The sequence below is a fragment of the Ammodytes marinus genome, assembly GCF_949987685.1.
Source record: "Ammodytes marinus genome assembly, chromosome: 11".
Lineage (NCBI taxonomy): Eukaryota > Metazoa > Chordata > Actinopteri > Uranoscopiformes > Ammodytidae > Ammodytes > Ammodytes marinus.
The window spans coordinates 18,267,010-18,321,035 of NC_137215.1; the positions used below are offsets into that span (position 1 = coordinate 18,267,010).

Genomic DNA, 54,026 nt, shown 5'->3' on the forward strand with positions numbered 1-54,026 from the left:
ACACACACACACATTGATACAAGTAAAGTATGAGTAAGGGGGGCCCATTGACTGGAGGTTTTCAGGGGCCCAGCCATTTGTGTCGGCGGGCCTCGTTGTGGTGGCAGGAGTCAAGGAGCTTTAAACTCCTGTGTTTTTTTGTTCCTTTATTGCTTGGTCATAGACCACTTTGATTCGACTTTAAGTGAATTAACAAATTGGTCGGGATGTTTTGAGGTGCAGACATGGTCGCATATGCCTTTTCTCTCTCTCTCTGGCGGTCGCGTATGTCACGTGACTCACGTGTCCGCGTGTGACATATCTTGCACATTATTTTAGTCTGTTGTGAGTCTGAAGTGTTTTCAGACAACACCATTAGTTTTACCTTTCCTCTCGAACAAAGGCTGACTTACTGCCGTCCTCCGAAGTTTTTCAAAACACCCAGCAATGTGCAACATCTCCCTCCTACTCTCTGGACCAGCCGATAGCTAAACTATCATGTGAGGGAGGGGCCGAGCGGAGCGCAAGGCTGAAAGGGTTCGCTGCATTTAACAGCCTGCATGCCCCGGCGTGCGGAACAATGACAGTTTAATTATGATTATTTTGTTTTCATGATTGACGGAAGCCGTAATAGTAATCGAAATTGAAGTTATTGCCTAGTCCCTCAAAAGGATGACTTAAATTGGTCTGAATTTGGAGAGGTTTTAAATGGCTATATTTATTCTCAAATTGTATCATTTTGGCGCTGGTGATTTTCCTTTGGCGCTCGGTAAATCCTCTTTGGGGGGCGCCAAAAATTTCTCTATGCAGGAAAAACCCTGGACCCGGGATGTGCATCGCCCTGAGGGACTTGAATCGTGGATACGCCCACTCCCATATTATCTGAGCCAATCTGCAAAGGCGCGGGGAACCCAGGCCCCCCTGCCTGTTTATGTATGCCGCTGCCGCTGTTCTGTCTGTTCTTACCAGTATATGGCGGTTTTCCAGCTCTGGCAGGAAGTACAAAAGAGCTAAATGGATAGCCTGCAATTCCAACTGATTGATGTGCTGTGTCAACCAGGGTCCGTGCCATTGGCCACTGATGCCTTGACCCTTGTGTACGGCTCCCCAGCCTACCAGGGAGGCGTCGGCGGACACCACCTGGCGACGCAACACCGGCCCCAGTGCATTGCCCCGTGCTAAATTGGCTGGTTCCTCCCACCAGCGGAGAGCTATGCGCAGTCTGCGTGAAACCAACACTCTGGCATGCAGATCTCTCTGTGGACAAAGACCCAGGCTCAGGAGGCAACGCTGCACTGGGCGCATGTTCAGAAGGGCCATGGACACAATGTGCACCGTGGCTGCCATTAACCCAAAGAGTCGAGGCTGAATCTCCAGGTCCCTCTGGCCCCCAAACGAAACTGGGACAAGCAAGCCCTGAGGGCGGCCTGTCTCGCCGACGTCAAAAAAAAAAGAGTTCCTGATTTGGCATCCAAACAAATGCCTCTGTCGATTGTGAAGGCTGCAGCCTGCTCTTTCTCTTGTTGAGTCTAGGTGTAGTGGTTTTCAATCAGGACCAGTTCTAATGCAGTCTAGACCCAAAAAAAGCGTTGACATGTGCCTTTATTGCATTTTCACAAATAGAAAAAAAGTTTCACAAATCAGAAACTATGTGTTCTATAATCTATAGCATCACTGTGATAATCTAGTCCAGATTTGAAGAGTCTAGGTGCAGTGGTTTTCAATCAGGACCAGTTCAAATGTGGCCTAGACCCCTAAAAACCATTAAAATGTTCATTCTTTGCATTTTCACAAATAGAAAAAAAGTTTCACAAATCAGAAACTATGTTTTCTATAATCTATAGCCTCACTGTGATATTCTAGTCCAGATTTGAAGAGTCTAGGTGCAGTGGTTTTCAATCAGGACCAGTTCTAATGCGGTCTGGACCCCAAAAAAGCTTTGACATGTGCCTTTATTGCATTTTCACAGATAGGGTAAAAGTTTCACAAATCAGAAACTATGTTTTCTATGATGTATAGCCTCACTGTGATATTCTAGTCCAGATTTGAAGAGTCTAGGTAAAGTGGTTTTCAATCAGGACCAGTTCTAATGCGGCCTAGACCCCTAAAAACAATTAAAATGTTCATTCTTTGCATTTTCACAAATAGAATAAAAGTTTCACAAATCAGAAACTAAGTTTTCTAGAATGTATAGCCTCTCTGTGATATTCTAGTCCAGATTTGAAGAGTCTACGTGCAGTGGTTTTCAATCAGGACCAGTTCTAATGCAGTCTGGACCCCAAAAAAAACTTGAAATGTATCTTTATTGCATTTTCACAAATAGAAAAAAAGTTTCACAAATCAGAAACTATGTTTTCCATAATGTATAGCCTCTCTGTGATATTCTAGTCCAGATTTGAAGAGTCTAGGTGCAGTGGTTTTCAATCAGGACCAGTTCTAATGTGGCCTAGACCCCTAAAAACCAGTAAAATGTTCATTCTTTGCATTTTCACAAATAGAAAAAAAGTTTCACAAATCAGAAACTATGTTTTCCATAATCTATAGCCTCACTGTGATATTCTAGTCCAGATTTGAAGAGTCTAGGTGCAGTGGTTTTCAATCAGGACCAGTTCTAATGCGGTCTAGACCCCAAAACAGCGTTGACATGTGCCTTTATTGCATTTTCACAGATGGGGTAAAAGTTTCACAAATCAGAAACTATGTTTTCTATAATCTATAGCCTCACTGTGATATTCTAGTCCAGATTTGAAGAGTCTAGGTGCAGTGGTTTTCAATCAGGACCAGTTCTAATGCGGTCTGGACCCCAAAAAAGCGTTGACATGTGCCTTTATTGCATTTTCACAGATAGAAAAAAAGTTTCACAAATCAGAAACTATGTTTTCTATAATCTATAGCATCACTGTGATAATCTAGTCCAGATTTGAAGAGTCTAGGTGCAGTGGTTTTCAATCAGGACCAGTTCTAATGTGGCCTAGACCCCTAAAAACCATTAAAATGTTCATTCTTTGCATTTTCACAAATAGAAAAAAAGTTTCACAAATCAGAAACTATGTTTTCCATAATGTATAGCCTCACTGTGATATTCTAGTCCAGATTTGAAGAGTCTACGTGCAGTGGTTTTCAATCAGGACCAGTTCTAATGCAGTCTGGACCCCAAAAAACCATTAAAATGTGCATTCTTTGCATTTTCACAAATAGAATAAAAGTTTCACAAATCAGAAACTATGTTTTCCATAATGTATAGCCTCTCTGTGATATTCTAGTCCAGATTCGAAGAGTCTAGGTGCAGTGGTTTTCAATCAGGACCAGTTCTAATGTGGTCCAGATGCAAAAAAAGCAGTGAAATCTCCCCTCTCTTTCTTTTAAACAAACGTAATAAAGGTTACATCAATTGTAAACTGTTTTAAAGAATGGTTAGACTCTCTTAGATAATCTAGACTAATTAATGTGGCTTTACCGCGGCGATTTAGGAGGTTAAACAACGGAGAATCAGTCGCTCCGCTGCTCCTTAAGAATCCCTTAACTTTTCCTTAACTGCCGAATCGGCTGCTGCGAATCAGCTGCCAACTTCAGCGTCGTCACAATTTGCACGTTTTCTATGCTACTAGTTTCTGGTATAAAATACATTTACACTAATTGACTGCACCAAGTATTGCACTCTTTTGTATTTCTGCACATGACAATAAATCATTTGAAATATTTTGGTGGTATTGTTGAAATAAATAACGCTTAAAAATTAACATCAACAACAAATTCTTCACACAAAAAAGAAAAAAAAGGCGGTTCTCTACATGAATAACCAAACCAACCTACCCTTCAAAACTATAAAGTTGGCCTATATTTGGTTGCAACATTTAGGCTTAGTTCATTCTGCTCTCATCACTGCAAAATTACTGAAAACATTACTGAAATCATTACAAAAAAGTTCTTAATCTTTGAACACAAATCTGTTCCTTCAGTTATTTACAACTTATTTGTGCCTTGTATCTTTCTTTGCATTAAGGACTTTTTAAGGTCTATTTTAATTTTAAATTTTTAGAAACAATACAGAAAGCAGGACCTTGGTGGTTACAATGATTAAAACAGGATGATGCTGCTCGTCAGCTTCATTGTGGTAGGACCCGGCTGGTTGGTCGATTGGCCAGGTTTCTGAAAAACTGGTCAGACCTGGCTGTTCGTATCAACCTGAAGACTTATGTCAAAGCCTTTAGAAGTTATTGTCCCCAAAGGGAAATTCTTTTTCACAAAAATTTACTTTATGGGAAGAGATAATTTAAACCTGTTTGTTTCTGTTTATAAGAATGTAGAAGAACTACAAAAGGTACCCAACCTGTTTTTTCATGGGGTCCAAATACTTTTCACAACCACACCCAGACACAAGTAGCTTTTCTACTGCTTTTTAAATGGCCTTAAGTGTAAACACCCAACTTTGAATAGATATTGACATAAATATCTAAAAATAAAGGTTATCTAGGTAGGTTCTTGGCTTCCAAAGACCATGTGCCCCCCAAGTGGCTGGGCCCTAGAAAGCTTTCACACTTTCTACCCCTTATGGGCGGCCCTGTCTGCACATACTGTAGATGTGAGCTGATTTTGTGTAGAGATTATGCCCTGATACTGCCATGAAAGGAAGCATTTCTGATATTGTTTCAAGGTGAAGTTCCCAATTCTCAGAAACTTGCAAAATATGTCTACCAATGGATTTTAAGGATTCAGTTTTGCATTTGAGAAGTCATCTTATTCTGAGAATCACATCAGAATGGCAAGCCTTCTCTGCAGACATCGTCTATCAGATTTGCATATATTGCAGCAACTTAATTGACGCCAGAGTTTTATAAACGATCTCCAGCAGGTATCATCTGCTGATGACATCTCTTCATCATAGTATTTTGGATCTCCTTGCAGCTAATGGGGAGTTACAACAAGTGCATCAGGCAGAATCAGGCAATTAAGGACTCTTTCAATGCAAATCCCATCCAAACATCTTCCCTGTCATAATGTGCACAACGGCTGCATAGAAAATCATTATCACTTCCTCTTCCCAGCATCAACCATAACATGCCCAATGGACCCCAACAACTAATATCAGTGTGGAAGCCCCCAAGTCACTAACCTCTGGCTCAGCTGCTTTCATAAGAAAATGCCTTCCACCAGTGGTTGATCAAATTTGATGATTGGGGTGGAATTGTGGCAGTGGGCATGTTCACATATGAACTTACATGCGGAGTAGATGCATGTAGGGTCACTACGTCTCATATCAACCAATGGGGTAAACACAAAGGATGTTTACCCCGGGTGATTGCCATGCTGTGCAAATTGCATCATACTAGACCATGCTGGCCTTTGTGAGACAAACAGGATGGCAGTTTTCCATATGAGTTCCAGGTCTGCTGTCGGATCTCTCTCTCTAACTAATAAAGGCAAAAATTACCCAAAAATAACTTGACATTGTTATCTTGAAAACGTTTAATACATTTATGGCAAGAAAATTAAATCAAATTAATATTATGACTTCATAGTTAATCATTTATTTGCACATGCATTGTACTATATCTCTTGTTAAACAAAGTTGTCGGTTGATATGGACAGTAATGAACGATTTGTGTGGTTATCAGAAAAGAATGTATGTATAGATAAAAAAAAATTAACATTGGATTCACCCTTAACTATTGACCTTAACTGTTTCTGATGTTGTATGTGGTATCATAGTAATCCCTGACCATGAAAACATAGGGTTAGACATCACTAGTTATGTGGTATTATGTTTGGTTCAGGAGTTATGATGAAAAATGCATAATTAGGCTATGGCGGAAAGTAAAATGGTCTCCATGGTAACCATGATTAAATTTTGCAATGGCTTAATATCTGAAAATGTTCAGAGCCCCACACTGTATAAGTGTACCAAGTTTCAAGCTTTTCTGAAAAGGTTAACAATTTTGCACATATCCCCTCTACCATAAAACAGTACTTTAGGAAGCCAAAAATTGACATAAAGGTATGGTTAAGAAACCCCTTAGAAAATAACTTTCCACCACTTGGATTCCTTAAGACTTTTAGTATGTTATTAATGACATATTCATGAGTCAAAAACAGTTGAAATGGTTTCTGTTGCAATTTTTGAGAGGTCCATCCATATTTTCTCACAAAATGCCTGTACTACTAGGCTAATGATCAGATCTGATGTTTCCATCAGAGACTTGATTGCCACCATTACCCATTACTATAAATAAGAAGCCTAACTTCGTCACAAAAGTAACAACAAACAAAGATAGCCTACATAGGCTACTATAAGAAAACATTTATCATGATAAAAAGTTTTGTAAAGTACTACTATGTGATACTGCTATGTCACGGGGGTCTGGCATGGACCTATAAAGAAAGTTTCTGGGACCTTTATTCATTTTTATCACCATATATTTATACTTTATGATTAATTAATGTGGCCTAAACAAACAGCAAAATTGCGTTACTGCAGTAAGACACCCGAGGACACGAACTCTTAAGTGGATTTAAAAGTCATCCTGTTTACGTGTTTGGTGTCTGGCCTGGCCAACACAAGGATAAGCATTTATAAAAAGCATGAATGGGGAGGGGCATTCTGGGAAATGTGGTTCATGCAAGCAGCCAGCAAGCGGATGTGACGGAGGTGTGTCGCGTAGCTTGTAGCTGGCTGGGTGTTGGGTGTCGTCTGCTGTGTGCTTTGCAGCAGTTGGATGAATCAGTCGACGTTGACAGTCCGTGGTTATGACTGTGCTTTTGTAGTAGAGAGCTAACTATAGCTAGAGCGTTAGCCCCGGTCGTCGGGTTTTTAAGATTACGTTAGCATTAAGAGAGGAACTCCGAGTGCCAACGCTTTCTTGAACAAAATCGTGTTTTTCGTTAGCCTTAATATTTTTTGAACGATGACACTTGTATGTTTTCTGGTGAATGCATTACTCAACTTAAAGCTAGATGGCTAGCTAGCGTGTCGTCAACTTGGGAATCTCCTAACTTGGTCACTGTGCGGGCCATAACAACCTTACGGTTCATCAGAGAGGGGAGTTAGCCGTTGTTTTAGCCGTATAGCACAACAACAACAACGTGCACTGGGAGCCTGGACCAAGTCAAACAGAGTATTATTTGATAGCGTAGTGAAGCTAGCCGGTTTGCATTTGTACTATGAAAAAGGCACAGTCTGAGATATTGGGATTTGTTCCTCAAAAAGACATTGTATACAACAAACTTCTGCCATACGCAGACAGGCTAGATGAAGAATCCAATGAGATTCTGAGTAAAATCAAAGGAAACTTGTGCCGAGCCGTTCAGCTCAGAGAGATATGGCCCGGTGTGCTGTTTTGGACGAGGAAACTTTCCACGTAAGTAAACGCCAATATTTCGTGTCCTAACGGTACATTACCAGCTGTTCCTCACGTCATAGTTTTTTTCAGTATCGATCGTCTTGAAGTAACCTAACATTTGTGTAACAGTTATACGTGATGTGAAGCATTTCTCTGTTTACAGTTTCTATGTGGCCGTAGGGCAACATTGAAAACGCAGTGTTTGCTAGGCCAACAGTATGTTCTTGTTGTTGCAACTGGTTATTGGCTGGTTTAGAAACTCACAAGGGTTACTAATCTTTTAAAGTGGTGAAAGCCTGTATTGCTTAATAGCTTGGTGTGTCTTTATGAGTAGCTAGCTGTTTATTCATACAAACTACAGTCCGCCTATTGTGTCTGATTAGGGACAGTCTGAGTTTCATAAGCGGTGCAATAGTGTCAAACACATAACCTGCTTCTTATGTACTCCCTCATTTGGATATGCTGTGTCATTCTTCAAGACAGGGTCATGTTTGCAATGTTTCGCCTGGGTTTATTATCTGTTGAAAGTATACTGCCAAACAGAAAAGTAAAGTCTTACATGTTTTTACAACTTAGCTAATATATTTTACATTCCAGCAGTATATTCTGCACCCTTTAGCGTCCATCTGTCAGTCGTGTCACTTTGGGCCAATTTAAATGATTTCAACAGTACTGGGAGTGCTGGGCTCTCTCTAATCCATTTCAGTCCCCAATTCTGGCGCATTGCTCTGTCCAAGAGCGAGTCATTGCTGGATCAGAGATGGAAAGTTTTCTGGGGGTTGACCTAGATTCTGTTCACTGGTATTTTTATGCATTTGAACAGTGACACAAGCCTTTTGTAATGATACATCTCAACAGTCTCAACAAAGTGTATTTAACTTTAGTTGTTTAACTAAAATTATAAGTTAAAAAACAAACCTGATTGCTTTTGAAATTGTTGCCGTTTGTAATAATGTTGATTTTATCTACATATTTATTTTTACAATTGAGAGTTGAAAGAACATGCATGCACCTTAAGTTTGTCTTATTCATGATGCTGGCAGGATAGTGCCATTCATAATAAAAAATTATGAATGTTGCAACTGGAGCAATAACGCTTAAATCTCTATTTCTCATTTAGGTACATCAGACTGTATGGGCGGAAATTCAGCAAAGAAGACCATGTGCTCTTCATCAAGTTACTCTACGAGCTAGTGACGATCCCCAAACTGGAAATCAGCATGATGCAGGGCCTTGGCCGGCTTCTTATCAACCTCCTTAAGTAAGAATGGGGCGACATCGGTTCCACACAACAACCTAAGCACTCAGTTATTTCATAGCTATATATCAGCTAATGAATCTTATCTTTTGACATGCAGTTATCACTTGTTTTTCAGCCGTTCAAACTTCACAGATAATTCTCATTGTTTTCTGTTCTTCTTGCAGGAAAAGGGAACTACTGTCACGGGAGGACATTGAGTTGGATTGGAGACCTCTGTTTGAGCTTTACGACAGGATTCTTTTCTCCAAAACAGAGCATCTGGGCCTCAACTGGTTTCCCAAGTATGCCTCTGTTATTTATTGTGGCTGTTTACCTTTTTTTTTATTTTTGTAAGCATGAGTAAGCAGAGAATTAAGGCAATGCTATTGATACATTCAACGAGGAGGGCACATTCACGCCCTTTAAATTACACACATGATTTGGCAGTCGTGCGGTACATTAGATAATCATTATTATTATTATTATTATTATTATTATTATTATTATTATTACATAAGAATCCTCATTTGGAAATGGAAGTGAATTCATTCTTATTTCCTTCAAGTTCACCCCCAGTTAAGTAGGTGTCAAGCTAGGCAGAATTTCTGGGGTATGTCACATTGCATTTCCCCCCCTGAAAACTCCATTTCATTGATTTAATTAAGATAAAAGTAATTTTGAAAAAAGCAATACTGTAGAAACAATTTGACATGCCATGTCATTAATACACCACTAGTGACTAACAACATTTAGATGAATAGCTTATTTAATATCTGTAGCGCATTACCAATGGTAAAACATCATTGTACATTACTTTGTTCATTTTAAATCTTCTATATTCATAGATTCATATTTATATATCGGAGGAAATAGTTCCACTTGTTCCAGTTAAGTTAGGTTACTCTTATTTTATGGGTTACAACCAATTGCATTTGCGTAATTGGACCAGTTGTTGGGAGAACAAGGGCCACGTTGCCATCGTAACTGTACCTACAAGGAGCATGTCCACCATGATCTCTACACTTTTTCGGGGGGGGGGGAAGATGGTTGAATCTCGGTTTACTTTATGCAACACCTTTACAAATTCCGTATGAAGTTCTTAGCGAGCAGTGCGAGGGGCTCTTTTATGGTGCTATGGGAACAGTTAATGTTTATCACATCAATGCCTTGCTAGTGCATCCCTTTTTTATCATTACTGCTGATGAAAACAAGCTGCTTTGGCTGACTTCCAGCTCACCTCTTTCAGAACTATACTAATGCACACAAAAACGTGATACTCTGATTACATAATAAAGTGTATGAGTGGATGCATAGTATGTTCATATTTTGAGTGATCGGCACTTTACCGTGTGCTGAATGTGTTCTTTATGCCTTTGTCTCCTTTCACATTCAGTTCTCCACGGCCTCGCTCATCCTCTAAATACGTAATGCTAAAATTGGTTCAGAGGTGGTAAGGACAATACTTCTCTTTGTGTTTTACTTTTGAATTCATCCTTTGGGGCACTTTAACTTTATTTTATAAATATATAATTAACTATATACATTGCATGTGAAAACAAAAACTGGCCAGCCCATATGCAGCTTGTGACAGAATGAAAACATCTAAACCTTATTGATGTTGACATTTCACTCATATTTGAGACTGTCGCACTGCAGCTGAAAGGATTTTACCCTCCTCCTGTCCCCCATATCAGCCATCGGAGAGTGTTAAGCCTGTTGAGTTTCCCAGGACTTCATCAATAGTGGATCATGTTGCAGCACTAAGTAACTCAATTATGACACCAATATTAGGAAGTAATACAGTTTAGGATTCCCTCTCCATAAGCTTTAGCAGTGGTATTACCGGTAGTATTTAACATTAATCTCCCAACAGTTATTTCTATTTAGGGAAGTTTTTGCTGTTTCAAATCCCTGCTCTCAGCTCGTGCTTTAAAGTCAGCCATACCTAAACCACTACTCAGCATTTTCAGGAGGAAGGGAGAAGCGCAAGCTCTGTCACGTTTCCCTCCCCTTCTGGAATGTGTTGGGGTCAACGTGAAGGTTCGCTCACTTCAACTCAATTGCAAAGGTCATATAGCGTAGTCGAGGGGGTTCTTATCTCTCCTAGGGTCTGAGGGCTTTGTAACAGGACACCCGGTCTGACTAGTTCTTGGTGTTGTTGTTGGATTTGCAGCAGCATGAGTTTGACCCTGCCCGGTCTGTGGCTTGTGTGTTGTGGGCTTACAGTGCTAAAACATCCGGGGCTAGACCAAATGCATTCACCCATCATTTTGGCTATTGTTAGACACATTAAACGTGCAGTATGTCAGCTGCGAATGGACTTCAACGACATGTAGATAGATAAAGAACCAGTTGTTGGGAGTGGGGTCGGCAGGGCATTTCCAACCAGGCATGGCTTGAGCTTGCATGCGAACAGATTGGTGGTATTGTGAGTTCAAAAGCTGTGGTTATATCGGTACCGAGCTTTCAACACTCTTATACTCTTATCCACGGTCCTGTTTTTGCAGACTATTGTATGTGCGAAGATAATCCAGTCAAGAGTAGTTTGTGATGTGTGAGATGTTCTATTATTGGTCATGCATCCCAGTCCACCGCCAATGAACTGTTAAAACACTGATTCAATTCAAAGTGATATGGTTTGTATGAACACTTGTAGAAACTGCAATTGCACAAAGCCACCCATTATTGGCAACAACACCGGGTGTTTATTTTTAGTAAAGCAGCAATTACAGCCTCTTAATGAAACGTTTTCACAATTTACTCACTTACACACCTGCCCTTAAGGTTTGTATCTAGTTCACTTTACACCTGTCAGTTTCTGTGTGCATGCAAATCATCAAAGTCAAGTTGCATCGGTGTGAAGATTGTTTGACTCTAACATCAGTGTTTTAGTGTTCGGTTTGGCACGCCATGACATTTCCCTTTTCCCTTTGTCTATTACAGCTCCGTGGAAAGTGTGCTGAAAACACTTATAAAAAACTGCAGACCGTAAGTACATCAACATCCTTTATGTGTCTATGACTGACTATTTTTTATTTTTTTTTTTACATATAGGCTCCTGGAGGGATTTTAAATAAGATACCGAGAATGTATTGTTTTTTCAAAATTAGAGTTATATTAACTGATACTTTATTGATTGCATTGAATATTGTTTAATTGGTTGTATACAATAATAATAGAAAGAGATATCGAAAAAATTACAATAATGTAAAGCCGGGCTGATAAGCAAGACACCTACTTATTGTTAAAATTTGGATGCTGTAGTTGGCAACTGATACCGATGTTGCTCTTTGGGCGTCACTAAATTTCCTGTCATCGGCAGCATCGGGCTCACCATGGTTGTGCGTCTGCTGGAGACATTTTAACCCAGCACTAGGTCCTCTCAGTTTGCACTAAGGCAGTTAATCCTATTATCTCATCTAATTCTGTCCTGTGGGAGAGTTTCTTGTCACTCTGAAAAAGGAGAGTGATTTATCCACGTTGTGGATCAGAGGTCGGGCAGAGGAAAGTAGCCTCGGTTGGGAGTCTTTTTTTATTTATTTTTTTACCAAGGATTTGCAGAGGAGGCCGTTTGACCTGAAGGGTTTACACAAGGACACAATAAACCATGGAACCCCCCTGTGAAACTGGGAGCACAGTGGAACCACAGGATTAAGCCCTAACGGATAAACACTGCCAGCTGTATGATTTGTTATCTCCCATTTATAGATTATTGTGCTACAACAACATTTCAGTAGCTGCTGGTTTATGAGTTTTCATGTTTCAGTCTCCCATCCATAATGTGAATATCACACAAAAATACAGATGGTTTTGATGAATGGAAACTCAAAATGAGACGTGATTCACAGTTGTATTATATTATTGCACTTTTATATGAATATAGCCTAGTGTTTTTTTTTCAAAGTTAAGTCCATAGACCTGTACTGCAAAGCAAGTTCAACAAGTCCAACATACCCAGGATCTCTTTTTGTACCTGGCTTCACTGAACATAACAAAGCGCAATCAGGATGAGAGGGATCCAACGGTGGTTGTCAACTCGTTAGGCAACCCAAGGTTCCCAATCTAGCTATGAGCGTGTGCACATAAACGGCATTGTTTGCATGAGCCGACCAATCAAAGACATGGACAAGACTACCAGAGCCCCTATTTCTCACAGGATAAGCAAATATCCATATTGAACAAATATGAAGTCATACTAATTATAAACATTATAAAGACTAAAAGCAACACAGTTGCTGCTGCTGAAGTCAGGAAAGGATGCACACTAACACATTGCAGATTGTGTGAACGTGTAAACTAACAGGCTCGTCCCTCAACTTTAAAGTTATGTTATGTGCGTGAGGGCATTAAATCCTGATGCATTGGCAACATGCGGTTCATGAATCCTACAATTATAAGCCATTTTAGATAGTTGTCAGGGAAAGACAGGATTTTGTTGGTCTCTAAAAACTCTTCCCTCCTCAGAAACCTTCTCATAATTTGTGCACGGCTGTCCACGGTATTGTCTAACAGTGTTTCCAAGAGAATTAAATGGTCAGTGTGCAGCGCTTGATTACGTGTCGATCCGTAATCTCCAGCATAACCTGCTCCGGAGAAGGTTAGGTCTAAAGCATAAGTTACCATGGCGATCAACCCAGTTAGAAAGTGAAACTGGAAACCCCAGAGTTGAACCTGAAGTTACCTCGCTAAGGTCAAACCCGGCTTCGTAGTACAGGCCTCAGGTGTGTGACTATGTGTTTACTAAGGCGTCTTAAGAGGCTTGTCCATCTTTGCAGCACTCTCTAAGCTGCCCTGCAAGTTGAGATGCTACAGGTGCCGGTGAATGATATTAATAGCATGCTTCTCATTGGCTGCCTCTGTGTTCATACAGATACTTTTCAGAGGCGTCTACTCAGGAGATGCTGGATGAGTGGAGACCCCTCCTCTGCCCCTTTGATGTCACCATGCAAAGAGCAATCAGCTACTTTGAGCTCTTTCTACCCACCACTCTGCCTCCAGAGCTTCACCACAGGGGGTTCAAGTAAGAAACGTCTCATCTTCGGCTACGCACGCTTGAGATCCAGCACATTGCGTCAGTGTGAAGACATTTTAGAGTAGCTGGCCTGAGTTCCAGCAAAGAGAATATCATGTTTTCTGAAGTGGGAAGAGAGGAATGACACAGACTTCACCAGCCACTCAGTGCTGGCATAATGAATGAAGTACATGTGTGTGTGGGGCTTATCCCATAGTGTGACATTGATACAGCCATAAGAACAATTAAAGAAAAAAGACTTTCAATTCTAATTTTCTATGTTTTCTTAACCAATAAGATAAAAAACAGACATTGAATGTTTTAACTGCTTGTAAAAAAAATTAATACACCTTTTTTTATTCGTTGCCCTTTTGTCTGGCCTTCTCCAACATCATTACACCCTGTGTGTAGAAATGTGGCGAGTCATTTCTTTGGCCATTTGTGCTGGCCAAGCATCCCTTAAAAGTCAACCGCCTACCTAATGGCTTAACAATGTTAGATGAGTTAAGACAGTGCTGATCAGAATGCAGCCATTCATGGCCACTGTCTGTCCTTCTAAAACAGCAGGGCAACAAATTGAGTGATAACACTTTAATAGGGCCCTATGAAATCCGTTTTATTTTTTTCCAAATTCCATTTTATTTTTTCACAAATTGTTTTTACCATTTTAATCCAATTTTTACAATTAACACTCATTTAATCATCAGAACAAGTGTCTAATTAATGCGAACGAATAATATTCTAACAATTTACTAAGACTAAATTTAAAATACATTACGACATTGCGCTGTTTTAGTGCAATTCAAAATGATTTGCTTCAAATAAAAACAACTACCGGTACATGACTGTATAACGAAAAAACAGATGTGTTCGGTATATCGGAAAATAAAGCCATTCATTTTGTGCTTCAAGTAAAACATTAAGTCAGCTGTTTTTTAAATAAATAATACATTTCTTATAAACTTTTCGAGAAGCTGGACTAGAGTGAATATTGGACAGGCTTTTACATCTTGGAGAGAGCTTCACCCAACAGTGGGATGCAACACCAACCTACAGTCTATTGTCCGACGGCGAACTAGTTACTAGCATCAGCATTAGCCACTTAGCCACAGCCTATAGACATCACGGCAACAGCTGAATAATGTAACACATATAAACACAAGTTACACTACATGAGTTATAATTGCGTGTAAGGAAACATTGTTGAGACTGGTATTTTGGACCGCAGCGGCCGTTCCATAATACAACAACACTCCCTTTAGAAAATATCTGAATATAAGACCTCCTTGTGCTGTGTATCTGCGGGAGCGAGTCGAATTAATAACTTAAAAACAGTAAAAGTTTAACATGTTTTTGTGCTTTTAGATGCGTTAATTATTTGCCGAATGTATTAACAGTCCATATTATTAACAATAAATTAAGTTATGTGCATTCCAGAATTACGTATATGGATACATTAATAAGTAAACATTGAATAGACAGTTTTCTGAACGAGGTTTGGTGGCGTGTGTTACATTATCGGTACTGTAGCCAGGCTCTACTTTTCACGGCACTATTTTGGCCCTTCGATGTCGCCAAATCAAAATTCCTCCCTAGTCCTGCTTTAATTTCACCCGTGTTGTTTCCCTTTCCTTGGAAACTGAATTTCACCAAAATAATGGCGAATTCCGCTGCATTCTGTGTTAACAGTAGATTCCGTTTTTATTTTGCCCGATTCCGTCTGTGTTTTCGTTATTTTGCGGAAATCATAGGGCCCTACTTTAACAATGGAGTCCTATCAGTATTTTCCATATAATCGCAACCAAATTCCATTTTTTTTGTGAATAATATGGAACATATTCAAAATGATGGACCTAAACAAATGTGCTTTCCATACTTATTTTACACTGGTGTACATACAGTATTAGGGTAGCTAGTCCAATGTCACAGATTTATTTAAAAGGGTTGTCCTCGGTTTTTATAACCCATTTGTTTGTCTGACAGGTTGTGGTTCGATGAGTTGATCAGCTTATGGGTTTCTGTGCAAAATCTTCCAAGCTGGGAAATGGTGAGTAGATGGATTTGTTAAAAAAAAATAAAGTCAGTATTTCTGTCTTTCCAGTGTAACATGTTTACCTTCGCTTTTGCAGCATTTGGTCAACCTCTTTGCTCGCTTGGCCAACGACAACATTGGCTACATTGATTGGGACCCTTACATTCATAAGGTTTGTTGTCTTGTTTTTCTTTCCACCACCACACTGCACATGAACACAAAGTGTTTGTATTTAGGTTTGTGACGCTTCATCTCATGTGTGACCTCACCATGTGATTTTGGCTTCTGGTGTGTGTTTCATGGTCAGGGCTGCTTGTCAGAGAAACAAACTATCAAGTTTCCTTGTTGATCCTGCTCTTTGGCCGCTGATGTGAAGTGACTTGCATCATGTCTGAGGCGCAATTGAGTGAATGTTTTCAGCTATGCTTTTTGACAACATCAGCATGTGTTATTGACTAACATAAAACACACATTCTTGGACAAATAAATCTGCTTCAAAATAATCAGAAATGGAATATTAGGTCATAAATGTTTTGTGTTTTTGTTTTTTGAACATTTCAGATTTTCACAAGAATTTTGAGGAGTTTGAATCTCCCCGTGGGAACCAGTCAGATGATGGTATCGCGGTATGTCACCAATGCCTACGACATCAGCCATGTGGTACTTTGGGTCTCGTCCCTCCTGGTTAGTCCTATCTTCAGGAATGATGTTTTCGGTTAATAATTGCAGCCACAATTGGTATAAGAATTATTTTCACGATAACCCTTACTGTGTCAATTTCAGGGAGGACCCAGCAAGCAAGCTCAAGCTCAGCTTAGTGGCCTTTTCAACAGTATTACATCCTTCTTCCACCCATCAAACCATGGCCGCTGGTTGGTGAGTCGCGTCTTTCTTCTTTTCGACGGCTGTGGAACTGATGAAACCATAATGAATGTTATTTGTCCATTAGTAATTCAGTGCTCTTGAGCAGCAGGTCAATATAATTGACAGTTAAGCAACAACTGTTTTAGTGACCCAGTAGGTCAAACATCTACTTTTGTACCTAAAAAAATGACTCATGAATAGAGGAAAAGTTGCAAACATTATTATTTGTCCGTAGCATCAAATTAGCACCAAGTTGCCTTTTGTAATAGAAATTGGAAATGTGATGGGTTGACCGCTACCCGTGAGTTTAGATACATCAGGGTTTTTCCTGCATAGAGAAATTTTTGGCGCCCCCCAAAGAGGATTTACCGAGCGCCAAATGAAAATCACCAGCGCCAAAATGATACAATTTGAGAATAAATATAGCCATTTAAAACCTCTCCAAATTCAGACCAATTTAAGTCATCCTTTTGAGGGACTAGGCAATAACTTCAATTTTGATTACTATTACGGCTTCCATCAATCATGAAAACAAAATAATCATAATTAAACTGTCATTGTTCCGCACTCCGGGGCATGCAGGCTGTTAAATGCAGCGAACCCTTTCAGCCTTGCGCTCCGCTCGGCCCCTCCCTCACATGATAGTTTAGCTATCGGCTAGTCCAGAGAGTAGGAGGGAGATGTTGCACATTGCTGGGTGTTTTGAAAAACTTCGGGGTCGGCAGTAAGTCAGCCTTTGTTCGAGAGGAAAGGTAAAACTAATGGTGTTGTCTGAAAACACTTCAGACTCACAACAGACTAAAATAATGTGCAAGATATGTCACACGCGGACACGCGAGTCACGTGACATACGCGACCGCCAGAGAGAAAGAGAAAAGGCATATGCGACCATGTCTGCACCTCAAAACATCCCGACCAATTTATTAATTCACTTAAAGTTGAATCAAAGTGGTCTATGACCAAGCAATAAAGGAACAAAAAAACACAGGAGTTTAAAGCTCCTTGACTCCTGCCACAACAACCAGGCCCGCCGACACAAATGGCTGGGCCCCTGAAAACCTCCAGTCAATGGGCCCCCCTTACTCATACTTTACGTGTGTGTGTGTGTGTGTGTGTGTGTGTGTGTGTGTGTGTGTGTGTGTGTGTGTGTGTGTGTGTGTGTGTGTGTGTGTGTGTGTGTGTGTGTGTGTGTGTGTGTGTGTGTGTGTGTGTGTGTGTGTGTGTGTGTGTGTGTGTGTGTGTGTGTGTGTGTGTGTGTGTGTGTGCGCGCTCATCCCTAAATAAACACATACATGTATTTGTAGAGAGACTGACTATCTTATCAACCAGGGATGTGCAGCGAGAGTTTGGGGAGCAGGAGCTCAAGTGAGAAAAAGGACTCTTTTGTGGTTATTATACTGTATATGTTTTTAAAAATAGTAGTACATTTCTGACTTACTTACCAATTCCCTAAAACTCACACAATCGCTTAATATTCAACAGATTTTTACAAAATAACATTGGTTTTCTTGAGTATTTGCTATGTTTATCACAGGAGCAGGCAACAACAAAGGACACTATTACAGATATGGCCTATGCCGCGGGCCGCCCCTGAGGTGCAGTAAAGAACAGGTCAGACATCCTTATGGTGTGAGTCGTGACACCTGGGTCTGGTCTATGCAGTATGTTCAGTATGTGACATAAAAGTCATGGAACATTTTTCAAATCGTACCTGGCTGCTGGTGTCAACCTGAAGACATAGGTCAAACACTTTAGGTGTCATTGTCCCCAAAGGGAAATTCTTTAACACAAAAATGTACGTTAAGACATATTTAAACCTGTTTGGAAAACAACAGAGTAATAACCCTGTTTAGAACAGAGTAATAACCCTGTTTAGAAGAACAACAAAATGAACACCTGTTTTCTGTTTTACCTGAGGGGGCCAAAGACTTTTCACAATTCATAGAATAAAACCCAGACACAAGTAGCAGGACCACTCAGGTAAAATAATCCATATGCCAAAACTGTACAACAATATATAAAAACCACCTTTTGTAACCATATGGCACACAAAAAAGGAAAGGAAATTCATGCATAATAGAATTAAAGAACTACATTTATCTGATATGGACACACCTGAATCATCAAGGAAATCATTTTACTGTAACTCAAACTTTAAAAAGCTCTTCAAGACTAGATTATTTTTTGAGAGTTCAAAATGAAGGGCTGAAAGATTCTACAATTCCTGGAAGAACAAATTGATATTCATTTTGTGATGTTATCAGTCAGTAAGCTCCATGGTAACACAGCGATTGACAGGCTAACCTAAATGCTCTGTAGCTGGACAGAAACTGCCCTCTCCCAACCCCACACCCCTCTTAAAATACAATAACGTTTTGCCTTTACTGTTGCACATAGTCGCGAACACAAAACAAGTTGGTCCACGTACTGTTCCCCCAAAGGCCCATTCTGAGCCAGGAAAAATCCTGTACATTACTCATCCATCCTTCCAATTTTAATTCCAATGTCATTTTAACACAACATACCATGGCACATGACAGCAGCATTTATAACTGCACGGGACATTGTCACTATCAAATAAATATCTAGAAGACATGTGAGTGAAGCTGTTGCAATGCTATCGAGTTCACTGGGCGCATGACCAAATGCCTTTCTGTTTTGAGGATCCCTCAGTAACGTGTGCCCATACACCTACCTTTTTATTTTTTTGTGGTGGGGGGGAGGGAGGGGGTGGGCATGATTCACTTGGCTGCAGTTTTATTACATGTCATCAGTGTTTCACAATCAACTAAGACTTAAAAAAAGAAAAGAATAACGAGGTAGGGCTGAAGTCAGGTGATACGTCATGATGTATCGTGGGTAACCAAGCATATCGATGTCTCTTCACACCCTCAGCCTATCCACTGTGTACCAAAATTAATGGTCTTCTTTATCTTATGACATTTCGAAGAAATTGATATTCATCAAACGAAAAAAATTGACAAAGAAAACATAGCTTTGTTTACCATGTTTGAATTAGATAGAATAATGAAACGGTTCATTCAAAAAGGGAAACTTTCATATATTCAAAGTTATTACACAAAATGAATAATGCCAAGCCTTCATTTTGTTTTAATTTAGATTATTATGGTTTACAGCTCATGGAATAAAACAAAAATCTCAAAATATTAGAATATTACATAAAACCAAATCAAGAAAAGCATTTATAATACAGAAATGTAGACCTTCTAAAAAGTATGTTTATTCTAGATTTATTTGACTTCATGGGTATTGAATCTAGAATATATGAATTATTATTATTTTTTTATTGACCTACAGAAACAAATGACATTTTCATTGATATTCTAATTATTTAAGATGCCCGCTACGTCACCTGTGTCTCCAGGTGCTCCATACAACACCCTTTCTCTCGGTGTCTCTCTCTCCATTTGTCCACACCACATGGAGGGCCACCACCTGTGTGTCAGCCTTTTTGTCACGTACCTGTCTTTCTGTCCCCCTTGTCCTCGCGTTCCAGATGAAACTCATGAGGCTGCTCCAGCGTCTCCCTGCCAGCGTGGTACGGCGGCTGCACCGGGAGCGCTACAAAAAGCCAACATGGCTGACTCCCATACCGGACAGTCACAAGCTCACAGAAGACAACATCACAGAGTTTGTGGAGAGCATGATGCAGCCCGTTCTGCTGGCCATGTTCAGCAAGACGGGCAGTCTGGATGCAGCCCAGGCCCTGCAAAACCTTGCTCTGATGAGGCCCGAGTTGGTCATTCCCCCCGTGCTGGAGAGGTGAGTTTGCATTATTGAACTATCACTAGAGGGGGTGGTAAGATGGCCTAGAGCAGTGGGGGCGCATAGTTATGGCAGGGGGGACGCGGATGAATATGTGAGAAAAAAAAACTAAAAATTTTTTTATTTTTTATTTTTTTTTAGTTTGTGTTTTTGATATTAACATCATATTAAGCAAATGTAAGTTATACAAAAAAAAAGGAATACAATGTTTTGGTCTAGATAGTTAATAGCCTAATAATTGAATTAGATCATCTGCCCAACCCAGAGGACCCTGCATAATATTTTACTTTAAATTAATATTTTTATGGAAAATTCTTGTCTTTCTTCAATAGCTTCTTCATCCGACCCAGTGTCTCCAAATTATTTGTTCACACACAAATCCTCATATTTAGCCTCTTAATTTTCCTCTCAAAGTGGACCAGATTCATGCATTTCACTTTAAAAAAGGTAAAAAAAAATCTCCCGGGAGGGCATACCCCCGGATCCCCCTATGAGGGTCGGGACCTTGGATGGCTACTATTTTCACCCAGCTGGACATTGGTGGCACTAGCGAAAAAACACTGGGTGTGTGAAGGACATTTAAAGCGGATACGAGTAACATTTAAATATCTTTTAAACAACCTCATGTTTCCTCTGATAATCATAAATTACCTTTAACAGCAAACGAGACCATCAGTGCAAAGAAAGACGTTTTTATATAGTTTTTATTACTGCTTTTGGTCTGGTCGCACACCCAGTCCGATTTTCGGTTCGCTCGTGCAGGCTCTATGGTCACATATCCGTATTGGTTGCAGATTTCAGTGTGGCGCTGCAACGCGATTTGAGAAGCCTATCCCTCCAGGTGAGGGAAGGGGAGCGGGAGCCTTGTTTGAGACAGTTATTTGTCGTCATAAATGACTGATAACGGGGCTGAACCATCAAAGAAAAAAAAGAGAATGCAATGAAGAAAAGCGAAAAGGGAGAGTGAGTGATAGGCGGGCGGGAGGACGTTGCCAAGCAACGTGTATACAATTTCACGAGAGCGAAACTAGACTGCTAAATGAATGAGCGGTTGGTACTAACACAAAGTTTGCTTTGCTTCACCATCATCAGATAACCATTATCTGAAATAGTCATTATTTACATCAACAACACAAACACATTACCTCATCGTGATCCATAGTCTACTAACTGCCGTCTCTCATTCATTCGCTTTCTGTGACGACACAGCTCCGTGAGAGAGAGAGTAGTTAGGTGACGCTGCTGAATCAACTCATTGCAAGCAGGTGTGTGTACTGACTGGCATTAGTTGATGCAGTGTCAAAACCACTCTCACGGAGCCGAAAAGAGTCCTCACACTTTCAACACACGAACATGCACTATATTGCGCCCTTCTCAGTCCACGCTCACGCGCCTGGCACGAGCATTTGCGACAGCGGGCGTCGTAAAAATACTACCGCTTTTGTCCAAAGGGGACGCCAACGTGCCATCTTACTCGTAGTGCCTTTAACAATAATCAAATATTTGGGCAAGTCTGTCTGCCTATCTTTCTCACTCTGCTGCACACTCAGTCACTACAATCCATGCTTAAAGGAAGCAGGATTAAAACACTGGATTAAGATGTTCAAATTTATTTTAAAAAACAAAAACATACTTAGATAAAGATGTTACATGTGGGGGGGGGGGGGGGGGCTCAGCTGAAATTTGTTCTCTGAGGGGGGGCTCACTCTCTCACACTTTGAAAACCCCTGGCCTAGAGGAAAGGGGGGCCGCCGAACAGTGACCATGCGGTCGCTGGTTCGATCCCCAGCAGTTAGTTGTAAAACAAGTGGTGGCCTGTATTGCATTTACTTTCTCTACCATTGTGTACATAAGCAAGGCCCTTTACCCCAGCACTGCTCCAGGGGCGCTGTACTATGGCTGACACCCATCGTGACCCTCGTGAGTGTGGGAACTACAGAGGGGAAATGCGAAAAGACTAAATTTCAATTTCGCCGCGTGTTCATCGACTTATAAAGTAACTTAAACAAACAAAGAATCTCAAGTAAATCTTTGACCCAAGTTCTGTTTCTGGAGCACTGTTGCTAATTGTTTCCCCTATTTATAAGAGATAAGGTCACATTTTAAAATGTACACAAATGGCTGATTGTTCTTATTTTCTACCGTAGAACGTACCCTGCTCTGGAGACACTAACGGAGCCCCACCAGCTGACTGCCACTCTGAGCTGCATGATTGGTGTGGCACGGAGCCTGGTGTCAGGTGGGCAGCGCTATCCCGAGGGGCCCACTCACATGCTTCCCCTGCTCATGAGGGCCCTGCCAGGCGTCGACCCAAATGACTTTAGCAAGTGCATGGTGTGTTATTCATGTCTATCCTCCTACTGCACTGGTGCTTGTTTTCTTTTTTTTATGTCTTAAATGGCATCTGATAAACATCACTCCTTTCCCCCACAGATCACATTCCAATTTATTGCTACATTTGTGACTCTTGTGCCTTTGGTGGACTGTTCGTCTGCCCTAAACGAAAGAACTGACTTGACAGAGGTGAATCGCTTCAAATATTTTCTTTATTGTAAGCGATGTGTTAAATGATCCTTTGCGAAATGAGCATTTAAAAAAAATAATGTTTTGTTTGACTTTCAGTTGGAAAGAGAGATGTGCTCAGCTTCAGCCGAGTTTGAAGACTTTGTGCTTCTGTTCATGGACAGGTACGTGGAGTTCAAAATGTACTGGTTAAGACATAACATCATATTGTGTTAATGTGAATATCTCAGTCTTGTCAAAGGTCTATTTGTCACAACTTTTAGTTTTAAAACATGACTACAACACTAAACCTGAAAGAATAAAATAAATCTCTGTATAATATAGTCCACTTTTGTCCTAGCTAAAACTGTTTTATTACACACATTGAGGTGACTCGGATATTACATATGGATTGGATTTGATTTGATGGGAAAAGTCAAAGTAAACCACACAAGCTTTTTTCAGCATTTGAGGGTAGTACCATGAACAATCTTAACATGCAAGCTTTTTTCCCCGCCATCTGCACAGATGCTTTGCCCTGATAGACAGTAGCACTCTGGAACAAACGCGAGAGGAAACAGAAACAGAGAAAATGACCCATTTGGAGACTCTGGTAGAGCTGGGCCTGTCCTCCACCTTTAGCACCATCCTTACACAATGCTCCTTGGACATCTTCAAGGTATAGATTCAGTCTTTAAACACTGTTCTTGTCACTGCGCATGTTGCTTTCTCTCATACACTCGTATTCATATATGACAACACATTGGTTTTAACAGGTGGCTTTGGAAAAGGTGTTCATCTTTGCAACCACCAACATCTTTGAGACCCGTGTCTCTGGGAGGATGGTGGCTGACATGTGCAGAGCTGCTTCCAAGGTGAGCCCTTGTCCACTCCAAACTCTTTATTGGGCACCCGAAGCATCAACTTCTCAAAGCCGACTAGTTTAGTGTCTTCATATCTCTTTGTTTCTTCTTTCAGTGTCACCCGGCAGAGACGCTCAAGCTGTTTGTGCCCCACTGCTGCAATGCCATAAACCAAATCGCTGTCAGTAAGTGCTCACACGCTCACAGGGATAAACATTTCTATAAGAGGAGAAGTTTTTAAAGTGCATGACTCCTGTTTATCCTCCACAAGGGCTCTGACACACTTTTTCTTTTTTCAACAGATGAGGAAGTGCTGAATGAGGAGGAGCTTGACAAGGAGCTATTGTGGAGTCTCCAGCTACTGTCTGAGGTGATTAGGACCGCTCAGGGCTCGCTAACTTAACCCCTAAGGCCATCTATTTTACCAACAGCTCCTATGTATAATTCTGTTCTTCACTACATTTTTACCCTTCTTTGCCATTTGCACTTTAGGTGACTCGGGTGGATGGCGACAAGCTCCTGCCCTATCGTTCTGAGCTGGTGCAGATGTTACAGTTTTCGCTCCACCTCAAGTGTAAGCAGGGCTACACTTTAGCCTGCAACCTGCTGCACCACACCCTCCGCTCCACTGTCCTCCTGTACCCCACAGAGTACTGCAGCGTGCCGGGTGGCTTCCACCAACCAAGTGGTGACTACTTGCCCATCAAGGTACTATTATTGTTTTTGCTTTTCAGAAGCTTAATCAAATGAGTATTTCGTTTTCTTTTAAAGGTGCACTTAAAGAAAGGGTGGGATTTGTTTACATTTGCAGAGCCTCACACGTAGAGACAGATTGTCTCTACATGTAATTCTTAGTATTGAATAATTATATCATCATATATTCAAAACTAAATCATTTTGAGGAACCTGAAACCAAATGTAAGACTGGAATATGATTGTAAACAAAACTGTGGGCCCTGCTGCTGTAAACAACAATAGTAAAGAAGTAACTTTTCAGGAAGCTTTATCACTGTGTCAGTGTTCCAGGGGGCCAATGTTTCCTCTGAGGAAAGTTTGTTTTATTCAGGTATGGGAATAAACCATAGAAAAGTGTTACTCTCTTACACACCCAAAGTTATATAGTCCACCTTAAAGTCAGGTTTTTTTTTTATTGCAAGCCAGAGAACTATATGTGGCACCCTGTTTGATCCATTGCATGCTCCTCTCATTAGGCGGTTGTCAGTCTGCACTTTGATCTCATTAGGTCTTTTCCTGGATAGCAGATCTCTTGGCTGGATTACTGTCTCCTTCACCACAGGAGAGGGGATTCTCTGTTGTTTTTAGCACGATTGCCAGCCGTAGTAAAGGCCCGAAAGAATGTGACCTGTTGTGCTTCAGTCCTTCAGTGCTCTTTAACTATTTCCATATACCTATATTGATTTCTTTTTAATGCAGTTATTTACAGTAGTACCTCCATATCTTTGTTGCCAGTGCAGATGCAGTGCCAGTGCAGATTTGATTCAGTACTTAGCCAAAGTTTTAACAAGGAAAAAGAAGGAATATGTCCTCCCCTAGTGCTCGGAATGCCTTGCGTGTGTGTGTGTGTGTGTGTGTGTGTGCGCAGCTCTGGAAAAAATTCAGAGACCAGTCTGGATTTTTCTTCATTCTTCACAAGTCATGTGTCTGAAGTATAAACTTTGCTCAATGTTTTTATCCCATGCAGGACTGGGGTCGGCCTGGGGACCTGTGGAATTTGGATATCCGGTGGCATGTGCCCAGTGTTGAGGAAACCTCCTTTGCTTTTTATTTGCTGGACCTGATCCTGCAGCCTGAACTTCAGCGCCTTCAGAGATTCGCACAGGGAGAACAGGAGATGAGCCGGTAAGGAGGAACAAGTCTGAGGTGCAGGGTTCTATGGACACGATTCACAGTTTGGCTCTATAATGCATGTACTGGATGTAGATATATGACAGGTGTTGATTGTGTTGTTTTTCAGAGATGATGTCCTACAGAGCCTGACCATTGTTCAGCACTGCCTACTAGGAGCTGGGGGTCTGCTGCCTCCGTTGAAAGGAGAGCCGATCACTGAATTGTAAGCAGTTGCATTTTGTTACAACCTGGCTTAACTTGGTTTACAGATGTTAGTTAAAGTCTCCTTTAGGGAGACACTTGATGAGTTCTGATCGAGGAATTTATTATTTGATAGGATGATGGATTCAGTAGCAGCACCTTAATCCACCAATGATGGCTCTTAATATGGATGAAAGGCCTACTGGAATTTGCACAGATTTGATCTGATACTAAAACAAAGAGAAATCTACATTGAATGTATGATGTAGTTTGTCTGGTTGTGTTTGTGTCTGTGGTTGTGTTTTGTTCTGTTGTATTCTGTGTAAGAAAGCAATGATGCACTGTGCCCAAGACAAATTTCCCCACGGGGACAATAAAGTTGAACCTAACCTAACCTAACCTAACCTAGCCATATGTTTCTATAAGTATAATTGTAGTATTATTGCTAGACTGTATGGTGGAGTTAATATAGGATCTGATGTCTTGTGGCACTTTTCTGTTTCTACAAAATAGTTCAATTGGCTACAAATGCTTGTTTTTTATCTCAGTGTCCATAGCATGGTGAACCTAGACGAGACCAACCTCTATGTAGGAACGGAGTATGGTACGTCATTCATTTTAACAACTGTTGGATGATAAAGCTTTTAATCACAATATATGCAAGTGTATAATGTAATGTTATCTCTTCCTCCAGATGATTCCAGAGAAAACTACCGGGATGCTGTCTGCAGTGTGATGAGGCAGCTGCTACGTAAGTGTTCCCAGTTACTTTGTTGTACCGCCACACACAAACTAAAAACAAGTTGTGTCAAATTTGAATTCAGCGATCACTCTCACAATGCGCTGTTGGTCTGAGTGCCCTTACCTTTTCTTGCAGAGTACATCCTAGAGCACTCTGAAGATGACACCAAGTCTCTTTTCTCCATCATCAAGGTAAGCAAGGCAGTACCATAAATACCTGTATACTTCAATGTCTTAACACTAATTTAGTTTGTGTTGAATAATATACAGTGGTTAAACTGCTTTAGTAAGTTAGTATACAACACAGGTTGTGAGCTTCATAGATGAATCCAAAATGATGTAGCATAAATGCCCTGATACCAAAATATGTTGCCTAATGTAAAGCCTCACACACTATGCACTACTATACATCAGTATGCACACTCTAATTTATGTAACAGATGAGTGATTGTTCTCCATTTCGGGCTATTAGAACCTATTAGAAAAAAATCATTTGTGAATTCATTAATTCAGTATCACTTTTGTAGGCTGCGTCTAAGTTCTTTGACTTATAAACTGGGCCCGCTATACTTCATAATAACAAAGCACATAATCAAGTTCTCTATAAATTAACGATTTATTGAACAACTAAGTACACACACAACTTCTAGCCACTGACACAGAAACAAAGAAATGCATGCAATGATGAATAAACCTAATGAACACAGGGATGGACAACGAATGATTGAGTGTTGATAACCAGCGTGTACCAGATCAGCAGCAATTAACAAGTGGCTGGAAGCTTTTACCCAAAAATCGTGACATTAACTAAATGGTTCATCAACATAAGAGGAATAACTGAATCAATTCAGCATCATTATTGTATTACTGGAAGATCCTACTTAAGTTAAGACCTATAATTGATCAGTTTCTGATTCAACAGCAGCAAACAATTCCTGCTGGTACCGCTTGTCATTCTTGCAAATTGCGAAGTTAACAAAAATGAATTAACACAGAGATGGATACACTTTTTAACATTGTTAATTAACATAATGTGCCATGACTCTAACAACATTGGCCAGTTGTCACCATACGTTCCATTAGTGTCTTCCTCGAGTTCTGGATCAGGTTTTACGACTTAAAGGTCATGTAAAAGGGGAATCAGTACTTTCTCTCTAAATAGTTTTTTATTCTCCAGCTTTATCACACTAACACTACAAATATGCCGATGTCAGGGACCAGGCTATAGGGCAATATGTTGGAAAGCTGCAGTGGATACTTGTGTGTGTCAGTGTGTGTTATTGTATTCTGTGTGGCTCACTGTGTTGGCATAGGCTATCGCTGACTTAAATTCAATCGCGTATTCCATCTTGAATGGCTCTAATTCTCTACACAGGCTGTTGCCAGCAGCTGATGTATTGATCCTATAATCAATATGTTTGTCTGTGATACCTTTCAGATCATCAGCGACCTGTTGCAGTTCAAAGGTTCTCACAAACACGAGTTTGATTCCCGCTGGAAGAGCTTCAACCTTGTGAAGAAATCAATGGAAAACAGAGTAAGAAATCTCACATTTCATTTTACCTTTGCTACCTTTGGAATGCATAATCGCTATCCTGTGAAGGCGTGAAAATGCACTTATGTCACCCTGGAGTGCACACCATTAATTCCTTGTTGCAGTGGATCCGGGTTCGACTTCCGGCCCGGGCCGTTTACTGCATGTCCCCCCCCCCCCCCCCCCTTCAACTCTGTGCTTAAAAACAATCCAATAAAAAAATAAAATAAAAAATAGATTAAAACTGCACTCTCTCCCTCAAGTTAGATGCATTGGTGATACTGATATTATATCTTATGTTTAAAACCAACCGCAATTCATCGTTTATAATTTCTTGCCGTTGTATTTGCAGCTTCATGGCAGAAAGCAGCACATCAGAGCCCTGCTAATAGACAGAGTCATGCTCCAGCATGAGGTAAGTTAGACTCCATAATAGAGAAATGACCTCTTATAGTGTCGTTGTATTTTAGTCCAGGCATTATATAACCTGACCTCTCAAAAATTGCAACAGAAACCATTCCAACTGTTTTTGACTCATGAATATGTAATAAATAACATACTAAAAGTCTTAAGGAATCCAAGTGGTGGAAAGTTATTTTCTAAGGGGTTTCTTAACCATACCTTTATGTCAATTTTCAGCTTCCTAAAGTACTGTTTTATGGTAGAGGGGATATGTGCAAAATTGTTAACCTTTTCAGAAAAGCTTGAAACTTGGTACACTTATACAGTTTGGGGCTCTGAACATTTTCAGATATTAAGCCATTGCAAAATCGAATCATGGTTGCCATGGCGACCATTTTGCTTTCCGCCATAGCCTAATTATGCATTTTTCATCATAACTCCTGAACCAAACATAATACCACATAACTAGTGATGTCTAACCCTATGTTTTCATGGTCAGGGATTACTATGATACCACATACAACATCAGAAACAGTTAAGGTAAAAAAGTTCTTAATCTTTGAACACAAATCTGTTCCTTCAGTTATTTCCAACTTCTTTGTGCCTTGTATCTTTCTTTGCATTAAGAACTTTTTAAGGTCTATCTTAATTTTTATTTTTAGAAACAATACAGAAAGCAGGATCTTGGTGGTTACAATGATTAAAACAGGATGGTGCTGCTCGTCAGCTTCATTGTGGTATCACTCGGCTGGTTGGTCAATTGGCCAGGTTTCTGAAAAACTGGTCAGACCTGGCTGGCCGTGTCAACCTGAAGACTTATGTCAAAGCCTTTAGAAGTTGTTGTCCCCAAAGGGAAATTCTTTTTCACAAAAATGTACTTTATGGGAAGAGATAATTTAAACCTGTTTGTTTCTGTTTATAAGAATGTAGAAGAACTACAAAAGGTACCCAACCTGTTTTTTCATGGGGTCCAAATATTTTTCACAACCACACCCAGACACAAGTAGCTTTTCTACTGCTTTTTAAATGGCCTTAAGTGTAAACACCCAACTTTGAATAGATATTGACATAAATATCTAAAAATCTAAAAATAAAGGTTATCTAGGTAGGTTCTTGGCTTCCAAAGACCATGGGCCCCCAAGTGGCTGGGCCCTAGAAAGCTTCACACTTTCTACCCCTTATGGGCGGCCCTGTCTGCACATACTGTAGATGTGAGCTGATTTTGTGTAGAGATTATGCCCTGATACTGCCATGAAAGGAAGCATTTCTGATATTGTTTCAAGGTGAAGTTCCCAATTCTCAGAAACTTGCAAAATATGTCTACCAATGGATTTTAAGGATTCAGTTTTGCATTTGAGAAGTCATCTTATTCTGAGAATCACATCAGAATGGCAAGCCTTCTCTGCAGACATCGTCTATCAGCTTTGCATATATTGCAGCAACTTAATTGACACCAGAGTTTTATAAACGATCTCCAGCAGGTATCATCTGCTGATGACATCTCTTCATCATAGTATTTTGGATCTCCTTGCAGCTAATGGGGAGTTACAACAAGTGCATCAGGCAGAATCAGGCAATTAAGGACTCTTTCAATGCAAATCCCATCCAAACATCTTCCCTGTCATAATGTGCACAACGGCTGCATAGAAAATCATTATCACTTCCTCTTCCCAGCATCAACCATAACATGCCCAATGGACCCCAACAACTAATATCAGTGTGGAAGCCCCCAAGTCACTAACCTCTGGCTCAGCTGCTTTCATAAGAAAATGCCTTCCACCAGTGGTTGATCAAATTTGATGATTGGGGTGGAATTGTGGCAGTGGGCATGTTCACATATGAACTTACATGCGGAGTAGATGCATGTAGGGTCACTACGTCTCATATCAACCAATGGTGTAAACACAAAGGATGTTTACCCCGGGTGATTGCCATGCTGTGCAAATTGCATCATACTAGACCATGCTGGCCTTTGTGAGACAAACAGGATGGCAGTTTTCCATATGAGTTCCAGGTCTGCTGTCGGGTCATATGGTTCTGATCTCTCTCTCTCTAACTAATAAAGGCAAAAATTACCCAAAAATAACTTGACATTGTTATCTTGAAAACGTTTAATACATTTATGGCAAGAAAATTAAATCAAATCAATGTTATTACTTCATAGTTAATCATTTATTTGCACATGCATTGTACCATATCTCTTGTTAAACAAAGTTGTCGGTTGATATGGACAGTAATGAACGATTTGTGTGGATATCAGAAAAGAATGTATGTATAAATAAAAAAAAATTAACATTGGATTCACCCTTAACTATTGACCTTAACTGTTTCTGATGTTGTATGTGGTATCATAGTAATCCCTGACCATGAAAACATAGGGTTAGACATCACTAGTTATGTGGTATTATGTTTGGTTCAGGAGTTATGATGAAAAATGCATAATTAGGCTATGGCGGAAAGTAAAATGGTCTCCATGGTAACCATGATTAAATTTTGCAATGGCTTAATATCTGAAAATGTTCAGAGCCCCAAACTGTATAAGTGTACCAAGTTTCAAGCTTTTCTGAAAAGGTTAACAATTTTGCACATATCCCCTCTACCATAAAACAGTACTTTAGGAAGCCAAAAATTGACATAAAGGTATGGTTAAGAAACCCCTTAGAAAATAACTTTCCACCACTTGGATTCCTTAAGACTTTTAGTATGTTATTAATGACATAGTCATGAGTCAAAAACAGTTGAAATGGTTTCTGTTGCAATTTTTGAGAGGTCCACCCATATTTTCTCACAAAATGCCTGTACTATTTCCCCTGTTCCTAACATTTAATTTTTGTCATTTATCAGCTGCGAAAGCTGACAGTGGAAGGCTGTCAGTACAAGAGCATTCACCAGCAACTGATGCGAGATCTGTTAAGGCTTTCAACAAGCACCTACAGTCAAGTGAGCTCCAGATTTGCACAGCAATGCATGATCTACATCTTATTAAGGCTTGTATTAGCTTCCCGTTTGTTTGTTTTAAACCATATAATTACAAATTGGCAATTACACATTATGAATCGGAAACATATCTGGATCTTAATACAGGAAATAAAGCCATTAGTGACACCTTTTTAATCTCCTTCCAGGTTCGCAGCAGAGCTCAAAGCGTGTTCTTCACTGCACTGGGAACCTACAATTTCTGCTGCAGAGACCTGATCCCCCATGTCCTCCAGTTTATCAACCCAGAAAACAGCAGTGTCACACAGCAGCAGTTCAAAGTATGACAGCACCTATCTGGCTCCACAACAAAGAAAGCTCAGAGAAGCTTAGCAGAGTTTAAATATTTTCAGGAATTCAGTTTTTTCATTATTCTTCTCCGTACGTCTCCAAGGGTGCCTTGTACTGTTTCCTGGGGAATCACAGTGGAGTGTGCCTGGCCAATTTGCACGACTGGGACTGCATTGCTCTGACGTGGCCCGCCATCGTCCGCTCCGGTCTCAGCTCAGCCATGTCTCTGGAGAAGCCCTCCATTGTGCGGCTCTTCGACGACCTCGCCGACAAAGTCCATCGCCAGTACGAGACCATCGGCATCGACTTCTGTGTAAGAAAAACACTTTAATGAATGGATCCTATGGGTAATTGTGATATCTGCCCACCTATAATAGTAGAAGCTCCTTACGCTCCCTCCTTAATTAGTTCTTTTTCTGATACAAGCATGTTTTATCATTTTCGTCCCTTAAGATCCATGATAAGTGCTGTGCCGCCGCAAAACAACTGATGACTACTGGAAGTCCGTTTCCCGAGGAGCCCGTACCTTCAGACGAAGAAGTCACACAGGGTCTGAAGAAGCAGGACCTCAAGAACTCGGAGTCTGTTGAGTAAGTTCATACCAGGATCATCACCACACCAAAGACCTTTCAACTCACGTTGATATTAAATGGCTGTGAATAGTATACTCAACATTGTTCTACACGTTTTTCTAGGAAATACCAAAGGCTCATTGGTGAAATGCTTGTCTTCCTCAACAAAAGGAACATGTAAGTTGACTTAATGTTCACTTCATCAAATCACTTTTATATCTATATATATCACTGTCTGTGACACCTCCATTTTGTTAAACGTTCCAGGCCTTGGAAGTTTGAACAAATTGCAATTGGCTTCCTGTCATTGCTGCTGAGAGATGACCAGCAACTCCCCCCAGGCGCTGTTACGTTCTTCGTCAAAAGCCTCAACCACGACTCCCTCTACGTCCGCAAGGTGTGGGCATTCACAGATTCTGAGACGTGTAGCAGTAATGCTGCGATTCTCACACAGTATATTTGGGTTCACTCCAGTCTACTGTGGATATTTTGTTTGAAATATCTTTATTTTCTCCATTAGGTGGCGATATCGGCCGTGGCAGGAATAATGAGGCAAATAAAGAGGCCACATAAGAAAGTCCCTGTCGACCCAATTGAGATTTGTAAGCATCGTAACTCAAGGGTTTGTGAACATTGTTGTATTTTGATTTTCTTTGTATTCATAGTTTCTGATCCTTTATCTTTGGTAGGTGGAGTGAAGGAGCTAAGCGGAAAGCTAGCAGGAGACCGTCTAGACAACCAGTGGCTCCAGTATAACAGCAGCAGCCTGCCACGCACACAGCAGGACTGGGACAGCAGTGTCTTTGTGGAGAAGACTCACTGGGGATACCATTGCTGGCCAAGGTTCTCTTTTTATATTGCCTGTATTATTTCAGTTCAATCTCTTTCAGTACCTTCACTTTTCTTCTATTGTCTTGACATATCTATCAGTTTCTCTTCGTCAAACAACACCTTATATTTTTTGACCATGTCCTCATTATTTTTCTCTAGAAAACTGATGATGTATGCACCACCGGAGGAGCAACCCAAACAGAATCTGACCAGAGAGGAAATGACAGAGGTTTGTGCACAAATGAAAAGAAAAAAATTAAAAAAGAAAATACAACTTATTCAGTTATTTGATTATTTGAAATGATGTTAGCTCACATCTCGTTAAAACCAATTTCCCATATGCCCCTTCTCTCACAGCGCGAACAGATCATCTTTGACCATTTCTCCGACCCGGTGTTCATCAACCAGTTCATTGAGTTTCTCTCCCTTGAGGACCGCAAAGGCAAAGACAAGTTCAGCCCCCGCCGCTTCTGTTTGTTCAAGGTGAGAGTCCGCCCCCCCTTCCCCCCTGCGAGAAGCGTTAAATGCATTAAAAACAGTTCAAATCAGCCAATCAGAAGAAAGAAATAACGTGTTCCCCCTCTCCTGCTCTTCCAGGGACTGTTCCGCAACTTCAGCGATGCCTTTGTCCCTGTGCTGCGGCCCCACATGGAGCGTCTGGTGGCCGACTCCCACGAGAGCAAGCAACGCTGTGTGGCAGAGATCACGTCTGGGCTGATCAGAGGCAGCAAGCACTGGAGCTACACAAAGGTAACAGCTTTGAAACTTACTTTTTAACTTTTTTTTAACTTGCTCTTTTTAATGTACATTATTATGTTTATTTTTATGCTACTCTACGTGCCTTCGGGGAAAATAAAGTGACTTGAATTGAAAATATTTTGCTCTTTTACAGGTTGAAGGCCTTTGGGAGCTGCTGTGTCCACTGATCCGTACCGCCCTGTCCAACATCACAATAGAAACCTATGCAGACTGGGGCACCTGCATCGCCACAGCCTGTGTAAGGCTTTTGCTCATTTATATCCATCCACGAGTCTTTCCCTTCATCTGTTAAACATGTGCCACTGCTTCCTCCCTCCATATGACGGTGTTGTTTCTGTCTGGTGCAGGAGAGCAGAGACCCACGGAAGCTGCACTGGCTGTTTGAGATGCTAATGGAGTCTCCTGTCAATGGAGAAGGGGGCTCCTTTGTCGATGCCTGGTGAGTAGAAAGCCAGGGTCGCTGCCTGAAGCCGACATTGATGTTATGGACAGACTGTGAAGAGTGCACATCTTTCATTTATTTTTTACTTCCAGTCGTCTGTACGTGCTACAAGGAGGCCTAGCTCAGCAGGAGTGGCGCGTTCCGGAGCTCCTCCACAGGTTGCTACAATACCTGGAGCCCAAACTCACACAGGTATACAAGAATGTCCGGGAACGGATTGGCAGGTGAGGTCCTTTTCTACACTTTTTTTCTAGTGAACATGAATATACAATTTTTAAAAGGGATAGTTTAGTATTTTTTAATTTTTGGTTGTATGAGGTACTTTAAGGAGTTTGGGGGATACAAGGCTGACCTCTGCTACAGCGACATCTCCCCAAAACTCCTTATAGTGACTGCGCTGTATGCCATCTCCATAAGGCAACAGACTATCTATGGATATGTACATCTTATAGCCCCACTTCAAACATACTGAACTATCCATTCAACTCCTTCCACATACAATATATATATATGTATATATATCATTTTCATAAACGTTTTTGTGTCTCATCTTATCCGATCTGATTTGCTATCCTTCCAGCGTGCTCACCTACATCTTTATGATTGACGTCAACTTGCCACACACTCAGCCGACCACCTCCCCGCGCATCGCAGACTTCACGGAGCGCATCCTGGTGCAGCTGAAGCCCCTCACCGAGGGCGACGAGGAGATCCAGAACCACGTGATGGAGGAGAACGAGGTGGGAGAGCCGGATGAGAGGACGCAAGCCATCAAGCTACTCAAGACAGGTGGGTCCAGCATCCCCCTAGCCATTATTTTGAAACCCGGCTGTTACAAACACTATTGTTTTTGGTTTGTTGAAATTTTATTATAATCAAAAAACAAATAAACACCCACATTTAATTCAATGAGGAATTATAGGTAATTACAACAACAGTGTTGGTGCATCTACATGAGTTAAGCCTTTGGTGATTGCACATGATTTTTTATTCCTTCTGCTGTATTGGTTTTCTTAGCAGCAGAATCAACGACATTTTGTGGGCGCTTCTTGAGCTCCTGCATCAGTGTCGAAGGGCAACACCAGTTTGTAAACGCAGCCATACTGAGAAATACAGAGAGAGTTTTGTGGAGCTGATAGGCTCAATCAACTTTGCGTGAAATCAATGACAATGGCTTGATGTAACCCGAGATTCATTTATAAGAAAAGAAAAAGTTACACACTATAGCTTTTAAAGTAGTACTTACATATAACTAAATCCTGTCTTCAAATGTCTGCAGTGCTGAAGTGGCTGATTGCTAGTGCTGGTCGCTCCTTCTCCACTGCCGTCCCAGAACAGCTCCGGATGCTTCCGCTGCTCTTCAAGGTGAATCACTCACTTTTCAGTCTTAACTTTTGATCCTCGAGCTTTACCCGCACCTAACTTAGAAGAAAGGACTTAAAATGACGCTGGCCTTCCCGTTATCTTTGTTGCTCTTGTCCAGATCGCTCCGGTTGAGAACGATGACAGTTATGATGAGCTGAAGAGGGATGCAAAGACCTGCCTGTCTCTGATGTCTCAGGGTCTCCTCTACCCAGAGCAGATCCCCATGGTCCTCAGGTCCCTGCAGGAGGTGAGTTAGCATGGTTTGATGTGGCTCACTTATTATAACCTATGATTATAATAAGCAGCAAGATGAAAAGGTTCAAAGGAAATTATAACTGAATGAGGTGGTGGTGTTTTTTATTTTTGTTGATTCTGCCCTGTTGAACATTCATTCTTAGATGAATCTGTGACATAATATATTATTTCAGTAAAAGCACAGTGTGCAGCTCCCTATGGAGAATAAATGTGAGACTCTGAAAAAAGGTAACTGTGACACAGTATTGTGCAAAATGCTGATGGTAGAAATATGAAAGGTTTTAATTTCATATGATAATAAAGAGAAATAATCAACATATTATTCAAAGTCAGCCAACGATAAGAAACGTATCGGTTCCAACTTCCAAGCTGTGGCTCTGAAGGACACACATGCAAACTGCTCCGACTTGGCTGTTTTGCTGTTTTTGAAATGTTCAAAATGGGAGGCCTTTACCCAACAAAGGATTATTGTTGATGCACGATATGTGATTTGCTGTCATGTGTTGCAGATCGCTGGCAGCAGCTCCTGGCACGCTCGCTACACGGTGCTCACATACCTCCAAGTAATGGTCTTCTACAACCTGTTCACCTTCATGAGTGACCGGACAGCTGTCAACGGCGTCCGGGCACTGGTGATACGACTGCTGGAGGACGAGCAGCTGGAGGTAAATAACAAACGGTTACATGTTCAAATCATTCATAATGTTGTGGCTGAAACGTGCAGTGCAGTTGTGCAAGAAATGTGCAAAAATGTGGCAGTCTGATTCTAGCTGCCAGACTATTGGCCAACGCATGCTTGTTGATGCTAGCAGGCACTCTCTCACTGTCTTCAAGCTTCGCTGTAGTGATTCAGCACTCTCCTCATGGCTCCCCACCACCCCTCCAGTCCTCTAGCTGTTGCTATGGAAACCACTGGCTGCAGTTATCTGTTGCTATGGAGATAACATCCAGATTGAAGGAGGATGAGAGGGGAGAGGGATGGAGTAGAGACAAAGGGAAAGTGGGGGATGGATGGAAGTAGCCATTTTTATTTGGCCTCTTAAACCAACTTAAGCTGTTTGACACTTTTGTTGTGCCCTTTTCCTCAGAATCACCTTTATTAGACCAATACATTGGAGTTGCTGACACTAGTGACACAAGATACATTTTATGCATGCAATGACCCCTTTCTATTGTTATGTTACTAAGTGACCTGTGTCGCACAAAATGCCCAGTCTAATTTGTTAGGGATGTCCTTTCCAAACAAACTTTTGTTTATGCAAAACTGAAAAATGTGAACCCTAAAAAGTGCACCTAAGAGGAGGCTGTAACCCATTCACCTTAGCGTTCCTTCTCAAAATTACTTTGGGGACCACTGCTCCAAGATCTGCAATACCAATTTAAATGTTTATCATTCTTGATGAGAATTTCACTGAAAAGAGAGACATGCAATTTAGCTTACATTATTGAGAACACACACACACACACACACACACACACACACACACACACACACACACACACACACACACACACACACACACACACACACACACACACACACACACACACACACCCACACACCCACACACCCACACACCCACACACACACACACACACACACACACACACACACACACACACACACACACACACACACACACACACACACACCCACACACACCCACACACACCCACACACCCACACACACACCCCAGTTCCCAGCTGGTTGTTATTTCAAACCAGCTGGCCAGTGCACACACTAGTGGAGCACCCTGCCTAATGACAATGTTGCTGTGGTATTTCATACACAGTTCGGCAAGAGGTTACTTGGGCTTGTGTGTTGATAAGAGGCAGTAAAAAGACCAGATGCTATGTACATATTAAATGTATTAATATGTTTGGCCTACATGTAATGTCACATTTCATTATAACTATAATTACAGGAGGCCAGGAAATGATATAAAAAGAAAACATAAGAAGATTCCAAGCCTTACCCTCTTTAGAAAGTCCCTAAAAGGCTAAGTTTTAATGGGTCAATAATTATCATGTTAACAGACATAATCCTGAAGCCATATTGATTACTTATTTGTAAGCAATGTTGTGATTAATAATAATAATGCGCTGTAATGGCACAATACACTTTGACTTTCCATCTCCTCTTTCTGTCGTTCTCTTTTTTCTTTAGGTAAGGGAAATGGCCGCCACCACGCTCAGTGGCTTCCTCCAATGCAATTTCCTCTCCATGGATGCCCTCATGCAGACACATTTTGAGGCTCTCTGCAAGACTCGCTTGCCCAAGAAGAGGAAGAGGGAGCTGGGCTCTACAGTGGACACCATACCCTCTGCTGGTAAGAAACCAATCTAGATTGAACTACTCAAGCAGATGTAATGACAAACTCAGTGTGGTTGGTCTTTCTGTGATTTTGAATGGATTCCCTCCTGTCGTGTTTATGTAGACCTGGTGCGGCGCCATGCTGGTGTTCTAGGGCTGAGCGCTTGTATTCTCTCCAGCCCTTATGATGTGCCCAACTGGATGCCCCAGCTGTTGATGGACCTGAGTGCTCACCTCAACGACACGCAACCCATTGAAGTATGTGTATTTATCTACCGATCGCCTTGTGTCGTTGTAGTGGGATTTATCTTTTAACCTTGTTTTGTTCCAATAACCTCGCTGTTAATAACCAAGACGTGTGCACTGAAAGAAATATAACAGCCATCATTTTCATTTTGCGGCTTTCTAGATGACTGTGAAGAAAACGCTGTCAAACTTTCGTCGGACTCACCACGACAACTGGCAGCAACATAAGCAGCAGTTCACAGATGACCAGCTGCTTGTTCTGACTGACTTGCTGGTGTCCCCCTGTTACTATGCCTAAAACCTGGTAAAGCATTGTATCTTTCTCACTGCTCACCAAACAAATATTACTGAATGTGTTTGCAATTATCATTGAATACTGCATACCATTGAAATCAAGCTGCTGAATGGGATTATTTTATAGGGATAAGAGGAGAACTATTTGAGCCACCTTTTTCACAGCAGTGTGTGTTTGTTTGTTTGTTTCCACTAGTACGATTCGGGGACTACCTCAGACTAAACAGACACCAGCCTGCATCGGGGGAGGGGACTCTGGTACTTGACAGACTCAGCATCACCCTGGAATAAGAGCGGCACACAAAGCTACTGAGTTGTGGCACACAGAAGAAGGATTGACAAGTTGTGTATTTATGTATTTAGCTCATTTACATTTCTACTATACTTAATATTTAAGGATCAATCATAGCAGGGAGGAATGACCTGCAGTTTGTAACATTACTGTACAGTTTTGTTTTATTCTTGTTTTATCCTCGTGTGTGTGTGTGTGTGTGTGTGTGTGTGTGTGTGTGTGTGTGTGTGTGTGTGTGTGTGTGTGTGTGTGTGTGTGTGTGTGTGTGTGTGTGTGTGTGTGTGTGTGTGTGTGTGTGTGTGTGTGTGTGTGTGTGTGTGTGTGTGTGTGTGTGTGTGTGTGTGTGTGTGTGTGTGTACATGTGTTTATGGGATGCTTGGAAGACACCTGTTAGCGTCCCACACATTACTCAGGATTCTATCCCAAGATTCAACTCTGAGCCAACACATTGTCCAGTGTAGGACAATACTCTTTACTATCTCGCAATAGTGACGCGTTTGTGACGAGCCCCAGAGAATTGATGATTCAACAATGGTTTCTTTAGATTACACTCACACCTGCAACTCACAATGTTTGTGTGGCTTTTTGAACTATATCTGATTATAACGCATCATACATGTGTACATCGTGGTATAGCAAATATGCACAAACATATTTATTTATTTATTTTCCTTTTTTGGAGTGCGAAGTAAATTTTTTTTCATAGAAGGTAATTCTGAGATTAAGTAGATGGCTGATCTTTTTAGCAGTGGAGCCCATTACTCATCTGGTCTTTGCAGAGAAAGGGAGAGGGCAAGCTCCCCCGCTGCTGTGTTGTGTGACGCGTTTGCTGTGAGGACCTGGGCACAGTTTCATTACTGTTTCACGAGTCCAGTGCAAGAAAACAACCAAACCGCCGGTCCCTAATGGCGGTGACCTATTCCCCCGTAATCCTCAATTACTATTACTGTTTTTTTTTCAAAAAATCCAGTGAGATGAAATTAAATGACTTTTGGGTGTGTATGTTTCCCCCTGATACTTGAAATCAGTCAAAGCATTTTGAAGCATTTAGTACCTCACCTGTGTATAGTGTAGTGCCAAAACTGCAGTGATTTATTTTTGTCTTTTTTTTTTTTAGATGTACTGTTTGCTGATTGATTTAAGATGACAATAAATGTTTGTAACAAAATCCTATATTTGAAGTTTCTTTTTAATTGAAGTTGTCTCAACTTTCAAAATGTATAAGCACAGAAAATATTGTAATGTGGTGATATATAAAAACATTTATTTATACCAATGTTTTAACCAGACTACATAGATGTACAGTGCACCTGCTGAGAGTATAATGGTCATCATGGCCCATCATTGCACATGATTACTGTCCCTGCTTTAAATATTAACACAGGATCATCACTCCCAATCACTAAGCGTGTCGCCTAGCAACCACGTTGTTGAGGTGCAGCTGCTCCCAAGGACGGCAGCAAAAAGAGAAAAAATTGTCAAAAAAAATCACGAAAATATCATGCTTATCAGCCACATCAGTGTAAACTAAAAATTTAAAAACTACAGGGACCCACCGTTTTTTTCCCCCGAAAGAGTATGTTGCCATGGTGAAAAATAAAAAGGTTTGCTGCGGTGACGTTAATAATGGCCCCAAAATATGGCGTAGCCTAACGGTCTCTTTTAAAATCTTGTGAATTTGGAATAACTCTTGAAATAACAGCATTTATTTCTCTGTTAAGCTATTGGGGAGAGATACAGTCTATGGGAAAGATGAGGGGATTTTCCACCCCCCCCCCTTACAGATGGACCATTTGAATGCAGTGGTTATGCTCATGCCCAGATACGTAGGCAGTGACTTCATACTCATTTTTCAGTGCACGTCCACTGGCAGTCGCTTCTGTATAAAGAATGGATATCGCCAAGAAAACGAATATGCTGTCGGTTATTTGCGCCGCGGACGAGTTAAAAATGAACATATATACGTGCAAGGAAACCTATTTTATCTCGTTGTTCGTCAATGGACTGCTGTGTTTGGAATGATTTGCCGCTAAAATACGTATTTATCCATAGCCGCGGTGCGTTCAATTACTAGCCTTTTTCTTTTCTTTACAATGAAGATGGGCTGTATCCAACGATGATTATGTTGATGATTGATGATGATGGACGCACGATCGTCTACAGATGGTAGGTTATCATTTCTCATAGTAACAGATTATTCTGAAAACATCAGGAAAACGGTGATGTAAAAGGGATTTAAGCAGACGTGTATGTATGTGTTTTGGGGGGTGGGGGGTGGTGGAAGGTAGGCAGCCTATAATAATTGGCCAATTGCAGTGCTGCATAGCTATAGCCTACTGTAGATTGTGTCTATGTAGGCCTAGTGCAGCATCACACAGCTTATTAAGTATACCCATGTATTGGTCATTCAACTATGAAGCCTATTGCTCCTTTCATCGTCTTTGAATGTATTAAATGTAACCTGCTCCACAATATAATCACTAATATATGTCTGTGTCCTTTGTAGCCCTCTACCAATGTGGCAGCAATGGCAGAGGCAGCAGACACCGTGATCATCATGCACTCCTACATGGAGGCTTAATATTGAAATCCATGACTTTGGGATCCTTCTAAATAGTCAATAATACAATGAACCTCACTGTTACACCATCAGACCTGATGGAGGTGCCACAACACCATACCTTCAATGGCACTCAAGGCACCAACTGGCACCCTTCAGGTTGGGACGTCATCCACACTGCCACCTTGACCTTTTGCTCTCTCCTGCTCGTCCTCATCTTCTGCCTGGGCTCCTATGGCAACCTGGTGGTGTTCCTGTCCTTCTTTGACCCGGTGTTCCGCAAGTTCCGCACCAACTTTGACTTTATGATCCTCAACTTGTCCTTCTGCGACCTGTTCATCTGCTGTGTGACCGCTCCCATGTTTGCCCTGGTGCTGTTCCTGGACGCAGGCGGAGGGGACGGCGTGTCCAAGAGCTTCTGCCTGGCCTTCCACCTGACCAGCTCGGGCTTCATCATCATGTCCCTGGAGACGGTGGCGGTCATCGCGCTGCACAGACTGCGCATGGTCCTGGGTCAGCAGCCCAACCGCACCGCCTCCTTCCCCTGCACGCTGGCCCTCGCCGCCCTGCTGTGGACCTCCAGCTTCACCATGGCCGCCCTGCTCACCATGCGGGCCTACCCACGCAGAGACGGACCCTGCCTGCCCCACTTTGGCCTGGGCGGTGGACGGGCCAGGGTGGTACTGTATGTGTACCTGGCAGACTTTGCCTTCTGCGTGGCCGTGGTGTCCGTGTCCTACTTGACCATCGCCCAGACGCTGAGGAAGAATGCACAGGTGAGGAAATGTCCCATCGTCAATGTGGACGCCACGTGCCCTCCAGCCCCACCACCTCTCATCACGGCAGGCTTCGAGAGCATGCAGTGTGCGGTTCAAGGACCCTCTCTGTACCGGAACCAGACTTACAACAAGCTACAGAATGTTCAGATACACTCGTACGCCAACAAGATCGGTCAGCCTGTGGTTCCAGGAGCTGCACAAGGAGCCACCTGCTGTCAGCTGGTGTCTACAGTCAACTTGGCCACAGCCAAAGACTCTAAGGCAGTCGTCACCTGTGTGGTTATAGTATTCTCCGTGCTGCTCTGCTGCCTGCCCATGGGAGTTTCACTGGCACAGGATGTTTTGTCACCGGAAAGTAGCTTTGCACATTACCAGTTTGAACTTTGCGGCTTTGTGCTCATTTTTCTGAAGTCGGGCATCAACCCCTTTGTGTACTCGCGCAACAGTGCAGGCCTCCGCCGCCGCGTGTTGTGCTGTGTTCAGTGGGCGGCTCTGGGCTTCCTCTGTTGCAAGCAAAAGACTCGTCTGCACGCTATGGGGAAGGGCAGCCTGGAAGTCAATCGCAATAAATCCTCCCATCACGAGACCAACTCAGCCTACGTGCTGTCACCCAAGCCACAGAGGAGGCTGGTAGACCAGGCTTGCGGGCCCAGTCACTCCAGGGATTGTGGGGGAAGTCCAAGGGCCACGGGTGTGCGCAAACCTCGCCCCCCAAGCACCTCCACGCCTATCAACACCCGCATTGAGCCCTACTACAGTATATACAACAGCAGTCCCTCTGCAGGGCCCAGCTCCCCCACCAGCCTACAGCCTGTCAGCTCTCAGACGTTTGCCTTTGCCAAGTCTTATGTAGCCATGCACTACCACACTCACCAGGACACACTGCAAGACTTTGAAAGCACCTCGGTGCACCAGATTCCCATTCCCTCAGTCTGATCAACGCCAATTTATTTTTATTTTTTTTAAATCTCACCATGGCTTTTAAATCGAATGTGAATCGAAAGAGGAACATTAAAAACGACTTATTTTATGTAATCTGTATTAACCTATTGTTCTCTTCTGCAGTGGAAATACATGTTATGTTTTCTTAAGTGGAAAAATGAAAGAAACATAATTATCAGCCTTGCCATGGAAACAGAAACAAAGCAATAGATTTGTAAAGAAAGGGTCTGTTCATAAGAGTTACTAACTGTTCTTATTGACTTCATTTTCTTTACAGATACTGTTTTCACATCAATCTACCCGTGTCGCATACGCATGTGCCATTTTAACCCTCCAGACTCTGTAGGTTTTTCGTTGCAGTCAAAGACTGTGGACGCTGATGTCACTGCCTCCTCTCTGGTTGAAGTTGCAGTTCTCTGATATCATATGCTGTAGTGTGGGGCTGCTATGAAAGCTGCCACAGGCCCACACATGGCTGTCAGTGGCATGTGATCTCACTTTGATGGACTTTTGCTTCTTATGAAAAATGTACTTGTGAACCTCACACTTTTCAACATAATAAATGTTTGGCAAGCGCAGGTGATCTGTGCTTTCACTTTTCATAAAGATTAATCAATAGAAAATGTACCTTCAACTAATTTGATAACTGATTAATAGTTTTTAAGTATAATTTTCCAAGCAGAAATGCCATACATTGGCTGGTTCCAGCTTTTCAAATGTGGGCATTTGATCATTTTTGGTCATATATTATAGTAAACCCAATAATATTGGGTTTTACTGGTGGTCAGACTAAACAAGGCGTTGAGGACGTCATGTATCCCTGTTGACATATTGTATTCAAAACATTCAACTATTCCTTCATTGAGAAAAAAGAATGATTGATCAATGTAATGAAAATAATTGTCAGTTAAGTGTTTAGTATCTTATTTGAAGTTAAAAGCTTGTCATTGTGCTGATTTTGAGAATGTTAAAACAACATATCTACTTGTTATCTTAGACCTATGGGATGATAACTCAGAGCAACAAAACAGCTTGAATTGGCATCTCAATAGCTTTATTACTTTGATATACTGTATATGTAAAAATGTTTAAATCCACATTAACTTTGCTTAAACTTTAAATGAGTGCAACTTGATTTTCTTTACATTATACAGTTATAGATGAAGCTCCCAGACCTTCAGTTCAGTCAGCCTGATATTTAACCTAAACATGACAGAGATTGGGAAATATAATGATCTGCAGAAGCTACTGTTCAACACCTCAGTGTTAGTTTAAACTTAAATTGTGATCATTCTTCTACAGGTCTAGTCGTTTTATTTTGGATAAATGAAAGTAAAACAATGTTTTCTTAAATTAGAATTATTATACTGTATGCAGAGCGTCAGCGCCCTCTGGTGGGAACTTACTTTTGAAAAGTGAAATCACCTAGGTCCTAGGAAAAACACATTTTAAAAGCCATTTCATAACAAAAATGAAGACATCACTTGAATGATTAAGCAGGGACATGTGCTGCCATGAGGCTTTTCTTTCAGTAAAGTGGAATGTTTTTTTCACTTGTGTTGATGCAACAGTAGAAAACAAGGTTTCATGTATCCGTTTTATTTGCCGCAAATGCATTGGTTTTCATCCCTGTGATACAGCAGTGATCAGGATCCCAGTGTGCATCTTTCATAAAACCACAGAATACCTCTTTAAAAAAAAAAAGGAGCCCTCGGACATTCTGTACATACTACCAACTTATATGAAACTTAAGAATCAACCACACACTTTATTTGCTACTCCACAGCACCCTCTAATGCATAAATTACACTCACTCATTCAGTAAATTAACATAGCACACATTCTCAGACCACACTCACACACATATACACACGTTCGAGACAATAAAACCACCAAGAATATTGTAGCGTCCCCTGATGATTAAGAATCCCCTGATTCTATACTCCTTTGCTTGCAAATAATCAACACAATGTAAAAACAGATATGAAGTACAGGCAATGATCCACTGCCTGGAGGAATGAGGTGTCAGTCAGCCCCCATTCACTCATTTTCATAAAGTCTGAGAAGGCCTGCTGGATTAGGCTGTGGTCGCCTGTTGCACGGATGAGGGCGTGGGCTTCCTGCGCTTAGTTGAAATCCAGCCTTAGGATCATTGTTTGACCCCAGGTTAACCCCCATGTCGGCTTTAAGCCCAGTGTCATGGCAACTCTCAAGCGCTCCACTCCTTTTATGTCGTGTTATTTTCCTTCATCGCCCTTTCTGTCAAATGGTCTTTGTCAGTTTAGCTGGAGATTGACAGAAGTCCATGTTCGTCAGCAGTGTCAAGAATGCTGCATATGACTGGAGACTCAACCTTAAAAACAAAAAAAGTGTCAATCACCATGAATGTGGTGCATATCATCTAGATTGACCTCCTTTCTTCACAGTATAGTAATATATTAGGTATTAAGGTATTGACTTTTTCCAAGTCAGACATTTTGACCTGTAATTCAGGGAAAAGCACAGGTGGAGCTAATAACACTAACAATGGCTCAGCTACAGCAATTATGCAAAGCAACAATAAGTAATGTTGTACAGTGTACGGGTTAGCACTCTAGCTAAGGGTTAGCCTTAACCGTTTTCCCCCCCCATTGACAGCGAGTGACTCATTTGCTACTGGTGAACTTACCCCGAGGATGTACTGGCACGTCTGAGGCTCCAGCATGTAGACGGTGACAGCATGGGGAGACTCAGACTCCTTACATCTGACAGAGAGAGAAGAGAAAGGAGATGAGTGAATCCAACTTGACAACTGAATGCCACTGAACCAGAGCCGTGACTGTTCACTCACTTGAGCTTGACCACGACCTGCCTGGGCTTTCCTGTCAGATCGCACAAATCCCCGTGGCCGTAAAAGTGGGAAACCAACCTATCGGGGTGCAGAGAAAAAAAAAATCAACAATAATCCCAAGTTTCATATACATCCAGGGTAGCGTAAAAAAAAAAGTCCTTACTTGACTTTCTGCACTCCATCATCTTTGAGCTGGTAGGATCGGGCGACGTTCTTCTTGGACCAATCCATGTGCTCCTCTGGGTTCCAGCTCCCGACCACCACAATGTTTTTTCCCTGCTCTTTTTCCTGGAGCACCAAGGAACATATTTATTTAATGCAATTCGATGCGCCCGACACACACAATTATAATGACAACTTATAAAAAGGTGTTTTTTTCCCCTCTATATTATTGACATGCTATAATGTTTATTCATTTGAATTATTTAAATACCGGTAAGTGGCAAATTGATAAGTTATTGAAATAACTATTAGTTGCAGCCCTACAGTTGAGCTCAACAGCTTAAAACTGCCACTAGAAGCACATTGGATTCTTCCACGTTACATATTTCACATTAATGACACAGCACTCACAGACTCACACCTTACCTCGTGGTACTGATGGACGTGCTTCCCGTAACAGAATTCATATTTCCACCACCCTACTCCCTGAAACACACACATTAAGATCATTATGTGTTTACTGAATGGTTAAGTCAAACGCTGAGCTGGTGCTATAGACAAAATGAGCCCAACCCCATGAAGACAGTATGAGCCACTGAGGAACTCCTTTATCAGCTGCTCGTCTGTGAGGCGGGAGATGTGAGTGCTGCCCACAGTGACCTGAGTCTGGCCTCCCACTGTCAGAGGCTTGTGGGTGGAGGTGAAGGCCTCCTCTCTCACTGGTGGTGACGCAGCCTCCTCCTTTAACGCGTAAAAAGAGATTGAGCTAGGATTTGTTCTCATTTCTACTCACCCCGACTTTTGGTTTTCACTTTTATCAATACAGGCAAATACATGAATTATACCAATAGAAAATAAATATATATATAAATAATAATAAAGTTTATAGGATCGCTTGAGCAATTAAAAAGGAAAAAAAAATAGTGATAATATTTGGATGGACAATGCCAAATGTTATTCATATGACATGTAGAGCGCTTTTGAGTTTTAGCCCCACTCTTCATAAGAGCAAATGTTTCATCTGATTTCACATTGTGTTGTGCTACTTTGAAATGGTTTGTTACAATCATGTTCTCCAAAATACATTTGCTTCCCAATTTAACATTTAGATTAAAATATTCTTAATTATTTTCCCTGGCAGAATAACTCTTGTTTTCACTCTTGCGCATGGCCTCACCTCTCTGATCTCGGAGGTTGCGCTGAAAGGCGGCTTCAGCTGCTCCTCCCGATCCTTGTCCAACTGGGCGAGCTGCTGAGGGTGCAAAGGGGAGCCAGCCAGAGCCTGGCAGAAGATGGCGTTGACCGGGGAGGACTTGAACCTGCAGGGAATATATAGGTCATCGTCTTGCTAGAAAAATTACAAACACAAGCACAAGAAGGGCATATCACCGCATTTCTATTCATCTGTCACATTGTCTGTGTACAAAAAGAGACTACGAAATTCTATGCTATCAAAAGCAATTAGTTTGAAATAACAGTAATTTGGTTCATATGTTAAACATGGCTCTTTTTAAAGTCTAAACCCATATACTTTATCCCTACACTTTGATACTTTTTTGTTAATGATTTCAACAGATTTCTTTGATTTTATTACTGTCTTGTATTTGTTTGGATTTTCTTTAAATGTTATGCATTGTTTATTTAAATTTTTTTTATAAATATATTTATGTGTGTGTGTGTGATTGTGTGAATTTTGTATTCTAATATGCAGTTGTTTTTTCGGTATGGTTTCCATATAATCCTGTACAGGTTTCTGCTGCACCCACAACATGTGCTTTGTTTTAGCACTACGTGTCTTTACAATGTTTGTATGTGAAATAAACTCAACTGAACTAAACGTCGGTGGCTCCTACCTGTATTTGGGGTGTGCACACAGCAGCGGCGTCAACACCACCACCTCATATTCACAGGTGGTGACCTCGGCGACGGACAGGATCTCGTGCTTGGCCTCAGGGTGACACACGTACAGCACAGACGTGGAGCGGGCGTCGTTCGATTTCAGCACGCATGGAGTCCCGTTGCCCATCTCAAAAGAGTAGTAGGGAGTCAGCTGACCTTCTATGTTCTTAGTGGGCACCTGGACAGCCGTGGAAGAAAAAAAGAGAGAGCGGAGGAAACAAAAGAAGACGACAAATGTGAGATTTGACCGACTAGCCTGACTTATGCAGTGGTTGGTTAATTGAGTTCTTATGTTATACTGACTTCGGTTTCAGCTCCGGATTTGACCTTTTCTGTCTCTTCAGCTTCATCTGAAAAAAATAAATATCAAATTTTTTCATGCTCAAAATAAAGAAGAAGAAATATATCTTAAAATGACATTCACAAAAGGAACTCACCTGTCTCTGTAGACTGGCTCTTCTGTCCAAGGTTACCCAGATAGTACTCTTGAACACTGATTTTCTGTGGTGGAGAGACACACGAATACTTTCAGTACAGGACGGGGCTTAATGCTGGTTTCTCATTCATGTCTGAATCTGAAAATGGTTTTACCCACTCACTCAGAACACTGACCTGACCAGTCTCCTTCTCTTCATGATACTGTCTTACATGCTTTCCATGGCACACCTCATACGTCCAGTACGACTCAATCTGCAATGTGGACAGAATGTTTAAAAAAAAAAGTTGCACTCCTCTCTAACGTAGCGTAAAACCATCTACACACGCTTTCAGTTTCTCCCCCCGAAGGACGTAGGGGAATTCGATAAAAATAGAATTGAAACTGAAAAAACACTCACCCTGTAGGAGCAGCTGCTTCGTTTGAATAGTGGCTCCAGCAGCTGGCCCGGAGTTGGCCCCGCATACTCCTTATCGCCGTCCTGAGTCAACAAACACGGACAAATGCAAAAGTGAAGGAGATGAGGCAGAGTAGGGAGTGTCAGTCAACACAAAGGTAATACAAAATTAAAAAAATACAAAAAACGACCATTACATAAAATTGCATCCTAAAATTGATCTGAACTGAATAAACATAACAATCAACAGCAATGCTTTTCTTCATGGGAACCATGAGACATTGTGTTTTTTAGTTGACACGTTTATATTGGTAGTATTACGGTACAATTGGGATTAGTTTTAAACCCTTTCAAGCTAATATAAGAGTGTTATTGCTGCTTGCCCCCAAAGCTATGTTTTAAAATATGCGTATAAAAAGAAAGAAAGAATCAAGTACAACTTTACAGTGACAGATATGAATGTCAGCCACAAAATAACAAAATGACACATATCTAAAAGGCAAGTCAATAGGAGCTTTTGGCTCGTCTTATACAACTGAAGATGATGTGGGTTGTAAATGATTAAAACATTAGGGAGCCGAGTTGTCACATATTTCTTTGTTATATTACCTACACCACATGCGGGATTAAGATAAGCTCCTATGACCAACACGTTAACAACGTGTGTTATAGCCTAGTTGATGTGATGTGTTTATTATATGTATTTCATGTGGAAGCAATATAAAAAAGTGTTCATTGCACCCATGGAAGGACATCAATCCCCCATTAAACTATGTTTAGATGTAAAGTTTACCTTATCTCCATCCGTCAGAGAAGGCAGGAGACATTTATACTTCTCCTTCTCGGTTGTTGTCATGATGACAAAGTCATCTTCTTTGTAAAAAGCCCCTGAAGTTGGCTGAAACACACAGGCAAACGTTTGTTACTCTAACTGCAGCGTAAACAAATTGGAAACAAACTGAACACAATGCAAATCCCCCTTCACCTACCCTGTCACGACACAGGTGACAGTAGCCTCTCCCCAACCTTACAGTACATATGTTCCCTTAGAATAAACGGTGTTACTAAAGCAGGAGGCATACCAGTATGAATTCAACGCCTGGCCAGGTGATCTTGAAAGGGACCTCGTCTGTGAAGGTGGGATACCCCCCTCTGTTCGCAGAGACGCCGCTGCATACATCCAAGAGCCCCCCGAGAAACACCAGCAGCATTCCAGCCGTCATCTCTCCCGCGCGGCTGCCGAGCTCCCTACAGCCTGCTGCTCATGTACGGTATCAGCCCGATCTCCTCACACACATGCAGGGGCCCGAACGACCAACGAACAGCCACAGCAAAGTTCAGGTAAGTCCGGTTTGACAGACGATAAGATGCAACCGAGAGGCGGATATCAATGATTTCAATACAGCCCCAAAATACAGGAAGTGACCTGTTCACTTGCCACGTCGTGTTCCGCCTATGCGTTGGGCTGAGCAAAAGCAGCAGCGCCCTCCGGCGGCCACGCGAGGTATCGAAAGAGAGTTTGATGACTGAAAAAAAGAATTAAATCCTTCAAACCTTGGACCTTGAAAGTGCTGTGTTCAGAACTAAGTTGTTTTAATTAAAAGACAGTTTAGTGTTAGTATATAATATACACAACTGCCTCATCTTGAAATATGCCTACCTAGGTTTGCCGGTAGGAATCATCATTTTATGATTTCCATTCAATGATGTGAATTACACTGAAAGTTCAGCTTGATTTGCTTTTCCAATTATTTTTCTTGTTTCTCTTTCTGCTTTATTTCTTGCAATATATTTTTCTCAAACAATCTAAAAGATATTTGCATTTGTTTGTTACAGCCGTAGGCCCACAGCAGTTTTTGAACAACTGTGCTTAAAAGAGGCGTATAAAATTGGCAATGTTTCCATGATTGGTTTAGGCGCGTGGATGCGTTACACGCGCTAAAGCAACACGTAGGCGCGTAAATACGCACCTATGCACGTTCAAAATATTTAACTTTTTACGCTTCTACGCGTGACGCTTAGCCGCGTTAGCCAATCAGCTTGGAGAATGACCCGACGTCACATACATCGACGTGGGGAAAGTGAACCAGAAGAATGGACTTCCTGGTTAATTAAGTGAGTGCGGCTGTGCTTTAGCCGATAAACCAAGTTAGCGCCGGATAGCATTGTTAACTCACCCGGTTGTGTGCGGCTAGCGCCTCAATATTATGAACCCAAACATGACGGCTATGTCTGGGGAACTTTCACGACAAGTACAGCGAAGCACCGGTGTTTATATCTACGCCAGCCACAGTCATTTGAACACATTGTGCAAAAAGTATTGCTTGGAATTCAGCTATCATACAAAAACGTAAACAGAAATAAAGCCGGTGCAGGTCATATGGGTTTGCTGCTCTCAGCCCTTTTATCGCCACTTTTGTTAACAACTCGCACGTGTGTTGTGTGCATGCGCAGTGGTGCAGGAAGTACTAGTATTTATTTACGAATCGAATCAGAAAAAAAATATGTATAGGCTATACTGTATATATTTTTTTTTTCAAATTCCGATTATTAACTTATCTGAATTGATTTGGAATCGTTCGAGAGAGATTCGCGATGCATTGGAGAATCGATTATTTTTCCCACCCCTAAACATTGAGGCGCGTTTGGTGTGGGCGCACCTTAATCGTAAACAATTTGAATTCTAGCAAAGATACAAACATTTACTAATATACCAAATATGTCGCGGTAACTGTGTATACCATTTGTGGAATCGGATCATTTTATCCATCCATGGAGATCTGCTGTGAAAACCAGATGTTTATATGTTAATGGATGGTAAAATATATCATTCACATTTAAAAAAAAATAGTAAATGGTATGCTGATCAAAATAGTAGGCCTAGATATTTCCGAGAAAGTGTTTTCACAGGTGAAACACAATTTCTCCTTTGTCTCGCTAGACATAACCACATTATCATATGCTGAGAACTGGCTCATGAAGCTGTTAATCTGATGGAGACTCCAGATCTGCCTGAAGCCAGAGAGGTTTGAGAGGTTTTTAAGATCTCGTAGACCCAGCATCAAAATAGGCAGCCTCATCGCTACCCCCTAGTGGATAGACTTGGTGGGTTTAATTGTGTCAGTATGTGCTGAATGAATAAATAAATGTTTACATAGTAGGTGTTTTCACAATTATTTTACAGGGACTCCATGCAGAATTGAAGATGAATGGAGGTACAGATTGTAATAGATCCTGTTGAGAAGCTGATTTACAGTGCCTTTCCTGCAGTGCTTGCTGGCTGGCTGACTGTGACGACAGCAGTTCTGTGCCAACGACATGCAGTGTCCTTATTCTTTTATGCTGTGACTCTGTTGATTCAGCATTGCTGTGTCTTAAATGGCAATAAATAATCCTACCCCCACACCTGAACAACTCACATGGAAACAGCTCTCAGGTTACAGGAAATTTAAGAGATAGACCTTGATAATATGTGATGTTGCATTTCACTGTGTGTGTATGTGTGTGTGTGTGTGTGTGTGTGGGGGGGGGGGGGGGCGGGGGGGGTGGAGTGTATGAGGGCGCTTTGGTCTGGTGGAAACAGAGTTTAAACCTGAGATGGGGCATTTTTCTTTTGCTACCTGTTGGTGGAGCTGTTGATATGAGAATGTGCAGCACAGGAGCCAGGAAAAGGGAGAGAGATTATAACAGAGATTTTGAGACAAAGAGTGAGAGGATTAGGAGGAGACAGGGATATGGAGGAACGAAGAAGAATACAAGCAAAAGAACATAGCACTAGCCCATCCACCCTCTACCACTCTCCTCTGCTAACATGCATTCTGCCTTTACTCACACCTGTGTCCTGTTCATACTGCATATGGATATGAATATTCATGTTTGCAACAGCCTCTGTCTCACATACAGTTTGTACTGTAGATGAGATATATTAGATATGTGAGTAGTCCGTGGATAGACGGACGGAATACATTTTGTTGCCATGGTAACTATTATTTTGCCATTGAATTGTTGCATTCGTACACGATTGATTTTATTTTTCTGTTAGAAAAACCCGCCTTTCTATAATACAGTGTTTTAAAAATAAAAGTTTATTTTTATTTTGACTTGGAAATTGCATATATTGACCTTGGACACTATCCTAGTCATTTAATTGGTGAGCTTCAAGGGTTCAGGAAAGCAGAAGTTCATTGGACGGAGCCTGGCTCGCTTTTCCCACTTGTGGATGCTAGCTAACTGGCTGTTGGCTCAAGGAAGGGGGGATAAAAACATCACCTAAAATGTTGAGGTATTCCTTTAAACTGATTTTTAAGTTGCAGATTTTGATAGCAGTTTAACCTTTTTGTCTCACATATCCTTCAAAATGGCAATAATAAGCTAAGCGTCCTGAGAGCGAAAAAGTGTTGGTATGTGAGATACAACCCACTGAGGTCAGTAAAAAAGTATTTAATGTCTCCTCCTCTGTGCTTGTTCAGATACTTCTTCTGACATCTGACTGACGTGAACCTACCTACCTGAACTTCTCACTTTGAAATGAACATTTTCACTTCTTTCACTGTCATCCACGGGGTGAGCTTAATTTGCATAGATGCCTTCCACACACTCTCACCTTATGCATAATTGATACAACTGTCATCTCCAAAACCATAATAACTTAATTCCAAAGGGAGCCGATAGAAATGAATCTTGACATTTGAAGGTCTCGAGTGAGAGTAATACATCTCCTGGGCTGTCACCCAAAAATACACATAGAATATGTCAGGCGTCAGATCAATATTGTCACTTTTGCTGGATTTGCCTAATGACATTCAACATTGATTTGGCTGAAGCATTTATACATGTAGTATTTCTTTTGTATGGGTTTCCTTTGTTCAAGAGCATGTTTTTTCCCCATCTTTTCCCTTCAGAGCCGCAGTCCATACAGCATGTCTGATTAATCCATTATGGTTCATTGAAGTGTTCACATTAAGGCGGCACACTTGTCAAGCTTATTAACGTTACATCATGCCATTTTTCTGCTGACTGAATCACACAGACTCAGTTGTGTTG

The 54,026-nt window shown here is 41.3% G+C and overlaps 3 protein-coding genes across 6 annotated transcripts; 2 read left to right on the forward strand and 1 right to left on the reverse strand.

The window, feature by feature from the left end:
- The first annotated feature begins 6,706 nt into the window (after positions 1-6,706).
- Positions 6,707-40,140, forward strand: psme4a (proteasome activator subunit 4a). 4 transcript variants are annotated; one of them, XM_080036728.1, is made up of 48 exons: positions 6,707-7,334; positions 8,437-8,577; positions 8,742-8,858; positions 9,950-10,006; positions 11,500-11,544; positions 13,427-13,576; positions 15,551-15,614; positions 15,697-15,771; positions 16,161-16,283; positions 16,383-16,475; positions 19,981-20,246; positions 22,397-22,583; positions 22,683-22,772; positions 22,872-22,936; positions 23,280-23,430; positions 23,528-23,626; positions 23,730-23,799; positions 23,917-23,984; positions 24,107-24,322; positions 25,317-25,474; positions 25,590-25,685; positions 26,212-26,267; positions 26,358-26,414; positions 26,541-26,596; positions 27,843-27,941; positions 28,291-28,353; positions 31,185-31,280; positions 31,466-31,597; positions 31,711-31,920; positions 32,061-32,197; positions 32,303-32,356; positions 32,447-32,576; positions 32,700-32,781; positions 32,869-33,022; positions 33,170-33,239; positions 33,368-33,493; positions 33,608-33,760; positions 33,903-34,007; positions 34,117-34,208; positions 34,304-34,435; positions 34,792-35,000; positions 35,491-35,576; positions 35,695-35,823; positions 36,341-36,496; positions 38,000-38,162; positions 38,271-38,404; positions 38,556-38,696; positions 38,883-40,140. In XM_080036728.1, exons 1-47 carry the CDS (start codon positions 7,138-7,140, stop codon positions 38,688-38,690), a joined length of 5,544 nt encoding a protein of 1,847 aa, XP_079892854.1. In that variant the 5' UTR covers positions 6,707-7,137; the 3' UTR covers positions 38,691-38,696; positions 38,883-40,140. The 4 variants fall into 4 exon arrangements, with proteins under 4 accessions (XP_079892854.1, XP_079892852.1, XP_079892855.1 ...); XM_080036726.1 differs by having other exon boundaries at positions 32,700-33,022; XM_080036729.1 differs by lacking the exon at positions 9,950-10,006.
- A 1,466-nt stretch (positions 40,141-41,606) lies between these two features.
- On the forward strand, positions 41,607-43,253 carry gpr75 (G protein-coupled receptor 75; the record flags this gene model as incomplete). The annotated part of the gene is made up of 1 exon (XM_080037112.1): positions 41,607-43,253. The coding sequence occupies one exon, from the start codon at positions 41,607-41,609 to the stop codon at positions 43,251-43,253; it is 1,647 nt and encodes a 548-aa protein (XP_079893238.1).
- Positions 43,254-44,848: 1,595 nt separating this feature from the next.
- On the reverse strand, positions 44,849-50,387 carry erlec1 (endoplasmic reticulum lectin 1). The gene is made up of 14 exons (XM_080037180.1): positions 50,066-50,387; positions 49,777-49,881; positions 48,987-49,067; positions 48,763-48,840; positions 48,588-48,651; positions 48,454-48,500; positions 48,105-48,328; positions 47,429-47,570; positions 46,825-46,992; positions 46,678-46,737; positions 46,253-46,377; positions 46,090-46,167; positions 45,928-46,003; positions 44,849-45,612 (listed from the first exon to the last, which is right to left on the reverse strand). The coding sequence occupies exons 1-14, from the start codon at positions 50,204-50,206 to the stop codon at positions 45,541-45,543; spliced, it is 1,461 nt and encodes a 486-aa protein (XP_079893306.1). The 5' UTR covers positions 50,207-50,387; the 3' UTR covers positions 44,849-45,540.
- Positions 50,388-54,026: the final 3,639 nt, after the last annotated feature.

What these genes read in the sequence shown, in the direction of transcription:
- psme4a (XM_080036726.1), top strand. Translation starts at nt 7,138, where the DNA reads ATGAAAAAGGCACAGTCTGAGATATTGGGATTTGTTCCTCAAAAAGAC. An exon ending in TGTGATGAGGCAGCTGCTAC is followed by an intron (nt 26,415 to 26,540) that starts GTAAGTGTTCCC and finishes CTTTTCTTGCAG; the next exon opens with AGTACATCCTAGAGCACTCT. An exon ending in CTCTTTTCTCCATCATCAAG is followed by an intron (nt 26,597 to 27,842) that starts GTAAGCAAGGCA and finishes GATACCTTTCAG; the next exon opens with ATCATCAGCGACCTGTTGCA.
- erlec1 (XM_080037180.1), bottom strand. Translation starts at nt 50,206, where the DNA reads ATGACGGCTGGAATGCTGCTGGTGTTTCTCGGGGGGCTCTTGGATGTA. An exon ending in CAGGCGTTGAATTCATACTG is followed by an intron (nt 49,882 to 50,065) that starts GTATGCCTCCTG and finishes TGTGTGTTTCAG; the next exon opens with CCAACTTCAGGGGCTTTTTA. An exon ending in CTCTGACGGATGGAGATAAG is followed by an intron (nt 49,068 to 49,776) that starts GTAAACTTTACA and finishes TTGTTGACTCAG; the next exon opens with GACGGCGATAAGGAGTATGC.